Raw genomic sequence first — 72,089 nt, 5'->3', positions numbered from 1 at the left:
AGACAAATACAGGGCTAGTTCTGGATCAGTGGAACATTTCACCAAATTATATATTAAACTTCCAAGTTTTATAGATACCCAGTTGTTTTGTAACAAAATATCAATTAATATCTGAAATTCTTTCGCCAAATTTAAATAAAATCCTAGTTGTTTTCAAAATTCGCAACTGGCGAGTCCCAGAGCTAACCCTGAAAATTATGTGCTAACCTGAAACCTTTTTTACCATGTATTTCCTTCTTTCTACCCGAAACCTTTTTACCATGTATTTCCTTCTTTCTACCTGAAACCTTTTTACCTTCTATTTCCTTCTTTCTACCTGAAACCTTTTTACCATGTATTTCCTTCTTTCTACCCGAAACCTTTTTACCATGTATTTCCTTCTTTCTACCTGAAACCTTTTTACCTTGTATTTCCTTCTTTCTACCTGCAAAATTAGTTGTAATCCATGGGAAAATGTGTAGTGATTTGTGTGTAACCCTATATAACAGTTTGGTAGTTATGCTAATATAAATACATTTTGTTATTTAGATTCAGGCACTTTTGTTTAATTCGGGCAAAAATCAGCCTGCTCCCCCCCCCCCCCCAAATAAAAATTGGAACCTGTACGCCTATGGACAGGATAGCACATACAAATGCCTTTGATATACCAGTCGTGTTGCACTGGCTGAAATGAGAAATAACCCATTTGATCCACTTACAGGGGTCGATCCTAGACTGATCGCGCACCAGGCTATCAAGGACGTACTTTTATAGAGATTTAAAAAAACAATAAACTAATTAACCATACCTTCTGGCAAAATGTTCGCGCATTCTTGGTTCCTCAGCCTTTTAAGCATTTTTCTCCTCCTTTTCCCTGATACTGTAATATTTACATGTGTATTTTTCTGCATGGAAATCGCGCCTGGAAAATCGCAGATTTGGGAGTAAGGTTTTCACGCCCACGGGGTTCGGGCGACCCCTAAAAATCGCATCGGAGCCCGTAGAAATCGGGCAGCGTCCGGCCGGACGCCTCCCGAATATGCCATTTTTGGCCTGTTTCAGGAGTCGCGCGGGCGCCTCCCGAATATGCCCTTTTTGGCCTGTTTCAGGAGTCGCGCGGGCGCCGCGACCGATATGTGAGGGCCGCTTAATTAACCACAGAAGGTTTGCGCGTTCTTGGTTCCTCAGTCTTTTAAGCATTTTTCTCCTCCTTTTTCCTAATACTAATATTTACGTGTATTTTTTCCTGCATGAAGAAAAAAACGTTGAATCTTTTATTAATTTTAATTTGTTAATGATACCACTAGAGAAGTTTGATATATTAATCATTAATCATTCCACACAAGTAAAAGGAATATTTTTTTGTTATTAGCGTCGTTTAATGTGTTTCGATCATATAACAGTAATTTTAAATCTATTGGCTGTTAGGAAGAAAGGAAGGAAATGATTTATTTAACGACGCACTCAACACATTTTATTTACGGTTATATGGCGACACATATATCGAGAGAGGAAACCCGCTGTCGTCATTTTATGGGCTACTCTTTTCGACTAGCAGCAAGGGATCTTTTATATGCACCGTCCCACAGACAGGATAGTAGGCTTACATACCACGGCCTTTATTACACCAGATGTTGAGCACTGGCTCGAACGAGAAATAGCCAAATGGGCCACCGACGGGGATCGATCCTACACCGACCGCGCATCAAGCGAACGCTTTACCACTGGGCTACGTCCCGCCCCTATGCTGAATTACATAGAATCTGTCTCTGCTGTTCATATTTTTTACAATGAAAGAAAAAATGGCCATTGTTATGTAACCTGTATCCATAGTTACACGAAGGGCCACGAACACCTGACGTCGAGGTAAACACATAATCGACATCGAAACGTGGGTGGGAGGGAGGAACAAATCTCAATAATTCATGCGGAGCGGAATGTAGCCCAGTGGTAAAGCGCTCACCTGATGCGCGGTCGGTCTAAGATCGATCCCCGTCAGCAGGTCCATTGGACTATTTATCTTTCCACCCAGTACACCACGACTGGTATATCAAAGGTCGTGGTATCCTGTCTGTAGGATGGTGCTTACAAAAGATCCCTTGCTATTAACTGGACAATGTGGCGGGTTTCCTCTCTAAGAGTTATATGTCGGAATAACCAAACGTTTGACATGTAATAGCCGGTGATTAATAAATCAATGTGCTAGAGTGGTGTTGTTTAAAGAAAACCAACAACTAAAGATCATGCACCCCCCCCCCCCCCCCCCCGACCTTTCCACAGTTGATGGCTAGTTAATACATCTTCTCCCGTCAGTTTCTGGCATCATTTGAAGCTGGTGCGGGATGTAGCTCAGTGGTACAGCGCTCGCTTGATGCGCGGTCGGTGTAGGATCGATCCCCGTTGGTTGCCCCATTGGGCTATTTCTCGTTCCAGCTAGTGCACCACGACTGGTATACCAAAGGCCGTGGCATGTGTTATCCTGTCTGTGAGATGGTGCATATAAAAGATCCCTTGCTGCTAATCGAAAAGAGTAGGCCATGAAGTGGCGACAGCAGGATTTCTCTCTGAATATCCGTATGGTCCTTAACCATATGTCCGACGCCATATAACCGTAAATAAAATGTGTTGAGTGGGTCGCTAAATAAGACATTTCCTTCCTTTGAAGCTAATGCCAAAAATAAAAATCGCCGTCAGAAAAGTATCACCTACAGTATCCCTCCTTTCTATTTTTAATTTAATCTGTTTTTGAAAGCATTTACTTATAAGCGTACGAGACAGGTGCTGGGGGAGGAGGGGGGGGGGGGGGACTGCCCCTTCCCCAATGCTGGAGCTAAACCTCGAATTCGGGCAATAATGATTAAGACATTCGAGCAAAACGAGTTGACCTGAAACCTTTGCACCATGTATTTCCATCATTCTAACCACAATACTGGTTGTAATTCAAGTGAAAAAGCGCAGTGATTCGTCTGCAACCCTATAGCTTCTATTAGAAATTAGCGAGAAAAAATTAGGCAGAATTACGTCCCCTAAGCGCTCCCCAGTTCCGGCGCGTTCCGGTAAAAGCAAGAATGGCCGATGACCACAGTTGTTTGTGACTCTTCAGCTGAGATTTATGCAAGCCAGCCCCTGGCATCATAAATGTCCCTACCTATGCTTTAAAAATAAAGAATGACACAGCAGTATTGCTAATATGAATAAATGTTGTTATCCAGATTCAATCATGAAATCAGTTTGCCCTTCTAGAAAAAATTGGAGCCCGTACGCCTATGAATTTATTAGTATGTTTTGTTCTACTGTTGGTATAACGTATGTAATGGCGCCTTAGAAACTGAAGAATTTGTTACTACAGGGGATTTTTGTCTGTAGGAAAATGAATGAAATGTTTTATTTAACGACGCACTCAACCCGCTGTCGCCACTTCAATGGCTACTCTATTCGATAAGCAGCAAGGGATCTTTTATATGCACCATTCCATAGACAGGATAACACATACCACGGCCTTTGATATACCAGGTGCACTGGCTGGAACGAGAAATAGCCCAATGGGCCCACCGACGGGGATCGATCACATACCGACTGCGCATCGAGCGAACGCCGTACCACTGGCTATGTTCCGCGCCTCCTTAGAAACAGAGTCGGATACTAATGTATTGCAGATTTATTAACAGAATATAACAACTTGGAAAATCCAATTCAAAGTATAACATATAACAATTCAGTTTATAAATATTTAATACACAGTAAACACTGCACACAATATACTTCACAATGTCAATGATTCTCTCATTGTAACAGAAATCAATAAACAAACAAGTTATTTTAAAAGTATTTTATGTGTTCCGGACATTCATAATTGATAAACAAAATGTTGACACAGTCACATAATAGTAAGAACCATTCAATGAATTTTATTTTTTATTCCCAACCCCTTGTTTACAATACAATGAATTATTATCATAATAAATACCATTATCATGATTAAATTCACAGGCGTACGGGCTCCCATTTTTGTACGGGAGGGGGGCAGGCTGGATTTTGACAGAATTAAAAGTGCCCGAATCTGGATTACAATGGGTCCTGGCCCCACCGACGCGAATCGATCCTAGGTCGATCGCGCATCAGGCGAGCACTGTACCACTGAGCTACGTCCCGCCCCCACAAATATGGAAGCTCAATTAACCGTAGTAAAGAAAGCGTGCTGGCTGGCAGACGCTCGGTTCAAAACTAATGGAAATCACATATTTTTTTTATTTTTTTTTTATTTTTTTATTTGAAAATCACAATTCCACCAAGGAGATCAATCCCAATGAAAGGCATAAAGTTAAAAGTGTGTTTTGTTTAACGACACCACTAGAGCACATTGATTTATCAATCATCGGCTATTGGATGTTAAAACATTTTGTAATTTTGACATATAATCTTAGAGAGGAAACCCGCTATTTTTCCATTAGTAACAAGGGATCTTTTATATGCACCATCCCACAAATAGGATCATTTAAGCATATGAGACAGGGGGTAGTGGGGGGACATGGTGGACAACTACCCCCCCCCCCCCCCCCCCCCCCCGTGCTGAAGCAAATCCCCGAATTCAGACAAATACAGGGCTAGTTCTGGATCAGTGGAACATTTCACCAAATTATATATTAAACTTCCAAGTTTTATAGATACCCAGTTGTTTTGTAACAAAATATCAATTAATATCTGAAATTCTTTCGCCAAATTTAAATAAAATCCTACAGTTGTTTTCAAAATTCGCAACTGGCGAGTCCCAGAGCTAACCCTAAAAATTATGTGCTAACCTGAAACCTTTTTTACCATGTATTTCCTTCTTTCTACCTGAAACCTTTTTACCATGTATTTCCTTCTTTCTACCTGCAAAATTAGTTGTAATCCATGGGAAAATGTGTAGTGATTTGTTTGTAAGCCTATATAACAGTTTGGTAGTTATGCTAATATAAATACATTTTGTTATTCAGATTCAGGCACTTTTGTTTAATTCGGGCAAAAATCAACCTGCTCCCCCCCCCCCCCCAAATAAAAATTGGAACCTGTACGCCTATGGACAGGATAGCACATACAACTGCCTTTGATATACCAGTCGTGTTGCACTGGCTGAAATGAGAAATAACCCATTTGATCCACTTACAGGGGTCGATCCTAGACTGATCGCGCACCAGGCTATCAAGGACGTACTTTTATAGAGATTTAAAAAAACAATAAACTAATTAACCATACCTTCTGGCAAAATGTTCGCGCGTTCTTGGTTCCTCAGCCTTTTAAGCATTTTTCTCCTCCTTTTCCCTGATACTGTAATATTTACACGTGTATTTTTCTGCATGGAAATCGCGCCTGGAAAATCGCAGATTTGGGAGTAATGTTTTCACGCCCACGGGGTTCGGGCGACCCCTAAAAATCGCAGCGGAGGCCGTAGAAATCGGGCAGCGTCCGGCCGGATGCCTCGCGAAAATGCCCTTTTTGGCCTGTTTCAGGAGTCGCGCGGGCGCCGCGACCGATATGTGAGGGCCGCTTAATTAACCAAAAGGTTTGCGCATTCTTGGTTCCTCAGTCTTTTAAGCATTTTTCTCCTCCTTTTTCCTAATACTAATATTTACGTGTATTTTTTCCTGCATGAAGAAAAAAAGTTGAATCTTTTATTAATTTTAATTTGTTTAATGATACCACTAGAGAAGTTTGATGTATTAATCATTCAACACAAGTAAAATGAATATTTCTTTGTTATTAGCATCGTTTAATGTGTTTCGATCATATAACAGTAATTTTAAATCTATTGGATGAAAATGCTGTTAGGAAGAAAGGAAGGAAATGATTTATTTAACGACGCACTCAACACATTTTATTTACGGTTATATGGCGACACATATATCGAGAGAGGAAACCCGCTGTCGTCATTTTATGGGCTACTCTTTTCGACTAGCAGCAAGGGATCTTTTATATGCACCGTCTCACAGACAGGATAGTAGGCCTACATACCACGGCCTTTATTACACCAAATGTTGAGCAATGGCTCGAACGAGAAATAGCCAAATGGGCCACCGACGGGGATCGATCCTACACCGACCGCGCATCAAGCGAACGCTTTACCACTGGGCTACGTCCCGCCCCTATGCTGAATTACATAGAATCTGTCTCTGCTGTTCATATTTTTTACAATGAAAGAAAAAATGGCCATTTTTATGTAACCTGTATCCATAGTTACACGAAGGGCCACGAACACCTGACGTTGAGGTAAACACATAATCGACATCGAAACGTGGGGGGGGGGGGGGGGGGGAGGGAGGAACAAATCTCAATAATTCATGCGGAGTGGAATGTAGCCCAGTGGTAAAGCGCTCACCTGATGCGCGGTCGGTCTAAGATCGATCCCCGTCAGCAGGTCCGTTGGACTATTTATCGTTCCAGCCAGTGCACCACGACTGGTATACCAAAGGTCGTGGTATCCTGTCTGTAGGATGGTGCATACAAAAGATCCCCCGCTATTAATTGGACAGTGTAGCGGGTTTCCTCTCTAAGAGTTATATGTCGGAATAACCAAACGTTTGACATGTAATAGCCGGTGATTAATAAATCAATGTGCTAGAGTGGTGTTGTTTTAAAAAAAAAAAAAACTAAAGATCATGCCCCCCCCTCGACCTTTCCACAGTTGATGGCCAGTTAATATATCTTCTCCCTTCAGTTTCTGGCATCATTTGAAGCTGGTGCGGGATGTAACCCAGTGGTACAGCGCTCGCTTGATGCGCGGTCGGTTTAGGATCAATTCCCGTTGGTGGACCCATTGGGCTATTTCTCGTTCCAGCTAGTGCACCACGACTGGTATGCCGTGGCATGTGTTATCCTGTCTGTGAGATGGTGCATATGAAATATCCCTTGCTGCTAATCGAAAAGAGTAGGCCATGAAGTGGCGACAGCGGGATTTCTCTCTCAATATCCGTGTGGTCCTTAACCATATGTCCGACGCCATATAACCGTAAATAAAATGTGTTGAGTGGGTCGCTAAATAAGACATTTCCTTCCTTTGAAGCTAATGCCCAAAAAAAAAATCGCCGTCAGAAAAGTATCACCTACAGTATCCCTCCTTTCTATTTTTTATTTAATCTGTTTTTGAAAGCAAAACGAGTTGACCTGAAACCTTTGCACCATGTATTTCCATGATTCTAACCAAAATACTGGTTGTAATTCAAGTGAAAAAGGGCAGTGATTCGTCTGCAACCCTATAGCTTCTATTAGAAATTAGCGAGAAAAAATTAGGCAGAATTACGTCCCCTAAGCGCTCCCCAGTTCCGGCGCGTTCCGGTAAAAGCAAGAATGGCCGATGACCACAGTTGTTTGTGACTCTTCAGCTGAGATTTATGCAAGCCAGCCCCTGGCATCATAAATGTCCCTACCTATGCTTTAAAAATAAAGAATGACACAGCAGTATTGCTAATATGAATAAATGTTGTTATCCAGATTCGGGCATGAAATCAGTTTGCCCTTCTAAAAAAAATTGGAGCCCGTACGCCTATGAATTTATTAGTATGTTTTGTTCTACTGTTGGTATAACGTATGTAATGGCGCCTTAGAAACTGAAGAATTTGTTACTACAGGGGATTTTTGTCTGTAGGAAAATGAATGAAATGTTTTATTTAACGACGCACTCAACCCGCTGTCGCCACTTCAATGGCTACTCTATTCGATAAGCAGCAAGGGATCTTTTATATGCACCATTCCATAGACATGATAACACATACCACGGCCTTTGATATACCAGGTGCACTGGCTATAACGAGAAATAGCCCAATGGGCCCACCGACGGGGATCGATCCCATACCGACTGCGCATCGAGCGAACGCCGTACCACTGGCTATGTTCCGCGCCTCCTTAGAAACAGAGTCGGATACTAATGTATTGCAAATTTATTAACAGAATATAACAACTTGGAAAATCCAATTCAAAGTATAACATATAACAATTCAGTTTATAAATATTTAATACACAGTAAACACTGCACACAATATACTTCACAATGTCAATGATTCTCTCATTGTAACAGAAATCAATAAACAAACAAGTTAGTTTAAAAGTATTTTATGTGTTCCGGACATTCATAATTGATAAACAAAATGTTGACACAGTCACATAATAGTAAGAACCATGCAATGAATTTTATTTGTTTATTCCCAACCCCTTGTTTACAATACAATGAATTATTATCATAATAAATACCATTATCATGATTAAATTCACAGGCGTACGGGCTCCCATTTTTTTAGGGGTGGGGGTGGGGGGGGGGGGGGACAGGCTGGATTTTGACAGAATTAAAAGTGCCCGAATCTGGATTACAATGGGCCCTGGCCCCACCGACGCGAATCGATCCTAGGTCGATCGCGCATCAGGCGAGCACTGTACCACTGAGCTACGTCCCGCCCCCACAAATATGGAAGCCCAATTAACCGTAGTAAAGAAAGCGCGATGGCTGACAGACGCTCGGTTCAAAACTAATGGAAATCGTATTATTGTTTTTATTTTTTTTAAATTATTTTATTTGAAAATCACAATTCCACCAAGGAGATCAATCCCAATGAAAGGCATAAAGTTAAAAGTGTGTTTTGTTTAACGACACCACTAGAGCACATTGATTTATCAATCATCGGCTATTGGATGTTAAACATTTGGTAATTTTGACATATAATCTTAGAGAGGAAACCCGCTATTTTTCCATTAGTAACAAGGGATCTTTTATATGCACCATCCCACAAATAGGATCATTTAAGCATATGAGATAGGGGGTAATGGGGGGACATGGTGGACAACTATCCCCCCCCCCCCCCCCCCCCCCGTGCTGAAGCAAATCCCCGAATTCAGACAAATACAGGGATAGTTCTGGATCAGTGGAACATTTCACCAAATTATATATTAAACTTCCAAGTTTTATAAATACCCAGTTGTTTTGTAACAAAATATCAATTAATATCTAAAATTCTTTCGCCAAATTTAAATAAAATCCTAGTTGTTTTCAAAATTCGCAACTGGCGAGTCCCAGAGCTAACCCTGAAAATTATGTGCTAACCTGAAACCTTTTTTACCATGTATTTCCTTCTTTCTACCTGCAAAATTAGTTGTAATCCATGGGAAAATGTGTAGTGATTTGTGTGTAACCCTATATAACTGTTTGGTAGTTATGCTAATATAAATACATTTTGTTATTCAGATTCAGGCACTTTTGTTAATTCGGGCAAAATTCAGCCTGCGCCCCCCCCCCCCCCCCAATAAAAATTAGATCCTGTACGCTTATGGACAGGATAGCACATACCACTGCCTTTGATATACCAGTCGTGTTGCACTGGCTGAAATGAGAAATAACCCATTTGATCCACTTACAGGGGTCGATCCTAGACTGATCGCGCACCAGGCTATCAAGGACGTACTTTTATAGATTTAGAAAAACAATAAACTAATTAACCATACCTTCGGCCAAAATGTTCGCGCGTTCTTGGTTCCTCAGTCTTTTAAGCATTTTTCTCCTCCTTTTCCCTGATACTGTAATATTTACATGTGTATTTTTCTGCATGGAAATCGCGCTTGGGAAATCGCAGATTTGGGAGTAAGGTTTTCACGCCCACGGGGTTCGGGCGACCCCTAAAAATCGGGCAGCGTCCCGCCGGACGCCTCGCGAAAATGCCCTTTTTGGCCTGTTTCAGGAGTCGCGCGGGCGCCGCGACCGATATGTGAGGGCCGCTTAATTAACCATACCTTCTGTCAAAAGGTTTGCGCGTTCTTGGTTCCTCAGTCTTTTAAGCATTTTTTTCCTCCTTTTTCCTAATACTAATATTTACGTGTATTTTTTCCTGCATGAAAAAAAAAGTTGAATCTTTTATTAGCTTTAATTTGTTTAATGATACCACTAGAGAAGTTTGATATATTAATCATTAATCATTCCACACAAGTAAAATGAATATTTCTTTGTTATTAGCATCGTTTAATGTGTTTCGATCATATAACAGTAATTTTAAATCTGTTGGTTGAAAATGATGTTAGGAAGAAAGAAAAGAAATGTTTTATTTAACGACGCACTCAACACATTTTAATTACGGTTATATGGCATCAGACATATAGTTAAGGACCACACAAATATTGGGAGAGGAAACCCGCTGTCGCTACTTCATGGGCTACTCTTTTCGATTAGCAGCAAGGGATCTTTTACATGCACCATCCCACAGACAGTGTAGTACATACCACAAAACTTTGATATACCAGTCATGGTGAACTGGCTGGAACGAAAAATGGCCCAATGGGCCCACTGACGGGGATCGATCCAACACCAACCGCGCATCGAGCGAACGCCTTACCACTGGGCTACTTTCCACCCCTCCTTAGAAACAGTCATTCATTTGACTATGTCATCAATTTATAAACAAGTTTGTCATGGAAGTGTGATAGATATATATTATATACGTGTAACTCAAATAATACAAACTAGTCCAAGGATAACAAAAATAAATTTATGCAAGAAAGATAACCATGAAAAGACAAAATACACTAATAGTGAAAGAGTTATCCTTTCGTACATTACGAAATGCCGACAAACATGTTCAATACACATGACCGTTCTCGGTGGTGTCGTGGTTAAGCCATCGGACATAAGGCTGGTAGGTACATGGTTTACAGCCCGCAACAGGCTCCCACCCAGAGCTAGTTTCAACGGCCACTACACCCCCTTCTCTCTCTCACTAACCCACTGTCCTGGACAGATAGTCCAAATAGCCAGGGTGTGTTCCCCACGACGGCTCATCAAGCGAGCACTTTTCCACAGGGCTACGTCCCACGCCTTCTATGGTATACAACTCGGCTCTCTCTGTAGGTCAAAAATGTATGTGAAAAACAGAATGCAACAACTTGGAAAATCCAATTCAAAGTATAACATATAACAATTCAGTCTGTAAATATTTATTACACAGTAAACATTGTACACAATATACTTCACAATGTCAATGATTCTCTCATTGTAACAGAAAGCAATAAAGAAACAAGTTATTTTAGAAGTATTTTATGTGTTCCAGACATTCATAATTCATGAACAAAATGTTGACATTGTCACACAACAGTAAGAACCATGTAGGGTCTCCACGATTACTCTGGCATGGGTCGAGTGTAGCAAGACTAAAGTCTGTTTTGAGGACTCTAGTACTCGTGCAAGGAAGACCACTCATTTAATTATATTATTTACTTAATTTTGCCATATGCTTGCCGCCGGTTACATTATAGGGAAGCAGAACCATTCGACCTGAGCAGGATAAAGCCGGTATCTTAAGACAGTAACCAGTTATTTCTTTTATCCTGTAACCCTACAGGGATATTCGGAAAATAATTATTTATTCCATTTTTGTGTATGCAAATTGAGTATTGTCAACCTAGCAAGGCTTTTGCCGTATGACGTCATACAAGGTACATGGCGTCATTCTTTGAAAGACACTAGTTACTTACTGTCACATTCAAAAAGCGTTTCTAAACTCCAATTCATAAATAAATATACAAGTTTTGTATAAGTTATCGCAAAATTAAAAGTTACATGTATTTGTATTTATTGTACTAAAACAAAGAGAGGTTTATTGAAAATCTAGTCTGAAATACTTGAGTCGAGTCGGGCTTATGTCACGTGACCTATATTTTTGGTCAGTGACCGAAAATATAGAGATTTATCCTGCAACCACTGTTTCTATTGACAGAATATGATGACCGATAATATAGAGATTTATCCTGCAACCACTGTTTCTATTGACAGAATATGATGACCGATAAAGCAAGTCATATTCTGATACTATCATGATATGACTTTTGGACTGCTTTTCGCAGGCCGGTATTCCAAACCCTGCGTAACATGTAGTTACTAATCTAATATCATTCTGTCATATCCTCCCTGCAATTTTATTTTTTTGGTAGGCCTGCTAGGTCTAGAAAATGGACTGCTTTACGCAGGCCAGTATTTCAAGCCCTGTGCAACGTGTAGTTATTAATCTAATATCATTCTGTCATATCCTCCCTGTAATTTTATTTTTTGGGTAGGCCGGTTAGGTCTAGAAAATGGACTGCTTTACGCAGGCCAGTATTTCAAGCCCTGCGCAACATGTAGTTATTAATCTAATATCATTCTGTCATATCCTCCCTGTAATTTTATTTTTTGGGTAGGCCTGCTAGGTCTAGAAAATGGACTGCTTTACGCAGGCCAGTATTTCAAGCCCTGCGCAACATGTAGTTATTAATCTAATATCATTCTGTCATATCCTCCCTGGAATTTTATTTTTTGGGTAGGCCTGCTAGGTCTAGAAAATGGACTGCTTTACGCAGGCCAGTATTTCAAGCCCTGCGCAACATGTAGTTATTAATCTAATATCATTCTGTCATATCCTCCCTGTAATTTTATTTTTTTGGTAGGCCTGCTAGATCTAGAAAATGGACTGCTTTACGCAGGCCAGTATTTCAAGCCCTGCGCAACATGTAGTTATTAATCTAATATCATTCTGTCATATCCTCCCTGTAATTTTATTTTTTTGGTAGGCCTGCTAGGTCTAGAAAATGGACTGCTTTACGCAGGCCAGTATTTCAAGCCCTGTGCAACATGTAGTTATTAATCTGATATCATTCTGTCATATCCTCTTCTTCTGATACTGCCGTGGTGGATGAAGTGGAAGGCTTGTCGTTCGTCTTACTAACAGCAGCTGTAGAAAAGAAAGCCAAATTTGATAATACTGAAAAACACCAGGGCCAAAATTGCACTAAACATCGTAAGCCTAGTTTTGAACGTAAACGTAAATCTACTACTAAACCACAATTCTTATTACAGTTATAGTACAACAATGAATGAATGAATGAATGAATGTATGTTTAATGACACCCCAGCAAAAAAAATTACACATCGGCTACTGGGTGTCACAAATGGTAAGTATATGAAAATATTATAGACAACAAGAAATATTCGTCCATAAAATGCTAGATTTTCTTGAACGATGTAGTTTCTTTCGTGAAATAAGATGCCGAGCACTTGTAAATATATTCCCGGTACAACTGCTAGTGGCAGACGTAAACTTGTCATGTTTTCTGAAATTGGCCCCAGGGGTGCAGAAAGTACTCACCTGTTTGCCAAATGACAGACGAGTTAAAAAATGCAACTGTCTTTTTCTGACTAACAGTAATTATTAACAAAAAAGTAAGCGAATCTGTGACTCTGCATGGTGAAATTGCGAACCATTCAAACAAATGGTTTATATTATTAAACAATAACATATTATTCTATAGGCTGGCCGACTACTAGCAGACCTTTCCCCAGGATATTTTTAAAGCACTTATATTGTCTCTATCAGTTTCACGCAAATGCAAGTGCCAGCTTTGTTGTCAATGACAATTAGTAATTGACTGTTGTCAAATGAAAGGGTGCTGAGAGCCCTGTTTGAAGGACATGTTTTACCTGTTAGAAGTGTGAATACCTGTGTACTGTGAAGTTTTAAAAGTTGTTACAACCAACAGTTGAGTGTCACACATAACCAATTAAAGCGTAGAGGCAAGTGATTTAAGGCCGTTACATGATGCCAAAGCGCTTACTTACATACACTGGTGGTACCTATGTCTGTGTACCTAAGCATTTGTGTTATATTTTTAAGTTAAAATCTTTCTTTAAAAATAGTTGTTTCACCGCCACAGTACAATGGAATAATAAACATGTTACTACTGAAAGTTATTTTAATTTTAATGTTTTAAAACTCAAGTAATGAGCACATATTTAGTGGGACCCACCTGCATTTACTGACTTGCATGACAGCACATAAGTCTGCGCAGAAAACATTAAAACAACCACTTTTGTCACTGATGTTTACATAAATAGCAAACAAATAATGAATTTGACTTTTTGTAAGTTCTAAACAGCAAACACTTCCTGTTATAGTCTGTTTCAGAAACATTTAGATTATGCAAATGAGATAAATATAAATGGTGTTCCATGTTTGGACAACACAAAATTACAATATAAAAAAAGCCAATGTCAAAACTTTTGATCATTATTCAACAAAGGTTGTCTGTTATTAACTGTAAATGAGCACAAATAGTGTTTGTTAGACATATAGGCCAATCAATGATAATTTTGAAACAAACTATAGCTAAAATAGGCAATGCTGTAAGTGCAGAATCAAAATCTGTGTGCAGCCATTTTGCATTGTGACACTCGGAGGGAAATTCAAAGTATGCTTGGATGTTTACGTTAACAAATTAAATAAGACATTCATTTCATTTATGGATTCATAAATTACAATAAGGTATGTATTGAAGCTTCTCTGTAAACTTGTGTAAGTTGATATAGGGCCTACAAGGTTGATCATTACAGCGTTGACAGACACGTGTTGACAGGTGATACAAAAACACGTTGATCGAGGCTGACAAAAGTATACTATTAGTGCATTAATTCAGAGTTTTTTCAATCAAATAGTTATCTACTAGTTTTATACATATATTCACAATCAAGATGTGTTGTCTTAACAATGGTTTTATGAATTAAATTAATGTTGTTTGTTCGTTTACAAAACTAATGTAAATCCCATACTGTTTTATTTTTAAAAAAAAGAAATCCCAATGAATGGCATAAATTTAAAGTGTATTTTGTATAACGACACCACTAGAGCACATTGATTTATCAATCATCAGTTCTTGGATGTTAAACATTTGGTTATTTTGAGTCTTAGGGAGAAAACATGCTAACCTTCCATTAGTAGCAAGAGATCTTTTATATGCACCACCCCACAGACAGGATAGTACATACCACAGACAGGATAGTACATACCACAGACAGGATAGTACATACCACAGACAGGATAGTACATACCACAGACAGGATCATTTAAGTGTATAACACAGCTGCGTGTGTGTGTGTGTCGGGGGGGGGATCATGGTGGAAAATTGCCCACCCCCATGCTGGAACTAACCCTCAAATTTGGGCAAAAATTATAAGAGTTATTCGGACAAAATGTGATAACCCGAGACCTGTTTACCATGTATTTCCATCATTCTAACCACAACATTAGCTGTAATCCATGAGAAAATGTGTAGTGATTAATTTGTAAGCGTATATAACCGTTTGGTAGTTATACTAATATAAATTAAAAAAATTATTCAGATTCAGGCATTTTTGTTTAATTCGGGCGAAAATCAGCCTGACCCTAACCCCCCCCCCCCCACCCCCGTTATAAAAATTGGAACCTGTATGTCTATGGATAGCACATACCACAGCCTTTGATATACCAGTCGCGGTGCACTGGCTAGAATGAGAAATGGCCCATATGATCCACCTACAGAGTGGGGTCGATCCTAGACCAACTGCACATCAGGCGATCAAAGGAAAAACCCCAAAAAACATTTAATTTAACGACGCACTCAACACATTATTTTACGGTTATATGGCATCAGACTCAGACATATGGTTAAGGACCACACAGATTTTGAGAGGAAACCCGCTGTCGCCACTACATGGGCTACTCTTCCGATTAGCAGCAAGGGATCTTTTATTTGCGCTTCCCACAGGCAGGATAGCACAAACCATGGCCTTTGTTGAACCAGTTATGGATCACTGGTCGGTGCAAGTGGTTTACACCTACCCACTGAGCCTTGCGGAGCACTCACTCTAGGTTTGGAGTCGGTATCTGGATTAAAAATCCCATTCCTCGACTGGGATCTGAACCCAGTACCTACCAGCCTGTAGACCGATGGCCTACCACGACGCCGGTTATCAGGCGATCAAGGGCATAATTTCATGGAACGTTTGTTTTGCTTAACACCACCACTACAGCACACTGATTTATTAAACACCAGCTATTGGAGGTCAAACATTGGTAATTTTGACATATAATCTTAGAGAGGAAACCTGGTACATTTTTACATTAGTAGCAAAGTATCGGTTATATGTACCATCACACAGACAGGATAGCATATACCACAGCCTTCGATATATCAGTCGTGATGCGCTGGCTGGAATGAGAAATAGCCCAATGGGCTCACCTACAGGGATCGATCCTAGACTGACCACACATCAGGCGGACGCTATACCACTGGGTTACATCCTGCTCCTAATTTAATGGAGATTCAGGAAAACAATAAAGTAATTAACCATACCTTCTGCCAAAATGTTCGCGCGTTCTTGGTTCCTCAGTCTTTTAAGCATTTTTCTCCTCCTCTTGCCTGATACTGTAATATTTACATGTGTATTTTTCCTGCATGAAAAAAACAAGTAAAATCTTTCATTAGTTTTAATTTGTTTAATGATACCACTAGAGAAGTTTGATATATTAAACATTGGCTTTTGGGTGTCAAATATTTATTAGTTTCAACATATGACGCAAATATTAGTAGCTAGAAATAGCATTGAAAAAAACAACTTTAGATCTGTAACAATGCAAAATGAAATACTTGATCTTTTAAAGGTGCAGACCCCAGTTTCAACCCGTAAAAGTTTGGTTAAGTCACAAACCTGTAACACATTTGGATAACGTTACAAGAGAATGAAACAAGTCCGTGACATTGAAACGGTGAAATATTATTAAAAATAGAATAAAACTTGACTGCTATGTCTCAGCCGCATGTGCGTTTCAAAAAATAAGAAAAATGCATTTTGTGGTATTAGAAACACCAGGATAACCAGAAACACTTTGGTTGTATGGAAATGGATGATTAAAACAATAAAATACAAGTTATGTTTGATTTCAGTGATCATAAAGGTTCTAACAGTGGAAAATATGCTGTAGTGTTTAAAAACTAGGGTCCGTCTCTTTAACAGTTATACCGTTATTTTATCTATGATTATTTTAAAATACATACATTTATAAACAAATGAAAGTAAAGTTTTTTTTATTTAATGATGCCACTAGAGCACATTGATTTTTTATCTTATCATCGGTTATTGGACATCAAACATATGGTCATTCTGACACTGTTTTTTTAGAGGAAACCCGCTGTTGCCACATAGGCTACTCTTTTATGAGAGGCAACAAGGGATCTTTTATTTGCACTTCCCACAGACAGGATAGCACAAACCATGGCCTTTGTTGAACCAGTTATGGATCACTGGTTGGTGCAAGTGATTTACACCTACCCATTGAGCCTTGCGGAGCACTCACTCAGGGTTTGGAGTCACTATCTGGATTAAAAATCCCATGCCTCGACTGGGATCCGAACCCAGTACCTACCAGCCTGTAGACCGATGGCCTAACCATGACGCCACCGAGGCCGGTAAACAAATGAAATGTATAGAGGTATCAGCATTCTTTTTTATGACAGAGACAGTGTTTGGCAAGAGTACGATAGACTGTCTACAAGGCATAAAATCAGACCCTGTTACAATGTCCGTCGTTACGACATTTACACCATCCGAACACAAATGTTTTTATGCAGCAATGTAAAGGAACATATCGCCTACAAAACCAATCCAAAAGTAAGTTGTTATGAGAAAAACATAATTCAGTACGAACAACGTTAACTTAAATGTTTTTTGCCGTGGACGTTTTCTTAATTGCAGGAGTTGTAGGCTTAAATGTTGGTTTTAATCTTACACTTTCTTGTCAATCTGTTCTTAACCAACATAGACTTCAATATTGCTTTTAATCTTACATTTTCTTCTCAATCTGTTCTTTACCAATAGACTTCAATATTGCTTTTAATCTTACATTTTCTTCTCAATCTGTTCTTAAGCAACATAGACTTCAATATTGCTTTTAATCTTACATTTTCTTCTCAATCTGTTCTTTACCAATAGACTTCAATATTGCTTTTAATCTTACATTTTCTTCTCAATCTGTTCTTAACCAACATAGACTTCAATATTGCTTTTAATCTTACATTTTCTTCTCAATCTGTTCTTTACCAACATAGACTTCAATATTGCTTTTAATCTTACATTTTCTTCTCAATCTGTTCTTTACCAACATAGACTTCAATATTGCTTTTAATCTTACATTTTCTTCTCAATCTGTTCTTTACCAACAGACTTCAATATTGCTTTTAATCTTACATTTTCTTCTATCTGTTCTAAACCAACATAGACTTCAATATGCTTTTAATCTTACATTTTCTTCTCAATCTGTTCTTTACCAATAGACTTCAATATTGCTTTTAATCTTACATTTTCTTCTCAATCTGTTCTTAACCAGACTTCATAGACTTCAATATCTGTTCTTTACCAATAGACTTCAATATTGCTTTTAATCTTACATTTTCTTCTCAATCTGTTCTTTACCAACAGACTTCAATATTGCTTTTAATCTTACATTTTCTTCTCAATCTGTTCTTTACCAACATAGACTTCAATATTGCTTTTAATCTTACATTTTCTTCTCAATCGTTCTTAACCAACATGTTCTTAACCAACATAGACTTCAATATTGCTTTTAATCTTACATTTTCTTCTCAATCTGTTCTTTACCAACATAGACTTCAATATTGCTTTTAATCTTACATTTTCTTCTCAATCTGTTCTTAACCAACATAGACTTCAATATTGCTTTTAATCTTACATTTTCTTCTCAATCTGTTCTTTACCAACAGACTTCAATATTGCTTTTAATCTTACATTTTCTTCTCAATCTGTTCTTTACCAACATAGACTTCAATATTGCTTTTAATCTTACATTTTCTTCTCAATCTGTTCTTTACCAACATAGACTTCAATATTGCTTTTAATCTTACATTTTCTTCTCAATCTGTTCTTTACCAACAGACTTCAATATTGCTTTTAATCTTACATTTTCTTCTCAATCTGTTCTTTACCAACAGACTTCAATATTGCTTTTAATCTTACATTTTCTTCTCAATCTGTTCTTTACCAACATAGACTTCAATATTGCTTTTAATCTTACATTTTCTTCTTAATCTGCTCTTTACTAAGCAGCTCCATATCTTTAATTTCTATGACCTGGGGTCCTCTTCTCTTCTTTAACTCTGCTTTTTTCTGTCTCCTGTGTCTGAACTTCTTCTTCTCCTTCGGCTATAAGTCACAAACAAATACAGATAATAAGTCTAGACATAAATAATTACATCATAAAACTAATAAAACAAACAAATACAGATAATAATAAAACTAATAAAACAAACAAATACAGATAATAATAAAACTAATAAAACAAACAAATACAGATAATAATAAAACTAATAAAACAAACAAATCGATAATAATAAAACTAATAAAACAAACAAATCGATAATAATAAAACAAACAAATCGATAATAATAAAACTAATAAAACAAACAAATCGATAATAATAAAACAAACAAATCGATAATAATAAAACAAACAAATCGATAATAATAAAACTAATAAAACAAACAAATCGACAAACAGCAACAGTGCTAGCTCTGCCACTTTCTAAATTCACCAACTGCGAATTTCAGGAAAAATTGCTGAATTTTATGTTAATTTGGCTAAAAAAAGTAATGTAATATTTTTTTATTTTTTTAAAAATAACGGTGGATTTTGCATAATTTAAAGATAATTTGGCGAATGGTTTTGCTTACCATGAGCTAGCTAACCTTGAGCAAATTCAGATTTTAAAATCACACGTTCAGTAACAGGGAACATCAGTGTTCTCGCTGCTCCATTTAAGCGGGGCGCCCCGCCCCGCTATTCCATTTTGCCGCCCTCCTTTCACGTTCCCCACCCTCCTTTATTTTCCAAAACCTATCTCCGCTATTTCCAAATGCACCTTTTTCAACACAAAAAACAACGATCAGTCTGCACACTGGACATCAAAGGAAACAAGCCGCGTTGTGTACGAAAAAACAATTGACGAAACATTTACAACAGTTACCGTAACGTAATTTAACAGTATTTTTAACAGCCTCTATTTTGTCCAATATATGTATCCATTTGTATGTTTGATAGACACAATAAAAGTTATATTTTATGTAAGCAATGAAATCATTTTATTTTTTACGGATTCGGCAATCTCCGATTGAAAAAAACCCCTCTTATTTGGCGCCAAATTTGTCACGTGATCAGAACGGTCATTCTATCTTTTGTTTCCACTAACTATCGTTTGATATTTTGTCCTCAGTTGCAGATATAATTGGCTGAAACTGATGATTTTTACTTTTTAATGTTCAACATTATTTTAAATCAAATGAAGCAGATTAATATTAATAAAATTGGAAACCACAGTGGTAAATGTTTGTTTAAATGTTATTTGTTAGCCAGTATAAACACCAGACCACTGTTACACAGCACTGTTGAGATTTTTTTTAAAAGGGACATTCCTGAGTTTGCTCTATGATTAAACTTACATATTAAATATATATCTTCTTGTTTAGAATATCAGTGTCTGTATATTCACTGTGTTTCTGGTTGTCTTAATATTTGTAAGAAGCCTAAACTGGATTTATCTTCAAATAATTTTGTACGTACAATTTTTTTTTAATTTTTCAAAATAAAATGAAATTGAACCTAGTATATATGTTAGAACGATCAGAAACACGTTTAATATACAGCCACTAATATTCCATGCATAAGAATATATTTGATATGTAATCACAATCGTTAAAAAGTCTTTGTTAGTCAATAACATCTTAAAAAGTGCAGCAAACTCAGGAATGTCCCTTTAAGACACAACTCAGAAATTTTCTATGAACAAAACCAACCTAGCATTTTAACAAGAACTGTGGCAAATCAAATATGGTTTTAAATTGATTAATTAATACATATCAAAAAACTAAACGGTCTTACATAAAATATATTTGAAACACAAAATAAAATTAGTTTAATCCATACCAGTAACTTCCGTTTACAATTATATTATACGGTTGCACGACTGGTATATCAAAGGCTGTTGTATATGTTATCCTGTCTGTGAGATGGTGCATATAAAAGATCCCTTGCAGCTAATTGAAAATCAGTAGTCAATTTTTATCAAAGCAAATATGATTATTTTAAAAATAAGTACATACATGTATACATGTACATGTATGTGATTCTTACAAAGGCAAGGGGTTCTATATCAGTGTGTCTGCCAGAAATAAATGTTTGGGGTATGGAACTATGGAATTGAATGCAACCACAGGGGGTATGGGGGACTCCCCCAGAAAGAAAATGGGTTAATTTTAGGGTTAGATTTAAAAAAAAAAAAACACACAGAATGATAACAAGTAATTAATTTTGTCAAAAGATTAACTTAAAAAACTAAATCTGCAAAACGTTTTGGGTTTTGAGTGTGGCGCCATACTCGTTTTACCCTCTGCAGGGGACAATATTTCGAAATCTGAGGTAACCGGAAGTCGGTTCATGTGGTTTTTACCTAGGTAACAAATTGTTCGGTTACATGAATTATATTTGCGTAACCCGTGGGTTATCTGATCGCTTACCTCAAAATTACGTTGAAATTATATTTTGAATACAGTTTTTAGCTCAAAGTTAAAAGAAATACAAAAGAAAACATTTTACAAAAAAAAAAATGTCTTTAAAGGGAGCTCAAACAAGAGCCTTATGTGTTGGAAAGCTGCATACCCGGACCACCAACACATACTGACACTTTAACAAATGAGTTAATAAAAAAACCATGATTATTCCTGCTAACTGGGGGCAGCCATTTTGTTTCATTTTTGTGACGTCCGGTGGTATAGCTTGGGGCGAAGTGACGTCAGCTCCGTCCATCTTCTCTATATGCAGTGTAAACAAACGCCTAACTTACGACAAGGCACTTCTCTTTCATCAACCTGACTTGTAAAACAACATAAATGACAATAGTATAATAAACTATTTAATTAAATATATTTAAATTAATAGAACGAAATGGAAAATCCAAAGAAAAAATGCATACTATTAGGCCTATTGGTAGGGCACGTTCGAGCAAAAACTACCACTCATGCTACCCAAGTGATTCTTTTCTTTTCTTTGGGACGATGTAATTGGTCAGTTTTGTGATTTTAGATGGGAAAGTCTACTTAATCAAGGGTTTTACAGAATTACTTACAGTAATAAAGCAGGGCGGTTGGTAATGTCCATTACGATTTCAGGTGTATCCGTGCTGTTATCACAGAATACCCTGTGATCTTCATAAAAGAGGCACGTCTTTTTAGTGTGTCTAGACACAGTGTCTGGGGACCGTCTGAATATACACCTGCCAATCAGGAACCACAGAAAGGCCACGAAGACCAATTAACCAAGAAAACACTCCGATTATTGTTTCAGTACGTGGGTTAATTAATATACGAAACATAATACAGTTATTTCAACACTTTGACAATGGTAGTTTATTTTGTATTGAAAAATAATATATAATTGCTGCTGGCTTACTAGGATAGATATAATTAAAGAATATTGCGATGCATCTGCAAAAATCAGGTATGTTTTGTTTCTTTAGTTCGAAGACTAATTCCTGATGTGACACGTTAGGTATTACGTAACCACCAGCTCACCAGAGGGCGTATTCACTGGGATGGTACAAAATGGCTGCGCCCGTTATATATAATAGCCGTCACATTTAACTGTTTTATTAATTAACTATACGATTATACTTGTTGATATTAAGCAATAATGTGCATTATATATCGTTGACTATGCATACCAGGTCAAATGCCGTAATTGTCCCCTCCTTTAATGCTTGCTAAAGTTAACAATATTATAAAACAACTGAATATCAGCACCAGTACTGAAACAAAATACAGGGGCGTAGCCAGAAATTGTCTTAGCATTACGCACGCCAAAGGCATGCCCAAGCTGGGGGATTCAGGGGGACTCCCCCTGTGAAAATGTTGAAACTCAGGATGCCTGTAGATGCATTCTAAGCCTTTTTGGAAGCATTTAAAAAAAAGTTTAAGAGGATATTTTATAGAACAATTACAGACAGCCTCGACCTATTTCCGGATTTTGTTTTTGCATTACACACATGCGTACTGTGCGTAATGGGCGCTACGCCTTTGAAATAAGATACATAATCATTTGGAGGGATTCCTTTTTGCGTTTTGTGGTGGCTATGCTATTTTCACTTTATCGATGATACTTATATACTACAGTGACGTTCCAAATGTTTGTTTTTTTAAAGCTCATTATGCGATGTCAGTATTTTTCAATTTTTGTGACACGTTTGGATTCCTGTTTACGTTAAAACTGTTTTTAACATATGCAAAATTATAGCCAATCCAATATTATGTCTACATATATTCCTTTAGAGACAAAATAGCAGCAGATAATTTAGCTGTCCCCAGTTGTCCGAGCACATTTCTTTAAAACTTTTTAAAAGTTTAGACTGCTCGCAAGTTACAACTGTTGCAATATAACGTTGTTTGCTGCGCATCAAGTATCTAAAATTCAGCCTAAAACATTTGTCGAAATACTAGTAGTATGTGTGCGTGAATAAACGTCCTGTAATCGTGAACTTTGCACGTTTTAATTTCTGAACATTTACAAGTCAACCAGTTTGCAGTTCGCATAAATTTAATTTTGTGTAACTGACACGCGAACAGAACGGCGGTTCGCGTCAAATATTGTGCCCTGCTCTGGCAGAAACACTGGTCAAAAGGCAATGGTATATATATTTTTTTGATTCCATTAAAGGAGACCGGACACCAAAAGACATGTAGTGTGTAATGGATTAAGTTAGCGTCAAAGACCGCATTACTCTAACGCCCGGCTCGCTGCGAGGCACCGGTCAGCTGCGCGTCTTAGGTTTGGGGTAAAAACAGAAGTGGGTGGGCTTATGCATAGATCTGAATGAAAGCGAGTCAATACGTCATCGGTGAGTTACCAAGCAATACCAGTACACGTGTTGATTCTTTAGTTGTGCCTTTTAGTCGTCTTTTCTTCTTCTTTTTTGTCTCCAGGTTTATCGGAAATTTAATTTACAAGAAAATTAGTGTTATTATATATTGTCGACGTAATTATATGTTTAACTGCAACAGTAACAGCAATGCATCCCAAGAAACAGCCAACATCATGGTTTCGATTTCCAAAAAAACGAAAGTTGTTTTAAAACATGGACGCATTATTGTCATCGAACGGGCTTTACACCAACTAAATACAGCAGGTTATGGTACATTTACAATGTGAAAATTAAAACAAGTATGTACTTAAGATATACATTAAATAAAGGTATTGCAATTTGTTCACATACGAATATTTAAACTTCACATTTATTTACCTATAATTACCAAATTAATTTTCACCGACAGCCCATAACGACTCCATACCAACGTCTCTTTATCTAGTTGGTTTGTTAACCGTATAACAAAATACCTTCAAAACGTGAATTATTACGTTAGTTAACAATGTTTATAGTCAGTTCAGTATGTTGTCATTAAAATTAAAATGCTAACACTTTAACCAGGAACAACATATGTACTGTGGCCAGAAGGAATGATGGTTAATTAGTTTTAAAGCTAAAGTCGATTATTAAAGCATAATAAAATTGTACTTTTCAATGCTTTCTGTATATCATATTAAAAATACTCTACACCAAATAATTATTTTAATACCCTGGGTTTCTGCCAGAGGGTGCGGAGGGTAAACTTACACGTATGTACTAAAAAATCTCAGAAGTTAATATGTTTTGTGTATATATATGTTTTATTTTTTCGATAGATTATAGTAACATAATTGCTGTTTAAATTTTTTTATATAAGTGCATGAAATAAAATGTTCAATAAATAAAACATTTCAAACCTATAACCACCGAATATACTCCTTTGAATATATTTAGTTTTTACAGGCCCGTAGCAACGACTTGGAGGGGTGGGGTGGGGTGTGTCACTGACGGACCGGGTATAAACTCTACATCAGATTTTGGTAACAATGGTAAAAATTAATGTCATAAAGAAAAGAAAAGCCCCCCCCCCCCCCCCCCCCCCCAGTTCTTACGGGCCTGTTTTATTACGTACTCTCAAATTATTTTCTGATAGAAAACCTGGTACCTTTGGCAGAGGTTCAAACAATTGGTCGTCTAATTTTCGACTATTACCATAAAATAATATAATTAATAACTTTTGGCATCTAGCAATTTAAAGCAAAATTAACAATAGTTACCACATGGAATAAGCATCATATATTATTTTATTTTACCTGTAATATATTTTACCTGTAATATATTTTGATCAGGACTTACTTCTTTCTCCATGAATGATTAAAGAAAATAACACTGGATATATTGTAATTATTTTTATTTTATTCCAATATATAACAGTATGTGGAGCAAACTCAAAATCCTAAAGATAAAAGGAACTGGTTCCTAATCTCACCCTCTACATATTATCTACATTTGCATAGGCATGTAGGAACGATATTGGAAGTGTGTGTGTGTGTGTGTGTGGGGGGGGGGGGGGGGGGGGGGGGGGGGAATACAGTCTCTAGTGAGGGATACAAACTAGATTTTTATCTGTATATCATCTTTATTTATACAAAGTAGTGAAAACTTAAAACATACATTTTCATCCTAGAGTGTGTGTTGGAGAACAAGCCCCTAGGCCCGCCCCTCCACAGTTCCTACGCGTCTGTTGTATTTTACATTAATAAATGCAAAGACTACATAATAATATTGTCGATAAGACATATTAGTTGTAAAGCGATTGTCAGTATGTGGCAACAGTATAATATTTTCCAACATTTCTGTGTTTCTGTACCCGGCTGTGGACAGTTTCGGCAGACTGGTAACACATTTTCTTAATAATTAAAAATACACGGTTTAACCAAACACATTAAAACTTGGAGGGTAACTAGTTAAGAGAACAAAGTTTTTTGTTAAATTATTATATCTTGCTTTGGTGAGGAGGGGACGCTTTTTGCAAATTTGTGAAATCGGCCTATGGAATATCCACTGACGTGTCATATTTACATCTATGATTCAATCTATGCTGAACAAGATTTATGATGAAATATTATTAAATTTTGTGTGCTTTTCGTCTAATTAGGTCCATTTGCTTCAGTTTACATTAAAAATGTCATAAAAAAAATTATGTTTTAAAAATGCTTGTATGCTAGTCTATGACCGTGTGGCTTCCTCGTCTTCGTCAGCAGTTGATTCATCCGAATTTTCGTCTAAGACAACATTTCCAGGATTAGGGACAAAGTCTCTGATAAGTGGTTCAAACTGATACGGTTTGATGCCATTAGCACAAGCTGGACACAATTCTTCGTCACTCGAATCGCTAAGTTCGTTCATGCTGCTTGGTAGTTTCTTCAGTTTTCCTCTCATCGATGACGTCACGGGTCTAGCTCATCAATTGTCAACAGTTTCCGGCAAGCATCGGAGATCGGCGGAAACCCCCCCCCCATCCAAGACTGGCACGCTTAACTTGGTCAATATGGTGAGCGCGGTAGTTGCGTGTTGTGGTTTATGACGGCAAACAATTCATTACGCCGTACATATGGTTTGGTGTCCGGTCTCCTTTAATGAACATATACGCATTTTAACTTTTATTATTTTATTTTATTTTATTGCAGTTTGAGTGGTCTAAACCTTTTAAAATGTTTTGCGTGAAAAACTAAAATTGGGGATTATAACAGCTATTTTTATTTGCTGCGAATAACCTGATAGTTTTCTAATGTTCGTGGCAAGCAACAGATAAAACAACAAACAAACAACAAAAATTAGCAAATGCTTGCGTTAAGAAACACACAGCATACAGTACTTCGACTATTTCTGTTAACCAGGGCTTCTAGACTATGGTAGCTCCACTCCCGTGGCTAGTGATATTTAGTGTCAGGCTAGTAAATAACTACTATTGCCATGCCCGACGGCTAGTGATTTTTTTGGTGTCAAATGTTGGATTTAAGTCTTATTTTGTAACTGAATATCCTGTCCACACCCCAACCCCCCAATGTTAGTGTTTTAATCTCTATCTCCCTCTTTAGGTAACATATTTGATTATTACTAGTATTTGGAAAAATTGTATTAACTTCAAGTAAAGTAAGGCTAGTGAATTTTTAATCGTGGCTAGCAAATTTCTAAAATCACTGATCCCATAGCTAGTGGATTTTATAAAAATTCTACAAGCCCTGTGTTAACATTCACATGGACAGTAACGTTATTGTGTTCTAGAACTTCCAGTGGCATAGAGTAATAAACACAAAATGGCTAAACTAGTGGGCATTGCTGATTCTCCCGCGAAATATAAAACAGGATTATCAGTGATATGAAAATATTTCAGTTTTCCAAAGTAGGCCTACAAAGACGGTGGAAAAAAACGAAAAACGTTTCACTAAAATTGTATTCATGGACATGAATACATATATTTGTATTTGTCACCCCATATTCGTAATATGTACGCCACCATGTGTATTTGTTACACCCCTAGTGTGAACAATGTTCACAACTTGATCATAGCTTAAATAACCTGTATAGCCTTTCCCTTATTGATATCTTGTAGGAGAGGGCTAGAGGGGACTGTGTGTAATACTTCGGCAATCGCTGAAGAACAAATGGTAGCCAGCTATTATGTCTAAAATAGTAACAGTTTGTTTCGCCCCATGTTTCACTCAAGTTGTTTTGCCTAGGGTCGATTCGTACCTATAACTGAGTCGTTTCGCACCATCTTTTGCTTTGCCCTAATTTTTATTTTGTTAATAAAATACATTTATTCATTGATTTGTCCTATATCTATTGATTTGTCCTATATCTATTGATTTTTAGATTTCACACATTGCAATCTATATTGCATGTTTATATTTACAGATACAAATAATGTTATAATTTTGTTTATTTCCAATATCATTTACTCAAGTCATATGTATCCGATATCGCACTACGGTTTTGACTGTATCATTGCACTCCTATTAGATAATATACAGACAGTATACTAGCTGACAACATTAATAATTTAATTTGTGAACAGTCACACTGCATAATTAGTTACAATTTAGTAGTACTACTGAATTAAATACATTACGTATGGTGATCAGATTTCGAGCAGCTTTAACCGGCTACTGTTCAAATGCTGAGTATGGTATGTTGATTTTGCCCAGTTTCACCTGACAGAATGTAAACAGCTGATAAGGCATTAATATCCAAACACAGAAAATTACCTAATATTTGGTAATGAATAAAGAATAAAAAGCAAAAAAACTATAATTTGTATAAATCAATTATATTTTTTATTTTGGGGTCCAAACGACTCAGTACAAATGAGATTTAGGGCGAACCAACCCTGGGTGAATAGGACTAAGAGCGAAACAACGCAGTGTTTGAAATAGTTTTAGGATGAAACGACCCGGAATAGTTTAAAATACATTTTTTCCAAAATCTAATGCCATAGAGCTTTAGTGTGATAATTTTTGAGTCCAGACATGACATTAAAGTTAAACTTACTGTACAGACCATGACTATATTTGTTTTCAGTGGTAGCCCACATTGGGCTACCAGGTTGTTAAATCTGGTAGCCCAATAATTTTAAAAATTAAAAAAAACAGAAGAAAAATCATTTACTTTCATTTAAACATGTTGTTTTAGGTAAAAGCATTTTATTGATTGCGGAGTAACTGGATGTGGAAAACAAATCATTTACTTTCATTTAAACATGTTGTTTTAGGTGGGGGTTTTAGTGTTAAAGCATCTTATTGATTGCGGAGTAACTGGATGTGGAAAACAAATCATTTACTTTCATTTAAACATGTTGTTTTAGGTGGGGTTTTTTGGTGTTAAAGCATCTTATTGATTGCGGAGTAACTGGATGTGGAAAACAAATCTAGTAGTCCGGCAGACTACCGAGTTTAGACATCTGGTAGCCGGAGCAAGAAATGGTTAGCCAAAACACCCTGGGCTACCACTAAGGTCAAGCCCTGTTACATGTTGTTAACCATTAACAACTTGTCATGTGAAAACACACGTTGCCCTACATCACCACAAGAAAGTACAGTGCAGGTCTGTTTCGCATAGGAGCGTAAGGTTTCTTCGTGTGGCATCAGATAATGCAGATTTAGGAAAACATTGTATTTTAAACACAGTAGCTGGCTACCATCTGGTCGCCAATGATTGTCAAAGCAACCTCTGCAATTAATAAAATGTCCATGGCAAAAAAAATGCCATTGAAAAAGCCCTGAATATAATAATCCAAGGCAAAAAAGTTTTTAATTCTCCATGGCATTGTAGGGATTGCCGAAGTATTACACATAGCCATATCTAGCTCTCCACTACAACACATCAATAAGGGGAGCACTATAGGTAACTCAAGCTACATTGATTAGTGTCCTCTGAAAATAGGAGGAAAATTAGCACAAATGATAAACGCACATGTGGCCTCACTATTTTTAATAACAATAATTATAAAGTGAAGTACCGTCTTTTTCTTGTTACTCATCAGACTGAACAAACCCATGGCCAACGACCTGTTCCGTTGATAAACTCTATAAACAAACGAGACAGAATAATTTGATCTTTGTGAGAGCAGCTGTGATTGTGAAATTGTTTACGATCTGTTCTGTTGTAAATCCTTCCACGTGATGGAGGTTCCCTGCACCAAATCACTTTTCCCTTGAAGGTTGCGTTGTACCAAAGAAGAAATTTAAAGTTTGGTTTGTTTAACGACACCACTAGAGCACATTGATTTATTTAATCATCGGCTATTTTATGTCAAACATTTGATAATTTTGACAAATAGTCTTAGGAAACCCGCTAATTGTTTCCCCATTTGTAGCAAGGGGTCTTTTATATGCACCATCTCAGACAGGATAGCACATACCACGGCCTTTGATATACCAGGCGTGGTGCACTGATGTTAAGATGTGTGGGAATCTTGAGAGCTGTCCTCCGTAATCCGTGGGTTGACGGACATTTTTTCAGATATATGTGTCATGGTTTGTCGGATCCGGCGTTTAATGCATGCGTTAAACGGATCAGTTTACGGACAGATGTGCATGTCGCTAGCTTAATTGTGCATCTTCACAATTAAACGAGCCTACCGGTGGCTTTTTTTGTTTTTGCAATATGCACCCGGACCCCACTGAGTAATTCGTGTGAGGCACTTCGTGTCTTACCATAACCCTAAACGACCCCCCCCCCCCCCCCCCCCTCTAAAAATTCTGGCTACAGTCCTGATATGTGGCGGTCTTCTTTAAAAAGTATTGGTTCGAAATCAACAATTATCGGATCCATAGTTTACGGATTTCAAACGGATCCTATAAACGGGCTGTTAACGGATATATGTGTCACTAGCTTAAGTAAAGAAAAAAAAAAGAAGCAATTTTGGGGGATCTATCTGGGTGGGTAAAAAATTAATCTTAAAGGGACACTCCTGAGTTTGCTGCATTGTAAGATGTCTCCGACTAATAAAATATTTGTACGATTAAACTTACATATTAAACATATTTTCTTGTTTAGAATATCAGTGTCTGTATATTCAATGTGTTTCTGGTCGTCTTAATATTTGTGAGAAGCCCAAACTGGATTTTGTCTTCAAATAATTTTGTACGTAGCCTACGATTTTTTTTATTTTTTTAGGAAATAAAATGAAATTTAAACTAGTACAGATATTAGAACGATCAGAAACACGTTTAATATACAGTCACTGATATTTTAGGCAGGAAAATATATTTGATATGTAATTAAAATCGTTAAAAAGTCTCTGTTATTTGATAACATCTTAGAAATTGCAGCAAACTCAGGAATGTCCCTTTAATTAATCGTCCTAGAAGATCGCAAAGTTGAGAGAAGTTAGTCAATTAGGCCCCAGTTAGGAATATATATAATCCTGCATTTCACTTGAACAAACACACAAACAAAAAACAAACAAACAAACAAACTGACAGACAGACAAGTAAAAACAAATATTTAAGTTAATATACGGCTAACCTGTCATATAACTGAAATTTGATCAACCTGATTATAGCTGATAAAATTCTCAACACTAATAACAACCCGAAATAGGCTACTATTTCGCACCCCCTCTTTCTCTCTCTTTTTTTCTCTCCCACCCTCTGTCTATCTCTTACTCTCGCTCTCTCTCTCTCTGCCCCCCCCCCCCTTTCCATCCCTCCCTCTTTGTCTGTCTGTCTCTGTCTGTCTCTCTGACTCCTTTTTAAATATCTGTCGGTCATTCTGTCTGTCTGTCTAAAATTCCCAACACTAATAACAACCCAATTTGGCTACTATTTCTTCTTTTTCTCTCTCCCGCCCCCCCCCCCCCTCTCTCCTCTCCCCCCCACCTCTCTCTCTCTCTCTCTCTCCTCCCTCTCTCACTCTCCACACTCTCTCTCTCTCTCTCTCTCTCTCTCTCTCTCAAACACACTCCTCTCACTCCTTTTTTTCTCTGTATGTCATTCTGGTCTGTCCTGTCATTCTGTCTCATCTGTTTGTCTGTACTCTGTCACTCTCACACATCTCTCTCTTCCCCTGTCCTTCGCTCGTCTCTCTCTTTGTCTGTCTCTCCTCTCTCACACTTCTCTTTCTCTTTCTCTCCTGTCTCTCTCGCTCCTCTCTCTCCTCTCTCTCTCTCTCTCTCTCTCTCTCTCTCTCTCTCTCTCTCTCTCTCTCTCTCTCTGTATCTCTGTCTGTCTGTCTCTCTATCTGTCTGTCTGTCTGTCTTCTCTCTCTGTCTGTCTCTCTGTCTCTGTCTCTCTCTCTCATTTGAATGTTGCGGCTTTCCTCTCATCAAACTGTTCAAACGCTACTGGCCTGAATGCCAAAATGAGTATTTATTAGTTTACTTGTAGCACAATTTGTTTTATTTTTTTAAAGAAAAAAAAAAGAAAGAAAAAAGAAAAGAAAGAAGAAGAAGAAGAAAGTAGTCCTTGGGCCTTGAACTTTGCAGAATATTAAAAACAAAAGAAAAGACAAAAAGAAAAAAACAACATGGAAGAAAAGGGCCCTTGAACTTTGTAGCATATAGGTCCCCCCCCCCCCCCCCCCCCCCCCCCCCCCCCCCCCAGCACCTCGTCCCCCACGGTGTCCTGTCTTGTAGGATTGATAAAAAAACAAAAACATGACGCTATATACGTAGTTCTGCGTGTACTATCTTGTCGTGACGTTAACACGTGCACCGGTTCCCATTGGGGCTTGTCCAGATAAGGACGCCATATAAAACCTGATACCGTTTGTTATACTAGACATTGGTAGTCTTCGTCTTGACAGCCAAGCACATCAACATGAGAATCTGTAAGTTGTTTTTAAAGGTGTAATCTCTAGTATATTATAAATATTTAAAGGTACATGGTCCTTTAAAAAACAAAAACAGATTGTGATAAATTGACCAAAATTGGGTAATTATAAGCAGAAAAGGCAATTGCCTTAGTAGAAAACGTTAACCCTAGTGAATATGGGATTGATTAAAACGTAGGCTACTGCGCAATCTAATTAAAATTAGCTCCACTATTACATGTGGATCTAAAGACAGCCAGTTGGAGCTTATGTCCACCAATCAAAACCTTACTTGCAGAATCCTGCCAGTGATTTAAAACTAACAACATTGCGTAGTCCCCAATGTCCAGGTAACATTTCGTCTGTAAATAATAATTTAAATATGGACCAATCACACTTCGCCTTTTATAACGTTATTTGGGAGCATACAAATTCTAAAAATATCGGGCGAGTCTATTTTAGTGGCCGCAGTACAGCGAACCATACCAATACGTACGGGTTGGGTTATCAGTCTTCAATTTTACATTAAAAATTATTTATTTATTGATAAAAAAACCTAACTAAATCAGTCTTCAGTTTTACATTACAAATTATTTATTTTATAAAATAAAACATGTTTTAAGGCATTCGTAATTCACACGAAACATGTCGTATACCCTCAGGATAATTCGGAATGTTTTCAAATTATTTTTAAATCACTGGCAGGATTCTGCAAGTAAGGTTTTGATTGGTGGACATGAGCTCCAACTGGCTGTCTTTAGATCCACATGTAATAGTGGAGCTAATTTTAATTAGATTGGCTACTGCGCCAGTTAAGAGAAAAGTTGTCACCCTAATAGTTACTGATCAGAAACACAAACTTAGAAAGTAAAACACAACTTTACTTGAGAAATACAAAAGGAGAAGGAAGAGTGAAAAACAAGGGCGATTACTTTCACCCAATGCATCAAGGGAGATAACTCCAACGAAGGCTGCTAACATAATATCTGGCGCTGGGAATATAATTGTTTTATATTTCTCACTCATTACTATTTGCATATTTGCCACATTCAGTGAAAATTGTTGGCTCATATAGGTCGAATATTAATAAAACAGCAAGATATTCAAAATTGTAAGTGAAAAAACCAAACGAGACGTCAAAAATATAAGTGAAATTTTATCTGTCTTAAAAATGTTTTTACAGCACAGCAGTATTCACGGAGAATGAACTATAGGACAAAACAAGAGAAAAAAAATCAGAAAATCAAAAACCCGTTTGAGGGTTGTCTAGGCGTCGTTAAAAAACATTTCCTTCCTTTTACGTTATACAATCTCTAAGGAGGAATGTGCACCTTTAATTGTGTTTGTTCTGCATTTGTTTCGATTCAGTTAACCTGGTACTAGTGTTGAGTCTGTTCGGCCTTTCCCAGTGCATACTCCCACTGCTGGCCCCAATTATCGGAGCGGCTGTTGGCCCCTTGCTTCAGGGTCTCATCGGTGATATCGGCGCTCTGTTCTCTGGCAAGAGTGGAGACGTGAGTAGTTTCCTCATCATTTAAAGGTTACACACCATCATATATTACTCCATGCAGTTCGAGGGCCAATATAATAAATAGTAATGGTAATCAGCATGCTAATGGCACAAGACATCATATTCATTCAACTTATTTTCGTGCTTGTATCCAATTGAGGTTCAAGCTATCTGGGCTGTCTGTCCAGGACAGTGGGTTAATTGTTAGTGGTTAGTAAGTGAGAGAGAGAGAGAGAGAGAGAGAGAGAGAGAGAGAGATAGAGAGAGAGAGAGAGAGAGAGAGAGAGAGAGAGAGAGAGAGAGAGAGAGAGAGAGAGAGAGAGAGAGAGAGAGAGAGGAGGGAGGGAGGGAGGGAGGGTGTAGTGGTCTTAGACCTACCCACTGAACCGTGAAAACTCGCTCTGAGTGGGAGTCGGTATTGTGGTGCGAACCCTCTACCTACCAGCCTTATGTCCGATGGCTTAACCACGACACCACCGATGCCGGTACCATATACAAAGTATGTTCGCAAAACTTAATAACTTTAATTAGCATACACCCTCCAGCTCCTCACTACAGGTTACACACCACCATTAATTACTTCATGCAGTTCAATACAATTTCCATGTCAGAATATATTCTGTGAAAAATACAACACTATCGAGAAGGTCATGTAACTACTAAGTTCAGGGAGTGCTCTCATCTGACAAGTACCATGTAAAAGGTCAACATAGGTCGACCACGAACGTTTTCAATTAGCCACCCTCATATCAGAGCACCGCCTCGTGTTGCTGATATACAAGTGTCACCATACCACTTGTACAGTCGTTATCAGTTAGTACTACATATAACAAGTGACATCAGACCAATGGGTTATTTAAATACTATAGGGGTCATGCTACGTGTAATCACCAAAGAACGATTTCAAAAGGTATATCAGAATTTGGTATACTTTTTATGAGGCACTATTTCCTAAATCGGACTGATATGAAGCTGCTACAAGTAAACAGTTTCTTTTGTTTAACGACACCATTAGAGCACACTGATTTTTTAATCATCGGCTATTGGTATATTCGACAAGTCTTAGAGTGGAAACCCGCTATATTTTTCCATTGGTAGCAAGGGATCTTTTATATGCACCATCCCAAAGACAGGATATGACATACAACGGCCTTTGATATACAAGTCCTGGTGCACTGGCTGGAACTAGCCCAATGGTCCCACTGACGGGGATCGATCCAAAACCGACCGGGCATCAAGCAAGCGCTTTACCACCGGGCTACATGCTGCCCCCAAGTGTACAGAATAATATTTACTATTATTTTTTAAATATTTGTTTGTTTGGTTGTTATAAAAAAAGCAAACAATTTGTTTAAATTTATTTATTTATTTACTTTGTCATTGGCAAAGGTACAGTTTACAAAACATATTACAAAATGCAAGGAAAAATAACAAAACAATATACACACAACACGTAATTAAATACAAACTAATTGAAAACCCCCAAAACAACGCATGTACAGCTGATGTTTAAGGAAGGTATGACATGTATTTAAAACACATTGGCTATTTTACAGCAGATCTCCTAATTACTCGATATATATATATATATATATAACTTTGCAAATTAGATGCAAATTAATCGAGGTCACGTCACTAGGTTTATAAACATTTAAGCAAACGTACTAGGGTGACACTCCATAGACATAAAATAAAAACATTTCAATAGCAATTTTACACTGAAAGCTGTCCAGCGTTCAGAAAACAAAAAACAACAACAAAACAAAACAACAAAACAAACAAAACCATTATGCACTAGTTTATTTTGATGTAAGGACATCCAAAAATGACGCCATTGGAATTTGACGACATTTCTATTCGAACAAACACCGCGCCACGTATTCGTACGTCATTTGAATATTTAGTAATGGCGGACTAGAATTAAACTTGCATGTACAGTTTACAAAAACACGTTGTATTAAGCTTGAGATAATATGATAAAGAGATTTTTACCCTCGTGTATCGGTATCGTCAATATCATATATTAGGAATACAAATAATGTAATTTATTACCCCAGCGGTCACTCATAACAGGGAAAAATATTTTCCATATTTTCTCAGTGAGAAATATTCTGCATTGGTTTAACGAACAATACTATTGGACAATTTGACGCTTACAAACCAATGACTTTGTCGGTACTAAATATGACGTCATTACGATTTGACAAACCCAAAATGACGTCATGTAGTTTAAAGAGTTTGCGTTTAATGGGTCTCTGTTATTGGTGTTAAATTAATAACAAAATGTAATTTTAATGCAATTCATTATAGATTTTGAAGCAGAATAAAGAGAACTTGTGTGCTTTTTTAATTATCTATGAACGTGATTAAATTACAACGTTATAGTAATTTTCAGAACAGTGCGTATTTAGTGGTTTACATCATTTCTATACAGGTTGGCCTTCGTGCCTGTGCGTGGAAAATAAAGGTTTTTAGAAGAAAAAAAATAGCTGAGGTAATAAATAGAATAACAAACTCGGTTCCAGTTATTATCAAATTATGTCCCTCGTGAAATAATTTTCAATTGTCACTCGCTAAAGCTCGTGACAACTGATAATTATTTCACTCGGGACATAAATTTGATAATAACTAGTAACTCGTTTATTATCCTCTATATATAATCACTACGGTCTTCTAGTAAAAATAGCTCTTTTAGGCCTATAGAATAAATGGACTGTTTCACGTTTGTTTTGGTGGTTTTTTGTGGAGCCATCCACCCCGCTCTAATTCGGCTTGGCACAGGTGTAATAATGGAAACTTTTAACACTGTTTCAGTTAGCAATCCCAAATTCCAAAATCAAACTGCACTACAACATCCACAAATGCCGTCTGCACATCGGAAAGAGAGCTTTCCTTAGCGGTAAGTAAAGGGTTGCTTTAACGACAATATCTCTCTGTCTCTCTCTCTCTCTCTCTCTGTTTGTGTGTGTTATGTCTTTCTCCCCCCTCTCTTTCTCAATCAATCTCTCCCTTTCTGTCTACCCCTCATCTCTCTCTGTCTGTCTTTCTTCCCTTCTATCTCTCTCCCTCTCTATCTCCTTCTCACTCTCTATCTCCTTCTCACTCTCTCTCTCTCTCTCTCTCTCTCTCTCTCTCTCTCACCTCCTCCCCGATAATCTTTTAGCAAGTCAACCATAAGTTAGTCACCAAATACCCACTGCTTAAAATGTTATAATGTGTGGGTGACTTCATTTTGTGATTTCTCTTTCCACCTGTAGGCATAGAGCGATGCAAGGTGACCGTTTGTGAGAACCAGATTTCCCACTCGTGTCAATCCTGTACGAAGCACAAGCAAGCTGATGCCCTGAAGTGCGCCATGAACGCCGAAGTCGCTCACCTCCAGGCACTTGCAAAGGGTTAAACGGGCTCGAAGAAGGGTTAACTGGCTCGACGAAGGGTTAACTAACTCGATGAATAGTTAACTAGCTCGATGAAGGGTTAATTGGTTTGACGAACAGATTGTTACCAATAAATGTTTTTTCAAAGGTTTACTTTTTTTTTTTTTAAATACATATTTGTTGCCCACTGGCCTGATTTAGTCAGGTTCTGAGCGGTACTAGATTAAACAGAATTTATCTTGAGTGGATGTTCCAATCTCAACCCGAGAGATACAACTGCTTTGTCTGAAATGACCCTTGACGAGTTGAATTCAGACAAAACAGTTTTATACCCCCCTAAACATTTTTGAAAAGTAGATGTCCTGAAATGCAATTTCCTGCATTCTACAAGTAAAAATAATCTGTGACTTAAGATTTACTACCAATAATATTTTTGATACAGAATTATTGGGGTGGGGTGTGTGTGGGGGGTGGGGGGGGGGTGGTAGGGGGGGCGTGGGGTGGCGCTACAGCCTTGTCCCCCCAAACTGCCGTGCCTGTGATTAATTAATCAATGTGCTCTAGTGGTGTCGTTAAACAAAACAAACTTTAACGAGTCAGAATGACCAAATGCTTGACATCCAATAGCCGACAATTAATTAAAAGTTTGTTTTGGTTAACGACACCACTAGAGCACACTGAGTAATTAACCAGCGATCACTGGATGTCATCCATATGGTAACTCCGACTCGTAGTCATCAGAGGAAACCCGCTACATCTTTCCTAATGCAGCATGGGCATCTTTTATATGCACTGTCCCACAGACAGGAAAACACATACCACGGCCTTTGACCAGTTGTTGTGCACTGCCTGGGACGAGAGAGAGAAAAAAAACACAAAAACAATCAGCTGAATGGATCCACTGAGGTGGTTCGATTCTTGTGACGCAAGCATCTTAAGCAAGCAGTCAACTGACTGAGATAAATCCTGCACCTTAATTAATGTGGGTTAATAGTCTTCCTCCATTTCTTTTCATTTCAAATGATTTTCGTGCTTATATCCAACTAAGGTTCAAACACGCTGTCCTGGGCACACACCTCAGCTATCTGGGCTGTCTGTCCAGGACAGTGGGTTAGTTGTTTAGTGGTTAGTGAGAGAGAAGAGGGTGTAGTAGCCTTACACCTACCCACTGAGTCCTTAAGAACTCACTCTGGGTTGGAGCCGGTACCCGGCTGCGAACCCTGTACCTACCAGCCTGTAGTCCGATGGCCTAACCACTGCGCCACCGAGGCCGGTAGTTTTCCTCCTCCTCATTCAATATACTAAACTGGTCACATGTTCATTTCAACTGATTTTCGTGCTTATATCCAATTAAGGTTTAAGCACGCTGACCTGGGCACACACCTCAGCTATCTGGGCTGTCTGTCCAGGACAGTGGATTAGTTTCACTTATTACATTTCAGCCACCTTCTCATGACCTTGACACGTGACCTACTGACACGGCCCTTCATCTTAGTAGTAACCCGGCCCCGACCTACTAACCCGGCCCCGACCTACTGACCCGGCCCCGACCTACTGACCCGGCCCCGACCTACTAACCCGGCCCCGACCTACTAACCCGGCACTGATCCACTAAGGCCAGACCCAACAGTATAAAAAAGGTATTTTTCTGTAATTTTTTATTCGCTCGCCGAAAGTCTACAGATCAGATCTACGTCCATTTTACTTCATATGATATTCACATTTTTGTGTCTTGTTGCACTCTATCTGGAACGGAGAAGATGACATCGGGATATTTGAGCAGTGTTAGTAGCAGCAGCAGTAACGACCAGGACGACATCTTGGTCTGCAAATGTTGAGAAAGGCATACGATCAAATGTAAAAGAGTGACTACCAAACAAGATGAGAAGAAGAGTACTCATTATGTGGATCAAACAGATACTACACGTGAAATTGGGGATAGAATTGAAGATGGCGATCTCATGGATGAACCCACAAATCAGACGGATGCTGGTCGTGATCCTGACTATGCTGTTTCCTACGATGCTGACGATGAAGACGAATGGACAGATGCAGCTCGTGAGTACGCCACAGATGCTGCCTATGAGGATGATTGGTATTCGAGATGTTACTTGTTCTGTCATCATCCCGAAATGAGCCATTTCTATGCCCTGATGCTGACGTATTCTCGATGGCCCATGCGATTACGTCAAGAACCACATGAACTCGCCAAGGCCGGTTTCTACTACACTGGAAACCACGATGCCGCCATGTGCGTCTGCTGTGATATCAGGCCTCAGACCACAATTAATTTCGCTATATGTTTCTATATAGCCTTAGTGGCTATAACATATTTATTAATATCAGCAGGCCCGTGAAGTTTTGTATGTACCTTTGCCTGCATGGGGGGCACATACCCTGAAAAGGACAACCCCTGTTGTCCAGCTCTTTCTCCAAGCATATTGGTTTAAACAGACACACCCTCTAAACCAGGCCGGAGTACACCCATTTTACACAAAAAGCACTACTTTTGCATGGGCCGGAATTACCACAAACAAGTCTTCAATGTCAGCAAGTTACACATGTTTACAAACTACATGTTATCCCCTGTCACTTCAGTCAAACAGTTGCCACTTCACAGCTGTCTGCCATGAAATAATCACAGTCAAATTTCCGGATTTTGGACAACCAAATGGGAAGATAACTGTAATCTGAGGCCGTCTACGCGCCTACCGATGAAAGAAGATGGACGATCCAGTGATGGAACATTACAGATTCTCTCCGAGATATCCCCATGTAAACAATGTGTTCAGACATTAGATGTTTCAAACACGTGTGTGCTATTTTTTCATGTTGTATGTTGTAAATAAAACTGAATAACAGGTTTTGTTTTCTTATTTATGTTCTGCGTCTCTGAGTGCATCCCTGGACGGGTCGCTATGGTTTTGAGTCGTGACACTGGTAGATGGTAATATTTTGGTCACAATGTTTCTTGGGAGCTTGCACGATGGCACAATGAGATTTGTGTTTGGAAGGAGGGACACTGATCATACGTATCACACACATTCAAACACTCCTGTATCATAACTTTATGCGTCAGAAAGTATATAAGAAAAAGGGTAATGATGCTCGTCATTTGAGGTAGAACCTTCAGACCAGTACAAGTTGTACGTTCCCAACGTGGACAAGTGGACCCGTTTCTACAAGCTGCAAGCACAAGGCAAACTTCAGTCTCACTACTAAGTCAGATTATGTACAGTGTGGACCGATGTCTAGAACTCTATGATCCCACGTGGAAAACAGAAAAAAGAGGAAAAGAACAAATCTTCGACACCCAGTTTAGTCATGGTCTCCCCAATGCAACAGGTGATAGAGCAAGCTAAGGCCGATCTGAAACAATGTGGTACGAGTTGGTAAGCCCCTAAACGGCACATGGGCCAGACAACGTCATTTTATTTAGAGTCGCCATGTAGAGCACATGTTTAGAATGTGGTTGCACATTCTCGAGGAGAGACGCCATGTTCAACAAAAACATGCTAAAGGTCAGCAGCAGTCACCACCAAAGCCACGATAGCAGCAGCAGCCGCCACCACCACAACCATTGCATAATTTGAGGAGAGGCAACGAGCGATGTCAGCAGCCATGGTGACGTAGACTGAATCCGAAAAAGATGAGGAACAAGATGGATATGTAGTTCGATAATAAATGTTACAACTGTGCTTTTGTTATTCTTAATTACATTGGCCCAATGTTGTCATAACGTAGAGCCAACTATGTAACGCGGTACGAAAATGTTGGCACAACGTTGGTACACCGTTGATGCAGCGTGGAATTACCAACAATGAGCCAACATTGGCCCAACGGACAAAATCACCACGTGGCAACATCGGCAGACTATGCTGGCCCAACGGTACGGTTTACATTGGGCCAACCATGGTGTGCTATCTGGAATGGGTCCACGGAGGGGGTCAGATACTTCGATCAAAGCATATGATCTCTGGCGGCTGTTCTAACCTCTGAGCTAGATTCCACCCGTATAATATGCCTATGTTAATGGTTTTAGCATGCATGTCTCATTATAATGTGTTATAACTTTCCAGTGCTGTCATCTCATCCATAGGCAGTCTTTCTTCTGCTATTTGCATGTTGTATACATGCTACTGTCCTGTTCAATTATTTAGAGCCTCTTTTGTTTGCTAATATTACATTTAATTCCTATTCAGTATGTTTTTATTTACATACTCATGAAAACAAACCCAAACAAATTTAATATATAATCCTTCATAAAAAAGGCACGTAGTTTAATTATTTCAATTTAAAACAAAGCTCTGTATGCTTTAAATGGAAGCTCTTTCTGCTGTCAATACATAAAGCTATTTGCATAACAAAAGCATCACTCTATAACGTGTTTCAAAATAATGTTCCTATTGATCTTCCTATTGACATACATTGGTTTACATTATATAACATACATTGGTTTACATGATATAACATACAATGGTTTACATTATATAACATACATTGGTTCACATTATATAACATATAGCGGTTTACATTATAGTATAGTGGTTAACATACAACATAATGAGTTGGTTTACATTATATAACATACAATGGTTTACATTATAGTATGGTGGTTAACATACAATATAATAAGATGGTTTACATTATATAACATACATTGGTTTACATTATATAACATACATTGGTTTACATTATATAACATACAATGGTTTACATTATATAACATACATTGGTTTACATTATATAACATACAATGGTTTATATTATATTACATTCGTTGGTTTACATTATAATATGGTGGTTAATGTACTACATGTAATGGGCCCCAACATTCTGCAACGGGCTGTTAATTAGTTCCCCAGATTCAATATGTCTGATCTGGCTTTCAAGGTATCTGTTTACTATAATGCTAGTTTCACTTTGGTCTACATCAAGAGATGAAATGAAAACACACACACAATTAACTACATCAACATTTATTTACACTTACCATGAAATAACACACAAATACGATTATAACGAATTAGATTGATTTTAGTACTTAAAATAAAACCCCACCCCTAAATTACTAACACTCAAGCTTAAATTTAATTAAATCTACCCTTATCCCATAAATTAAGATCCAGAAAACACCTACCACTTAACGAAACAATATTCACAGCTCAAGAAAACATGGAACCTTTCGGCTGAAAACGAAACCAACAAAACAAAACCTAACAAAGTACGAAGAACATGGTCTACTTGACAGAAAGCTACGCATCCATGATACCTTTTGCTATCTCGACGGAAGACAAAGTACTTTGGTAATGTTAGCTAATATAGTCAACTAAGGACTTCTCAACATGACACTCTTAAATAATTAATCCGTAACATAATAACAATAAATATTAAAAAACACAGGTGACGAAACCTCTATTAGTTAGATATTATATACATTTGTTTAGACCGGTATAACTTATCTATAATAGTCATGTCATAAACACAGGTAACACACGCTCGGTTGATATGCTCCATATTAAACACACAGGTGATGAAACCTCTATTAGTTAGATAATATATACATTTGTTTAGACCGATATGGCTTATCTATAATAGTCATGTCATAAACACAGGTAACACACGCTCGGTTGATATGCTCCATATTAAAAAACACAGGTGACGAAACCTCTATTAGTTAGATATGTACATTTGTTTAGCCCGGTAGGGGACATGTATTTCTTGAGCAGTACAATCAGAATGCTTGTTATACAGATATTATGGGGTTAACATACTAAATAATAAGATTATATACTGTGTATTGATCAACATTATTATAACATGGTGGTTAAAATACTACAGAAGAAATTGGTTCACATTGCATAGCACATATATGGGTCAACACAGGCCCTTAGCCAGCATTTCGACTATGTACATGTATTTGCTGGGGCCTTTTGGATATGAAGTTGATTGAGGTCGCAAACCACCGAAATTTGTATGGGGGTAAATTCCAGAGCATTCCTCCCCGGAAAATTTCAAATCTCTGAAAGTGTAAAACGCGTTTTTTCTGACATCTGGAACTTAAAAAATTATATTTTAAAACAACGATTTTCGACTATTTTGTAGATTGTATTTTTGACATTAATGTTATTTTTAAAACAAATTGAAGACAATGAAATTCTAGCACACAACAGGAGTTAAAAGATATTGAGCTGGGGTATTGACCCGAGATACACGTATGTTTAAATATTTTCGTAAATTGCTTATTATAACCATAGTAACAGAAAAGGTACGTGTACCTCAAAACTATGATCAGTTCCTTTAATAATGCACACATTTATGAAACACGAAGCGCATTACGTTCATAAAAACTATCATCACCAATCACTGTCAACACACATCAAACGTTTTTAGCAAAAGATATTGCATCCCATTTCATTTTTGGAACTGATGTGTCATATTATCAAAATGGCATGTACATGTTGGCCATCAAATATTTTGAAACAGTTGGAAATTATTTTCAAGAAAGAACGCAACAGTCTTTAATTGGCCTTAATCCTACTGGACATTTGCAAATTTAAGAGCACCCAAACCAATCCTCGCCCGCTACCGACCCTGGTCGGGCTGTTTGTGCTCTCTTGCACACGCCAGCACGGGCGACACCCTCTGCCACCCAATCCAAACATTTTCCTGTCCTGACGGAGGAGCCGGCAAATGTCGACACCTGCACCCATGACAGGCGTGTGCTACAACAGCTTGTTCTGAATGTGTACGTTAAAACCTATGACCTAACCTGAACTAACAGGATTACTTTCTGTTGTTAACCTTTTATTTCTAACTTATGTTGATAAATCAATGGTGAGTGAACTGCTGTCATTGTAATGTGATTATTGAATGCTACGAGGTCATCAATATAGCTACATGTTTTTGTTGTTGTTGCCAGATAGTTAGAAATTCTGAATCATGTACACTGCAACTTTGATAAGGGGATTGCTAAATGACTATGACAAGCAAATATTGTTTTATGGGAGAGTTGCAAAAGTTAAGTCAACTATTTGTGGAATATTAAAAAAGAGATAAAAAAGTGGACATTAGCTTTTGCAGGAGTGTTCGGACGAACCCCTCACCCCCCCTAAATATGGGCCTGCAACATTATAAAAAACATGTTGGTTAACATAAATCAAGTTGATTGACATTATAAAACACGGGGTTTCCAGACATATCTTGTAAAAAAAATATTTCCTTGACTTTTCCATGACAAAAACGGAAAAGGTCTTTGGTTTAATAAAAAAAAATTGGGCACCAAGGCAAGCGTGTTTGGTTATTAAAAATGACATAAAACTTTCGCAAACTGTTTTGCAATTAAAGATACGTAAACATGCATACAACATGGATTGTATGGTATGGACATGGTAGGCAAACCAAGCAGGGTACCATAACATTTTTCTTGCAGTTGGCAGAACAGCAAGTAAGGAAACGTTTGTTTTGTTTAACGACACCACTAGAGCACATTGATTTATTAATCATTGGCTATTAGTTGTCAATCATTAGGTAATTCTGACACATAGTCTTAGAGAGGAAACCCGCTACATTTTTCCATTAGTATCAAGGGTTATTTTATATGCACTATCCCAGACTGGCCGGAACGAGAAATAGTCCAATGGGTCCACCGACGGAGATCGATCCTAGACTGACAGCACATCGAGCGAGTGCTTTACCACTGGGCTAGCAAGTAGAGTGTGATAAATTTCAAACACTGCTCGGAATCACTTTACAATTTTCGTGGTTGGGAAAAGTTGTAACAAGGTTTCGTCGTTTCGTCTTAAACAGTTTCAAATTGTGGCATTAATGACCATCATTTGTAAATCACGAAAAATCCATCCAACTGTCACTAGAATTATCATTGCTACACAAATCCTGACGCGTGAACCTTTCTCTCCTGCATGTGTCCAGTCGTGCTCTTGCAATTAGATCCAGAAGTTCCTGGTATATTTGCTGTAAATCAAAGGAAAGAGAATAATATATCCAAATCATAAAGTGGCTGAAGATAGGTTTGAATATATATAGAAGGAAGGCAGAAAATGTTTTATTTAATGACGCACCCAACACATTTTATTTATGGTTATATGGTGTCTGATATAGCCGGGTTGGAAATATGAAAACCAAGGTCGCCGGCAGGACCAGTTGAAGAAAAATCTTACTGACCCTTTTCAAATTCATTTAGCCCTCCAATTATCACATTGGAATTTAACTGCACAGGTAAAATTAAAAGTATAGTGTTTTTTTGTGTTCAATAATAACAGTGTGCGTTAAAGAAAACCGATGAATTGACATTTAACTTCATAACGAATAAAGTAAAAATTGATATAAAAACATGTTGTTAAGTTGTAAACCCATACCAACTCAAATAAAAAAAAAATTGAAAAAGAAATCCAATATAAATAAACATGTTTCTTTACAAAGTACCATTAAATTAAACATATTCAATCTCATTTTCATTACAGGGTAAAATATATTGCAGTAGAAACGGACTAAATGTAGAACTGCGCGTGCTTTAGTAAATTAGTCTGGGACTGGCAGTCCTCTTTGTGGCGATGCAAGAGGGATGGAATAAACTTTGTGGTGATACAAGAGGAGTGAAATTCCCAGCAAATGATTTCCTCGGGAGTGGCTGTTCCCCTAGATAGAGATCCATGGAATCATCCGCTGTTTTGCAAAATGCCCATTCGACTGCTTAGCGCAGAGATACGACCCAAATCATGTATTACGGTTGTGTCATTCAGATTGCATTGGATGTTCCATCAATTTCTTTATCCTGTCTGTGGGATGGTGCATACAAAAGTAAAAGTAAAGTTTGTTTTATTTAACGACGCCACTACAGCACATTGATTTTTAATCTTACCATCGGCTATTGGACGTCAAACATATGGTCATTCTGACACTGTTTTTAGAGGAAACCCGCTGTCGCCACATAGGCTACTCTTCTTTACGACAGGCAGCAAGGGATCTTTTATTTGCGCTTCCCACAGGCAGGATAGCACAAACCATGGCCTTTGTTGAACCAGTTATGGATCACTGGTCGGTGCAAGTGGTTTACACCTACCCATTGAGCCTTGCGGAGCACTCACTCAGGGTTTGGAGTCGGTATTTGGATTAAAAATCCCATGCCTCGACTGGGATCCGAACCCAGTACCTACCAGCCTGTAGCATACAAAAGATGCCTTGCTACTAATGAAAAACATGCAGCGAGTTTCCTCTCAAAAACTATATCAAAATTACCAAATGTTTGACATCCAATAGCCGATGATTAATAAATCAGTGTGTTTTAGTGGTGTCGTTAAACAAAACAAACTTCAACTGTACATGAATTACAGGCCTTGGTATAGGCATTTTGCCTGTTGGCCAATCCCCAACCAGCATTATAATTGGGAATAAATATTGTTTAAACCACATAAAAGAGGAGGGTATGTCACTCAGTAATCTCCCTTTAGGAAGTTGGACATTACCAGTATTCTCAACCCAACCAGTGTCCCACATGCAATTGGTACATCAAGAGTCATGGTACTTACTGTTCTGCAAATGTACTCATGGTAAAGTACACCACTAGAGCACAATGACTTATGAATCATTAACTATTGGATGCACAATTATCTGATAATTTTGACATATAGTCTTAGAGAGGAAACTTTGTACATTTTCCTATTAGTAGCATGGAATCTTTTATATGCACCATACTACAGACACGATAGCACATACCAGGGCCTTTGATAAACCAGTCATCGTGCACTGGTTGAAACGAGAAATATATCCCAATGGGCCCACCGATGGGGATCGATTCTAGACCGACCACACATCAAGCGAGTGCTTTACCACTGGGCTATGTCACGCCACCTTACTGTAGTTGAAAAACAAATGCTTGATTAAATACAGGGCTCGAAATAGGAAGTAAAATATGTCCTGCTGTTGTTTTAATTAGCATCTCAAAAGAAAAATATCATGTTAAGAAACAAATTTGGGCTGCTGGAAATAAGGGAGTTGTGATGGGTGGGGGTGGGGGTGGGGGTGTTAGTGTGTGAAAAATTAGGACCTCTGAGGATGCATTTTAGATCATTATAGAATTAAAATATATCAAGAATCACAAGCTAAATAACAGATGAGATAAAAATACATACTTCTCTCTCTTGAGAAAATAGCCCAAACAAATTTCTGGTCTCAGATCAGCGTGAACATCAACATTTTGAAAAATTATTTCCCTTGGTATGACATCGATTTTTGACGGGTTTTTTTTTCCTTGTCAGATATGGTAATACATACCACAGCCTTTGATATACCAATCATGGTGCACTGGCTGTAACGAAAAATAGCCCAATGGGCCCATCGACAGGGATCGATCCACTTACGACTGGGATACGTCCCGCCCCCAAAATTGCATTTGGAGCCAAAATGGTCTATATGATGGCTTGGACCATCAGCTTTCTTTAATTTCTCTCTAAACCAGGTCCTGTTGTTCTAAATGAGTAGCATGGCTTGTTCTAAAACATTTGCGGCAAAGGTAGAACTAATAAAAATTGTCTTAGCTATATTTAGCAATATTTAGTGAATCAATGCAAGGGAGGGGGCACCGTAGCTGTTGAGGATAGACCAAGGCAGATGAGGACGACGTATCCCCCCTTTCCCTAAAAATACCCTCCTTTTCAATGCAATCCTGGAAGTTTGGTCTGGCCAGAGACCAACTTTTTGGGGGGCTTACCTGGTATTCTTTATTACTTTAGTAGTTGAATAGTTCTATTGCACCTGCTATAGTTCTAAGAAAAGGACTGCTTATCTTCTATAGTACAAGTGGTTTTCCTACCTTACATCCAGTAGAATTGCAGATTGCACAAACGTCGACTGGTTCTGTCTGTCTTCTGTCACGGACATGCAATCCTGCCAGCACAACTGGAATGGCTTGATCTCTGCAGATCTTGGCAATAGTCAAACCACCTGCAAACATGAGGTTCAACAAAGTACTAGACCTGTTTCAAACAATCGGTTCATTCAACCTATTTTCGTGCTTATATCTAACTAAGGTTCAAGAACTCTGTCCTGGGCACGCACCTGAGTTATCTGGGCATTCTGTCCAAAACAGTGTGTTAGTGGTTAGTTGTTAGTGGTTAGTGAGATAGAAGAGGATGTAGTGGTCTTACATCTGCCCATCGAGTCGTTAAAACTCGCTCTGGGTGGGAGCCGGTACCGGGCTGTGAACCCTGTTCCTACCAGCCTTATGTCCGACGGCTTATAACCACGACACCATCAAAGCCGGTTTTAAATGTCACGCCTACCATAAACTCAATCAGTGTCAGCTCAGTTGGATAGTGCTCGCAGGATCAAACCACCTTGGTGGATCCATTCAACTGATTGGGGTTTTTCTTCTTCCAATCAGTACAACACAACTGGTGAAAGGCTGTGATATGTGCTTTGCTATCTGTGGGAAAGTGCATATAAAAGATCTCTTGCTGCTAATGGAAAACACTAGCGAGCTTCCTCTGATGTCTACGAGTCGGAATTAACAAACTTTAACTGATAGTGGTATCCATACCATGTTCATCTAAAACCCCCCAACTAAATTTAAATTATATTCACATATGCATTGTGATGCACTGTTAAATAAGTTTCACCGATCTATAGGACTGACAGTTTGGAACTAAATACAAAAACATTAACGTTAAGCTAAACATAAGTACTTAAATTTAGTTCTTACACTTAAAAAAACATAAAATTCAAAGACTTTTCTAGGACATTTTAAAAATGTTCCAGGACGTGATTGTTTTAGTAAGAATTGTTTTTGTCTGAATTTAGACGGAATAGTAATACCTACATTTCTCCCATCCCTAGCTATGCAAGACAGACTCATTCCATGACGTCAGCCCATACGGAATAAATCTGTCTTGCACGGGACATGATGTCATTGCGTTTAACATGGGGAGTATTACTTCGTTGGTAATAGATGATGTCATATTAATGTGAGTTGCTTAGTTTTAGATCATATGAAAGAAACATGGCAAATACGATAATGTCATCAGGGGTGCAGAAAGTACTCGCCTGCTCGCCAAAATGCGAGTAAAAATTCTGAAGGACGAATCAACAAAACAACTAACCACGCATCTGCGAAACAGGCATTCCCAGTTACTTTCTCCAGCGTTTAGTGGCCTCAATGAGACGACGGTGCCAGGCCTGTATTAATGCTCAATGTGGACACACTCGCTACTGACTGTGTGAACTTCGCTCTGGACCCCCTCTAGTGATGTAGCTCATTTGCATATTACAGGTGCGCCCTTTTCATGGACTATTGCTTGTTTCCATACCTTCGGACATTTCTCTTTCCATATTATAACGTTTCATACACGGCAGAAAAAAACCGTATCATCAATTATATTTGTCTTTTGTGTGTCACAATAAACTTTGCCTTTTAGTATACATGTGCCGCGCTGCCAATAAACGACGGTGTGTTTTGAATAGATTCTTCTATTAAATACTTGAGGGATGTCACTTGAAATTTTGTAAATCTATATGAAAGAAATGTGAATCACGTAGTCTTGATCAGAATATTAATTTTCAACATATACTGATTTGTTAATCAAGGTTTGGGTTCTGATTTCTTTCTTTCGCTTGCCACGTGATATTGATAACTTACCAAGTGTCCTTGATATCTTTGTCATTAAATATATATACATACAGTGGCGTAGGAAGGTGCCAAAAAGTGTGTGTTGAGGGGGGTGGGGGGCACACACACATATATGCACACACCTACATGCTCCTACCCCAGTGATATTAAAATATTGCTAAACAAAAGTATCTTTTCTACAGGCTGGCGGACTAAAGTAATGTCGGAAATAGAATAAAACTGATTTTGTAAATATCTATTTAATGTTACTCTACCTAATTTAGCATTTACTTGTTTGGGCTCTCATTGATGTAGAAGGTGGTGTTTACTCTTGGAATTAAAAGAAAGATGTCAGTAAACAGGTGATTTGTGCTCTTCTGGCGGGCTAGTAAATTTTAGTTGGTTCTGGTCCGGCGGGCTAGTGAAATATTTTTCCATTCCTGCACCCCTGTAATGTAGTTTATATTTATAATAGAATGGTAAAAAATTACTTTTTCAGCCATCTTTGTTTGTTCGTGTAAGATACTGGTCTATTTATCGAATGGATGGGCGAAAAAGACTCCATCATATGCGATCATGTGGGAAAGAAAAGTATACCATCGGTGGTGGAAATTTCGACCATGAGACTCGGCAAGCCTCATCCCAGATCGAAATTTCCACCACCTCGGGCGTACTTTTTCTATCCCACATGGCCACATATGATGGAGTCTATTAGTATATCTCGCCTTTTAACTTCCTGAGTTTACTACCATATTTGTAGCCTTTTTAACAACTATCATTATCAGTGTAATACATTTTCCTGTTCATAATATACACATTTTTTCCAATAAGACTCCATCATACATGTATGTGGTCATGTGAGATAGAAAAAGTACACCAGAGATGGTGAAAATGTCAACCCGGGACGAGGCTTGCAGAGTCCCATGGTCGAAATTATCACCACTGCGGATGTACTTTTTCTATCACTCATGACCGCATATGATGGAGTCTTTTTCTCTCATCCATTTAAAAAATATACTATTATTTTACATGAACAGACAATGATGGCTGAAAAAAGCACCTTTTTATCACCCAATTATACATATAAACTACATTATCATATTTGCCATGTTTCTTTCATAGGTTAAATATAATTTAAATATAATTTAACACAACAATGTTACACGTTAACAAGATAGCTTTTATAATTAATGTTATAATAACTGTTGTCTGATGACCTTACATCATCGTCGCGCATTAATATGCCATTGCCGTGCCATGTGCTTTCCTGTCTATGGCATGGTGCATATAAAAGGTCCGCATATAAAAGGTCCATTGCTACTATTGGAACACTGTAGCGGGTTTCCTCTCTAAGACTATAAGTCAGAATTACCAAATGTTTGACAACCAATAGCCGATGATTAATAAATCAATGTGCTCTAGTGGTGTTGTTAACTCAAACAAATTTTAACTTTAACTTTAATATGTTGTCATATTACCAACATCATGTTAAGCAGAAGCAAGTAATAACCCATGTAAGACAGACATTTCTTTCATGTCTTTCTTGTCAATGGGATGGTGCATATAAAAGATCCCTTGATACTAATGGAAAAAAAAAATGTAGTAGATTTTCTCTAACAGTTGGCCTGTCGTTAAGCGGACCTATCGAACATAACAACCGTTTAACACAACCATCAATTTCTTCACTTGGGACTTGACACAGGTATCTGTTAAAATAAATAATACACTTATGCATTTATTACATGTACTGTGTACTGTGTCCAGGATTTTTCGCCAGTGTCTTATAGCTGATGGAATTAGGAAAAGTGCGAGTAAATCATACTTAAGATATGTATTCAAGTACTAATTATTTTTTTTTTTATCCCACTGCCCCCTTTCCTTTCTTTTCTTTGAATTCCATCTCATTTCTGGCAACTCCTCCTATCTTTCAACTTCTTTAGCTGTCCACCTCCACATTTCAGTCCTTATCTCTCCAACTGCGACAGGTGCTTGTCTATTGTAGCTATCTGTGCCACACATATGCCATTCCCCATCAGCCTTTAGCTGTGTGCTTAGTTTGACCACTTCGGGGAATGTTCAGTAGTTAAGTTTGACATTGTTAAGAGACACTTGTAACCAAAATGGTGTGGACAGCTCAGAAGACAAAACGGGTCGAAACAGATTAAAATCGTCGGAGAAAATGGTAAGTTTTTTTATATTAAGATAATGAGAATAATAGCCGGAAGATAATAGATGAGAAAGATGAATGAATGTGTGAGCCAGCTTTGACGGGATTTGAACCACTGTCGTCAGCTTGATTGTCCAGCAGCTTATCCACTAGACCACAGAGCTCACTATTCAAGTGTTAAATTAATTTATTAGAACAGTCATAATTTTTGGTAATTCTGAGTATATCCACTAGACCACAGAGCTCACTATTCAAGTGTTAAATTAAACAGTCATAATTATTGGTAATTCTCAGTACAGAAATTGAGAATTTTCAATGCCACTTTGTTTTGGGAAGAGGCCTGTACCAGACCATAGGATTTCAAAATTGTTTAACATCACCACTAGAGCACATCAATTTATTAATCATCTCACAGACAGGATAGCACATACCATGGTCTTATAGATACCAGTTGTGGTGCACTGGTTGGAACGAGAAATAGAAAATGTGTTGAATTTTCACTAAATATAACATTTCTTTGTTTGCTTTTTCTTTCTTTCTTTCTTTCTTTCTTTCTTTCTAGAGAAACGAGAGTTAAAAGTTGGAATACAATAGGTTAATGCTTTTTTGTACATAACTTGAAACATCATCCAATCAAACGCGTAAACAAAACTATTGTTCTTGCAATTTTCAGTCGTGGATCCATCTCCAACACCACCCCACACCATTTTCTGATACCTGCATGTGCTAAGAACTAAGCACGTACGTACCTCACACGTTGATTGTTACTTCTCTTCATCAGACCTTGATATCCAGAAGGACGTGGACTTGTTGTTGCAGAAGGACGTGGACTTGTTATTGCAGGACGTGGACTTGTTGTTGCAGAAGGACGAGGACTTGTTATTGCAGGACGTGGACTTGTTGTTGCAGAAGGACGAGGACTTGTTGTTGCAGGACGCGAACTTGTTGTTGCCGGACGTGGACTTGTTGTTGCCGGACGTGAACTTGTTGTTGCAGAAGGACGAGGACTTGTTGTTGCAGAAGGACGTGGACTTGTTGTTGCAGAAGGACGTGGACTTGTTGTTGCAGAAGGACGTGGACTTGTTATTGAAGGACGTGGACTTGTTGTTGCAGGACGTGGACTTGTTGTTGTTGCAGGGCGTGGATTTGTTGTTGCAGGACGTGGACTTGTTGTTGTTGCAGGGCGTGGACTTGTTGTTGCAGGACGGACTTGTTGTTGCAGGACGTGGACTTGTTGTTGCAGGACGTGTACTTGTTGTTGCATGACGTGGACTTGTTGTTGCAGAAGGATGTGGACTTGTTGTTGAAGGACATGGACTTGTTGTTGCAGGACGTGGACTTATTGTTGCAGGACGTGGACTTGTTGTTGCAGGACGGGGACTTGTTGTTGCAGGACGTGGACTTGTTGTTGCAGAAGAACGTGGGCGTGTTGTTGCAGGACGTGGACTTGTTGTTGAAGGACGTGGACCTGTTGTCGCAGAAGGACGTGGACTTGTTGTTGCAGGACGTGGACTTGTTGTTGCAGAAGAACGTGGGCGTGTTGTTGCAGGACGTGAACTTGTTGTTGAAGGACGTGGACCTGTTGTCGCAGAAGGACGTGGACTTGTTGTTTAGAAGGACGTGGACTTGTTGTTGAAGGACGTGGACTTGTTGCAAAAGGACGTGGACTTGTTGTTGCAGAAGAACGTGGGCTTGTTGTTGCAGAAGAACGTGGGCTTGTTGCTGCAGGACGTGGACTTGTTGTAGAAGGACGTGGACTAGTTTTTGCAGAAGGACGTGGACTTGTTATTGCAGGACGTGGACTTGTTGTTGCAGAAGGACGTGGACGTGTTGTTGCAGGACGTGGACTTGTTGTAGAAGGACGTGGACCTGTTTTTGCAGGAGGACGTGGATCTGTTTTTGCAGGACGTGGACTTGTTGTTGAAGGACGTGGACTTATTGTTGCAGAAGGACGTGGACTTATTGTTGCAGGACGTGGACTTGTTATTGCAGGACGTGGACTTTTTGTTGCAGGACGTGGACTTTTTGTTGCAGAAGGACGTGGACTTGTTATTGCAGGACATGGACGTTTTGTTGCAGAAGGACGTGGACTTGTTATTGCAGGACGTGGATTTGATGTTGCAGAAGGACGTGGACTTGTTGTTGCAGAAGGACGTGGACTTGTTGTTGCAGGACGTGGACTTGATTTTACTATGTTCCAAAAACTGGACTGAATGAGTAACCATGTATGGCTGTGGATGTAACTAAACTGAGGTATTCCTGAAAGTAAAACAACGTTGTTTTATTCAAAAGCACACATTTCATTTAAATACATTACGAATAGCATTATTATTATTATTATATGAGAATTGTCTTTTTCAGTGATACATTTAACAGTAACTGTACATGTATATATACATTTAATTCCATGGAATTCTTGCGAGCAGTTTGCAATGGTTATGAGATGGAATTCCACAATATCTAGGTTTTAAATGACCACGTGCAGATCCAGGGGTTGTGAAAAAGAGGGTGGGTGGAGCACCACATGATAAGAGGTGTCTGATTAGGAACATTGGCACAATTTATTCATACTCGGGATGTTTCGTGGCCATAGAAATTGATCAAAACCGACATAATTACAAGAACATTTACACATGTGAATTTTCTGTGGCACTTGCTTTTGAGAAAGAATGAAATGGTTTATTTAATGACACACTCAACACATTTTTATTTATGGTTATGTGGCGTCGGCCATATTGTTAAGGACCACACAAATATTGAGGGAGGAAACCCGCTGTTTCCACTTCATGGGCTACTCTTTTCCATTAGCAGCAAGGGATCATTTATATGCTTTTGGGAAAGAAGGAAGTGGTTTATTTAACGACGCACTCAACACATTTTATTTACGGTTATGTGGCGTCGGACAGGGGCTTTTGTTTGATACCGCAGGGTAGGACAAAGCCCAGTGGTAAAGCACTCGCTTGATGCGATCTCCGTTGGTCGACCCATTTCTCGTTCTAGCCAGTCCACCATGATTGGTATATCAAAGACTGGTATGTGCTATCCTGTCTGTGGGATGCTACTAAAGGAAAACTATGGCAGGTTTCCTCTCTAAGACTATATATAAAAATCACCAAATGTTTGGCATCCAATACCAGATAATTAATAAATCAATGTGCTCTAGAGGTGTCGTTAAAAAGAAAAATGTTCACTACCGCAGAATATCTGGATAAATCACCTATTTTATTTAAAGACACAGGGATGGGGACAAGTGCTTATTGGTTGAATTCCCTGGATTCGCATCCCATGACTATTCAGTAATAAATATATTAAATGACTCTCTAATGCTAGCGTCAGACTACCAACTGCCAGCAGAAAGTTGGCCAACTCAAAGGGTGTGTTTTAATTTCCCCAACTCCCAACTTAGACAGGCCCGTTCAGACTAACAGCAAATGTTGGACCCGATTCATTTCTGGAATCGGGCACGAGTGCCGTCGTAAGAGCGTTCAGACTAGCAAGAATGCGTGACAGCAGAAATGTGACCAACTTTCTGCTGGCAGTTGGTAGCCTGAGCCTAGCATAAAAGTTCCTTTTTTTCCCATTGGTAAATCTATAAAAGAACAAACCATAGACGGTGTTTCTTGAATCATGGTCGCCCAGCATTGATTCGAGATCTGAAATGCGGGCAATGTCGGATACACTGGAGCACTCGGCTGTACTATCATCCGGACTCAGGGTTGACCTGCCGTCATCAAGCGAACATTCACACTGCATGGAAATACCTCCACTTCGCAATGCTTCATCCAGTCTGTTCGGAAACTCCTTTCTCAGCGCTGACACTAAAACCGAACTGTTTGGAATATTCTCCAACAGACTGGTCCACTTGTCCGAATTGGGGAGCTGAGCATTCCGAAGATCCGAATAGACAGTCCATGGTATGGCATTCACATCAAACAGATGTCTCGCTAGTCTCCTAGGTTCTACTGTACCTCGAAGGTGACATAATCCGCATCTTTTAGGAGAGACTTGACCCGTGCCATTGGTCCGTTCTCTTAGCGTATCCCGGAGAAGCTTCTCCAGGTGAGGATTATCTACTTTGATGGCAGGCAAGACAACGCTTGTGAACTGTTCGTCGCTGCATTTGTCGTCGATTCGTTTGAAAAGTTCTTCATTTCCGTCCCGTTTTGAAAGTCTATTTGATGTTATACTGTCCTCGTCTTCTTCAGTGAGAACACCTGCAGCCACTAATTGGTCCCGGATAGGTCCTGTTGCCAATACTTTATCGCACAGTGTACTGAAGTGCTTATTTATTGTGCTATGTGACTGGCGATTTGGACTAACATCACCTGCAACTGAAGTGTAAAATAAACAAGCATTCTGAGAGTACTGCTAAAGCAATTTATTAGCCCAGCAGGCACTCATAACGGGGAAAATAAAAATAATAATTTCTCACTGATAAATTATCATGCATTGGTTTAACACTCACTACTATTGGACAATTTGACGCTTACAAACCAATGACCTTGTCGGTACTAAATGTGACGTCATCACGATTTGGCAAACACAATATGACCTCATATAGTTTAAAGAGTTTGCGTTTACGGCTCTCCGTTTTTGTGTTAAATTTATAACAAAATGTTATTTTAATGAAATTCCTTATAGATTTTGTAGCAGAATAAAGAGAACTCTTGTTTTTGAAAATTATCTATGAACTTGATTAAATTACAAAGTTATAGCAATTCTCAGAACAGTGCGTAAAGTGGTTTACATCGTTTCTATACAGGTTGGCATTCGTGCATGTGCGTCGAAAATAAAGGCTATTAGAGAAAAAATAGCTGAGGTAATAAATAGAATAACAAACTCGGTACCAGTTATTATCAAATTTATGTCCCTCGTGAAATAATTTTCATTTGTCACTCGCTAAAGCTCGTGACAAATGAAAATTATTTCACTCGGAACATAAATTTGATAATAACTGGTAACTCGTTTATTATCCTCTATATATGTTCCTACCAGGCCCAACAATAATAATAACAAGCAATGATTCTAAGTACACATGTACTAAAGTAATACATGTTCATACCGGGCATAATACGTTTTTGTATCACCTAAGATAAGAAGAAGAAGAAGTTTGTTTTATTTAACGACGCCGCTAGAGCACATTGATTTTTTATCTTATCATCGGCTATTGGACGTCAAACATATGGTCATTCTGACACTGTTTTTAGAGGAAACCCGCTGTCGCCACATAGGCTACTCTTTTTACGACAGGCAGCAAGGGATCTTTTATTTGCGCTTCCCACAGGCAGGATAGCACAAACCATGGCCTTTGTTGAACCAGTTATGGATCACTGGTCGGTGCAAGTGGTTTACACCTACCCATTGAGCCTTGCGGAGCACTCACTCAGGGTTTGGAGTCGGTATCTGGATTAAAAATCCCATGCCTCGACTGGGATACGAACCCAGTACCTACCAGCCTGTAGACCGATGGCCTGCCACGACGCCACCGAGGCCGGTTCACCTAAGATAAAGGGACATAACTGTCAAAAATAGATAAATCGCCATGATTGTCAAACTTGATCTACATTTTTAAGAGAACATGATAAAGCTATACAAAATTTCAGCTCAACATCTTGAAGCTTTGCGAAAGGTCCAGAACATAAATGTTTGTATCTTTAAGTTCAAGGACAATAACTCCGCCCAAAATGGGTAAATCACTATGAAAGTCAAATTGATTTGTAAAGTACTGGATAAAGCTAAATACACATTTCAGCTAAATAGGCACTGCGAAAAAAAGTCTGTTATATGTGAGACAGATGGACATACAGACAGACAAAAGAACGGACATGTATGAAACCCACAGTCCTCAAAGGTTGGCACCCAATAAGTGAGTGCTTCGTGACATCTCATAACAAGATTTAATCTGAAGCTATTTATATGTGGATATTCTAAGGCTTGAAATTAATTGAAGGTAATTGCCACTCAAAACATAAACTTTGTTTTGTTTAATAACACTACTTGAGCACATTGATGTATTAATCATTGTCTACTGGATGTCAAACATTTGGTCATTTTTATATATAGTTTTAGAGAGGAAACCCGCTACATTGCCCCATTAGTACTAAGTAGCAAGGGACCTTTTATATGCACAACCCCACTGACAGGACAGCACATGGTCATAACACAACCTTTAATATACCAGTGACTCATGGTGCACTAGCTAGAAAAAGAAATAGCCAAATGGGACATTGACGGGGATCGATCCCACACCGACTGTGCATGAACATAGTTATTGTTAAGGGTGCAATTAAAAATTATTTGAATTATCAATTATTATATCATAATTTCAAAATAAATCATTCACCTGTTTTCGTGCATATAAACGCGAAGTAGGTCAGCCTTATTGATATTAAGAATGTTAAAACCAGTCTAAAAACAACTTTACCGCATTTTTAAAATTATAGTAAACGGTATATTAATTTATTTTTTTTCAGTTATTTTTATTTAAACTAGAAAGGAAAACACAGACAAATGCAAACAAAATGAACGTTTTACACCTTAATTGACAGTCATTCCAGTTCACAAATAAAAGCGAGAAAAGATCCACCTGTGCACAATCTACCCGAGAAAAAAATCCATGTAGGCATCTTAGCCATGCATGACAATGAACATGTATGCATCTGCAGTACTATGCCACTCAAGAAAACGATTCCGAAACTGATCACGAGATGGGTGATGTGTGATCGCTCATTTTCATAGTAATATTTTTAACAAGATAAAACAAAAAAGTACTAACATAATCCTGGGACAGTAGACTAGCGTTTACAGGCTGCAATGTCAGGTCATGGGCAGTCTATAAATAGCTGGGTCACCGATCCACATCTACTGCGCCGAAACAACGGATGTGCAAATCGTTTTGGATACAAGAAGGTGTCTACATATATGCATAATTTTAAAATGTTTATTTACTACAGACATAAAACAACTTGTTGTGCATTTCAGAATACGCACTGCTGCATTGGTGACAGACACATTTTACTAAGTATTTCACAGAGTTCACATAGGAAATGGTCTTTGAATGCTTAGGTGCGCCGATACACGGGACAGCACTGTATACTGTCAAGTATTTTCTGCACAATTTATGCCTCATTAAACATTTAAAGAAAAATTCCACCATGCATGGGGCCCTACCTCGTTTGCCACCGTGCCTTTACCATGCATTCCATTTTGTACATGTATATATGTTACAGTCAATGTGTAAAACCAGGCAGTCTGTAGAATACCTGAAAATTTCAGGCAATCTGTGAAGTAACTGATTCACTCAGGCAATCTGTATATTGTCTAAATATTTCAGGCAATATACATATTGCCTGACTTTTCAAGGTAATTTCTAGACACATTGCCTGAAATGAAAGATCCATCATTCATTGACAGCAATTGTTTCATGCACAGTCGGTCTGGGATCGAACCCCGTCGGTGGCCTCATTTGGCTATTAATCATTCTAGCAAATGCACCATGAGTCACTGGTATATCAAAGGCTGTGGTATGTGCTATCCTGTCTGTAGGATGGTGCATTTAAAAGGTCCCTTGTTACTTAGTGCGTTCCTGCCGGTTCACCACGGCTGTTGTATCAAATACTGTGGTATGTGCTATCCTGTCTGTGGAATGGTGGACTTGCTACTAATGGAAAAGATGTTCCATAACAGGTGCCAAATTACTTCATGAAAATTGTGCAGAACTTGGACTTAATCCTACGGGACATTGAAAATTCAATAACACCACAAATGCCACGACAGGCGTGCACTACAACAGATTGCTCTGAATGTGCACGTTAAGCCCTATGACCTGATCTGACCTAATGGCAAAATGTAGCGGGTTTCCCCTCTAGGACTATACGTTCAAATTACGGTACCAAATGCTTGACATCCAATAGTCGATGATTAATAAATCAATGTGCTCTAGTGATGTTGTTAAAGAAATGTACATAGGTCGGAGCCCAAGACACCAGGGTGAAACCATTTTTTGTCCAAGACATCTTGACAGAAAGTGAGCTGCCTTCGTGCCCCTCTTTTGAAGAACAAGTCTGCCTTGGTGACTCCCCAGCTTACCTTAGTGACTCCCCAGCTTACCTTAGTGACTCTCCAGCTTACCCTGGTGACTCTCCGGCTTACCCTGGTGACTCCCCAGCTTACCTTGGTGACTCCCCAGCTTACCTTAGTGACTCCCAGCTTACCTTGGTGACTCCCCGGCTTACCTTGGTGACTCCCCGGCTTACCTTGGTGACTCCCCGGCTTACCTTGGTGACTCCCCGGCTGACCTTGGTGACTCCCCGGCTGACCTTGGTGACTCCCCGGCTGACCTTGGTGACTCCCCGGCTGACCTTGGTGACTCCCCGGCTGACCTTGGTGACTCCCCGGCTTACCTTGGTGACTCCCCGGCTTACCTTGGTGACTCCCCGGCTTACCTTGGTGACTCCCCGGCTTACCTTGGTGACTCCCCGGCTTACCTTGGTGACTCCCCGGCTTACCTTGGTGACTCCCCGGCTTACCTTGGTGACTCTCCGGCTTACCTTGGTGACTCTCCGGCTTACCTTGGTGACTCCCCGGCTTACCTTGGCGACTCCCCGGCTTACCTTGGCGACTCCCCGGCTTACCTTGGCGACTCCCCGGCTTACCTTGGCGACTCCCCGGCTTACCTTGGCGACTCGCCGGCTTACCTTGGCGACTCGCCGGCTTACCTTGGCGACTCGCCGGCTTACCTTGGCGACTCCCCGGCTTACCTTGGTGACTCCTCAGCTTACCTTGGTGACTCTCCGGCTTACCTTGGTGACTCCCCGGCTTACCTTGGTGACTCCCCGGCTTACCTTGGTGACTCCCCGGCTTACCTTGGTGACTCTCCGGCTTACCTTGGTGACTCTCCGGCTTACCTTGGTGACTCCCCGGCTTACCTTGGTGACTCCCCGGCTTACCTTGGTGACTCCCCGGCTTACCTTGGTGACTCCCCGGCTTACCTTGGTGACTCTCCAGCTTACCTTGGTGACTCCCCGGCTTACCTTGGCGACTCCCCGGCTTACCTTGGCGACTCTCCGGCTTACCTTGGCGACTCCCAAGCTTACCTAGGTGACTCTCCCGCTTACCTTGGTGACTCTCCCGCTTACCTTGGTGACTTCCCGGCTTACCTTAGTGACTCCCCGGCTTACCTTAGTGACTCTCCAGCTTACCTTGGTGACTCCCCAGCTTACCTTGGTGACTCCCCGGCTTACCTTGGTGACTCCCCGGCTTACCTTGGTGACTCCCCGGCTTACCTTGGTGACTCCCCGGCTTACCTTGGTGACTCCCCGGCTTACCTTGGTGACTCCCCGGCTTACCTTGGTGACTCCCCAGCTTACCTTGGTGACTCGCCAGCTTACCTTGGTGACTCGCCGGCTTACCTTGGTGACTCCCCGGCTTACCTTGGTGACTCCCCGGCTTACCTTGGTGACTCCCCGGCTTACCTTGGTGACTCCCCGGCTTACCTTGGTGACTCCCCAGCTTACCTTGGTGACTCGCCAGCTTACCTTGGTGACTCCCCGGCTTACCTTGGTGACTCCCCAGCTTACCTTGGTGACTCCTCAGCTTAGCTTGGTGACTCCCCGGCTTACCTTGGTGACTCCCCAGCTTACCTTGGTGACTCCCCAGCTTACCTTGGTGACTCCCCGGCTTACCTTGGTGACTCCCCGGCTTACCTTGGTGACTCCCCGGCTTACCTTGGTGACTCCCCAGCTTACCTTGGTGACTCCCCAGCTTACCTTGGTGACTCCCCGGCTTACCTTGGTGACTCCCCGGCTTACCTTGGTGACTCCCCGGCTTACCTTAGTGACTCCCCGGCTTACCTTGGTGACTCGCCAGCTTACCTTGGTGACTCGCCAGCTTACCTTGGTGACTCCCCGGCTTACCTTAGTGACTCCCCGGCTGACCTTGGTGACTCCCCGGCTTACCTTGGTGACTCCCCGGCTTACCTTGGTGACTCCCCGGCTTACCTTGGTGACTCCCCAGCTTACCTTGGTGACTCCCCAGCTTACCTTGGTGACTCTCCAGCTTACCTTGGTGACTCCCGGCTTACCTTGGTGACTCTCCAGCTTACCTTGGTGACTCCTCGGCTTACCTTGGTGACTCCCCGGCTTACCTTGGTGACTCCCCGGCTTACCTTGGTGACTCCCCGGCTTACCTTGGTGACTCCCCGGCTTACCTTGGTGACTCCCCGGCTTACCTTGGTGACTCCCCGGCTTACCTTGGTGACTCCCCGGCTTACCTTGGTGACTCCCCGGCTTACCTTGGTGACTCCCCAGCTTACCTTGGTGACTCTCCAGCTTACCTTGGTGACTCCCCGGCTTACCTTGGTGACTCCCCGGCTTACCTTGGTGACTCTCCAGCTTACCTTGGTGACTCCCCGGCTTACCTTGGTGACTCCCCGGCTTACCTTGGTGACTCCCCGGCTTACCTTGGTGACTCCCCGGCTTACCTTGGTGACTCCCCGGCTTACCTTGGTGACTCCCCAGCTTACCTTGGTGACTCCCCAGCTTACCTTGGTGACTCTCCAGCTTACCTTGGTGACTCCCCGGCTTACCTTGGTGACTTAATTGTTTTTACTAAACCACAGGTAGCACTTGCCGTGCACCCATCAACCCCCCCCCCCAAAAAAAAAATTAAAAAAAAATAATAATATATATTTAAATTCGACCCCTAATTTTTAAGTTGATGGACTCAGTGTTTCTGGGATGGGATTCATTATCTTTTCACATACCTGTACCGTCTGATTGATCCCTGAGTCCCCTTTCAAGCATAGATGTGCAGGACTTGCTGCCGTTGGAGACATAACTCTCCTTCGTATGAGCAAGGAACTGGTCGGATATCGTCACATCGTCGCAACTCGGCAGCTTTGTACTTTGTTTCTGAAGTCTGGCTGTGCTGGACAAGTCTCCGTTATCCATGGTTCGATATATTTCTTTGTGCCAAATCTGGACCTGTGAAGAAAATGTTTTTTACATGTATACACAGGGTTTCTGCCAGAGGGTAAAACAGGTATGGTGCTATACCCAAATTGTTTTGGAGATATTGTTTTGTTTTTAATTAACCTTTGACAAAATTAATTACTCGTATCGTTATTGCATGATTTTCTTAACCCTAAGCCTAAACTTAACCAATTTTCTTTTTGGGGAAGGCCACTAATAGCCCCTGTTGACTGTGGATGCAGTCAATTCCATAGCGCCATACCAAAAGAATTTCTTTCTGGCAAAAACACTGATAAAGGCCTAGAATTTGGCAAATAAGAGAACAAGGCGATTTGGTCTCAACCGATGAAGATTTCTATGACATTGTACGGGCCAAAAGACAGGGCATCAAGGCAACCTTCAACATGTTCATTAATATAACACAACAACATCCATTCAAATCGTGTCCTGGACGGAGGAGCCGGCCGAGGCTGGCACCTGCGCCCATGACAAGCGTGCGCTACAACAGCTTGTTCTGAATGTGCACGTAAAACCCTATGACCTGACCTGACCTGACCTGACCTGACCTGACCCATTCAAATTGAAAATTAAGAAGTGTGAACAGTTTGATGTTTTTGTAATAAAACAACTTCCAGGAGTCTCGTTTGTGTGTGATGTCCAATTACTAACATGCAAAATAAGGCACAGCCAGTCTGGCCTAAGATAATTATTAACATGTTTGTACTTGGGCTTGCTCATTTTGGGCATACTTCGTTTGGGCACACCGCTTACTGCCTCAACTGTGGTGCAATCTATAAGGCCCTGTCTACATGTAATTCTGCATAATAAACATTTTCTAACTTAAATTTAAATATACATGCATAATACATAATGTTATCATAAATATAACGACTGATGTTTTCACAAAAGAGTGTGTTCAAAAATGAATTTTGAGCTACACTGTGTATACATGTACGTATAATCAGCGTAACATTGTAAAATAATGTTTAAGTTGATGGCAACACAAGGAACATTCAGTATCAGTATCAGTATCAGTATCAGTATCATTGTAATTCTCTACGCAAGTTTCGGCGATCGCTACACCATTTTAAAACATTAAACAGTAAATGCTAATTAATTTTCAATTGACTAGCAATACTGCCAATTAATTAGTTAAGATTTTGAAAACAAAATGTTTCTTGCAACAGCAAAAATATTGTATACTGTGTTAAAACAAAGTTAACAGTACGTAAAATATAAAAAGCACTTAATTATGTTCAATAAGTCAAGAACGTATGTTAATATATATTAAATAATTAAGTACATCTTGTTACAAGTTTTATATTGTAACTACAAGATACTTATACAACCCTGCACTTGTCTACAAGTGTACCTACAAGATACTTATACAACTCCTGCACTTGTCTACAAGTGCCCCTGCGTGTGCTGTAACCTCACCGTGGTGCAGGGGTGTAACATTCTCTTTGAGAATGGCCAATACAGCACAAAATTTAAGTTTTGAGTAAAATTCAGTATCCGTAAAATTCTGTGATATTTGTGTTTTTGCACAGCTCTTTACACTGTTTTTGTTTTAAGTCTTGAATTTTTATATTGATATTGACCATCACTTTATTTATTTGCATTACCATAGTTTGACACCCAATAGCCGATGTATTTTTCGTGCTGGGGTGTCGTTAAACATTCATTCATTCATTCATTCATTCATTGTCTACAAGTGTACCTACAAGATACTTATACAACTCCTGCACTTGTCTACAAGTGTAACTACAAGATACTTATACAACCCCTGCACTTGTCTACAAGTTTACCTAAAAATACTTATACAATTCCTGCACTTGTCTACAAATGTACCTACAAAATACTTATACAACCCCTGCACTTGTATAAAAGAGTAGCCTATGTGGCGACAGCGGATTTCCTCTAAAAATCAGTGTTAGAATAGCCGATGATAAGATAAAAAATCAATGTGCTCTAGTGGCGTCGTTAAATAAAACAAACTTTACTTTTTAATATACAGTGGGAAATGTAGACTGCTGTCTTCTAATGCGTCATCAGGCAGTTTCAATGAGATCTCTGCACAAGGGGATCACAGATCTGTAAGTATAAATTAGATACTATCTATAAACAGGCCTCCATCTCCATTTTAGGGGGCGAGACGTAGCCCAGTGGTAAAAAACTCCCTTCATGTGTGGTCGGTCTGCGATCGATCCCCGTCGGTGGGTCCATTGGGCCATTTCTCATTCCTGCCAGTGCACCACGACTGGTATATCAAAGGTCGTGGTATGTGCTATCCTCTCTGTGGGATGGTGCATATAATAGATCCCTTGCTGCATTAAGAAAATATAGCGGGTGTCCTCTGATGACTAGGTGTCAGAATTACCAATGTTTGACAACAAACGATGATTAATTAATCAATGTGCTCTAGAGGTGTCGTTAAACAAAACAAACTTTACTATCTCCATTTAAAAGCAGCAGATAAGCAGACCTGATAATATTGCAGATAAGAAATTTCAAATACGGTGCACTGGTCTGTAATTTGTATACATGCTTGAAAGTCTGTTTTGTTTAACGACACCACTAGAGCACACTGATTTATTAATCATTGGCTATTGGATGACAAACATATGGTCATTTTTACACAGTCGTAGAGAGGAAACCCGCTACATGTTTCCATTAGTAGCAAGGGCTCTTTTATATGCACCATTCCACAGACAGGATAGCACATACCACGGCCTTTGATATACCAGTTGTGGTGCACTGTCTCGAACGAGAAATAGCCCAAATGGGCCCACCGACGGGGATCGATCCATGCATCAAGTGACTGCTTTACCTCTGGGCTACGTCTCGCCCCTGTATACATGTATGAATACGCAAACATGTACGTTTAAATGTAATACAATTTTTTTTTTTTTTTTTTAAATTTAATTCTAATCTACTCTAACTTAATCTTGGGGCCGGAATATGTACCACCGGACCAAATTTGGCATATTTTTTCATTAGTTTGTCGATCCACAGACTTGGGAAATTACCCATATTGTTGTAAGTGCGTTCAGGGTGTTTTTGGAGCAATAGCGCTAAAGTGTCGTTTTGTAATAAACTATATTTTCCATATGTTATGTTGCTTATTAACATCTCAAAATCGCTGTCAATGCTCAACAGAATATGGGAAACAAATGCCCATTCCAACTTTTATCAATTTTAACAAACAAACGGAATTATTTCAGTTTATTACAAAACGACACACGGGTACATTTTTCAAAGTGTCGTTTTGTAATAAAGTGTCGAATTGTAATAATAAAAAAAAAAAAATCATTTCATTCTAATCTACTCTAACTTAATCTTGGGGCCGGAATATGTACCACCGGACGAAATTTGGCATACTTTTTCATTAGTTTGTCTATCAACAGACTTGGTGAATTACCCATATTGTGTAAGTGCGTTAAGGGTGTTTTTGGAGCAATAGCGCTAAAGTGTGGTTTTGTAATAAACTATATTTTCCATATGTTATGTTGCTTATTAACATCTCAAAATCGCTGTCAACTAAACTAAGTGACTTGAATTGTAACAAAGAATTGTTGATTCATTCTTCAATACATGCACATATACATACATACATACATACATACATAGATACATACACACACACACACATACATACATACACACACATACATAAATACATACATACATACACACTGTTTCAAACACGTAAGCGGGATGGACCGTGTATATTGTAGGCCCCTTGCATGTGGTTGAGTTAAAGAGCATCTTTTTTATGGATGCCTCAATAGCTCAGAGCGCATTGTGGTCAGTCGTGCAATTTGCGGGCGATTCGGTGCCACAGGTTCGAGTCCCAGCAACGGCATAGGACAATTTGTGAAGGCAGAAAGCATTTAATTATTGCCTACGCCAGTGCTTTAATATCTATGTATGTAACAGTCAACCTCGACACACATGCCATATATATATATATATATATATATATATATATTCATACATCAATACATACATACATACATACATACATACATACATACTGTGGATCAGAATCGTACAATATTTCAGAATACATAGACTTTCACTTAAAACCAATTGCAAATAGACATGAAAGTTTTGTGAAAAACACTGAAGATCTTCTATCAAAATTATCAAAAACCAAAATCCCAAAAGATTCATTCTTGGTTACCCTTGATATTGACTCCATGTACACCAACATAGGTATTGATGCGGGCATTGATTCAGTTAAGAGAGCATTTGATAACTACCCAGATCCAAACAGACCAGATAACAACATTATTGAGCTGCTAGAATTAAGCCAAAAAGGAAATTATTTTGAGTTTGATGGAGAAATGTATCAGCAAGTGCATCTATCTATGTCGCCGAATGGGAAGAGGCTGCTTTAAAGAAATCGAGTAAAACACCTCTTTTGTACCTCAGATATCTCGACGATATACTTATCATTTGGCCACATTCTAAACAAGAATTTTGGAACGTTTTTGAGCTATTAAATCAACAGGATGACAATATTAAACTTAAGGCCACCATATCAGATAAATCAGTTGACTTTTTGGATGTAACAATTTATAAAGGTACACAGTTTGAAACATCAGGTTACCTAGACTACAAAGTGTTTTTCAAACCCACAGACACACATCAACTTCTCCACTGCAAGTCTTTTCACCCATGCCACACCTTTAAAGGCATTGTTAAATCTCAGATTATTACATTTCACAGAAATTCGAGTAACAAACAGAATTTCAATGAGACTGAAACTGTTCGAGAATTAGAAAATCCCTTTAGGGCAACTGAAGACTATAAACCATACAAACTTCAGCATAACCAATTGCCTCAAATAAGCACTGGCTCCTCTACTACTTGTGCCAAAACCAGGTGTAGACTTCACAACTTACTTAAAACGCAGTCGACTTTCAAAAGTCAACAGACCAAAATTGAATATCAAATTCGGACAGACATGAACTGTGATTCGAAAAATGTAGTATATCTATCACCTGTAATTTATGTAGAAAAACAGTACGTAGGACAAACGCAAAACCAACTGAGAATTAGAGCAGTTTGTCACAAGTATGATATTCGGCATGAAGTTGACACCCCTGTCGCCAATCACTTCAATCTACCTGACCATTCGTTAGATGAAATTTTGAAAATAATTCCAATTGAACAACCCCTGATACTTGGTTCAAAAGACGAAACAGAACCTCTTGAGACTTGAACGAGAGGCCTTCTGGATTCGTACATTACAGACAAAACAGCCATTTGGAATCAACGTTTGAATCTGGTAAAGCTGTAAAAGAGATAAAATAATTTTTCCAATAATTTACAGTCGACATAGCGTTGATATTGGTAAACTTATGAAGGAGGAGTTTTTAAATCTGCAAACTGTTTATGAAAAACCCTATTAAACAGCACGTCCGTTATTGCCTGGGTGGAAAATTCAAGTGTCAAGGATCTCTTAGTCCTCCACCCGTTACTACACGCTTGGTAGCCTCTAAGCCAGTCCCTGTTTTCAGTGGTTGTTTGTTGGTTATCCCTTTCCTAACAATTTTTTTAAAAAACAAATACATCGTATGCTGGCTGTAAAACAAAACAAAGGTGCCAGGTTAAATTTAAAACGAAGACCGTCAAAACAGTTATATTTGTATATCACAACGGTCAATTTAGTCATCAATTTTCGAATTCCCTTGGGCAAAATAAGACTTAACAAGTTGTTTAGTTTTAAAAAAAATTCCCGAGCCAGTGCGTTCATTTCATTCTTTTGTACTGTGTCATACGTTTGGTCCTTAGTGTATAGTGATGTCGAATCGTGCATCACTATGACGTATCCTAATACACATCAGACACACAACCCCCCCCCCTCCCCCTCTCACTCTCTCCTGTCTCTCTCTCTCTATCTCTCTGTCTCTCTCTGTTCTGTCTGTTCTCTGTCTCTCTGTCTCTGTCTCTCTCTCTCGCCCCCTCTCTCTCTCTCTCTGCCTGTTTCCCCTCTCTCTCTCTCTCTCTCTCTCTGTCTGTCTGTCTGTCTGTCTCTTTCTCTCTCTCTCTCTCTCTCCTCTCTCTTTCTACTCTCTCTCGTCTCTCGTCTGTCTCTGTCTCCCTCTCCTCTTAGCCTGTTAGTCTCTGCTGTCGGTCTGTCTCTCTCTCATCTCTCTCTCGCTCTCTCTCCTCTCTCTCTCCACTCTCCTCCTCTCTCTCTCTCTCTCTCTCTCTCTCCTCTCTCTCAATATCATATCTATGGATAAAAATTCTCATAATCTCTTTCTATCCTGTCTTCTGTAGTGTATAAGGCATAATTAGAGCTCTGAGCCTTAGCCTCTATCTAACAAGCTCCCGGTCTCTCTCATCTAGTCTCTCTCTCTCTCAGGAGAGTTTGTCAAACCATACCTACAAACCAAAACACAAAGTTCTGCAAATTCTATCCTGTGGCATTTTTAAAAATTCAGATGGCCGCCCATAACATCAGAGAAAATGGGAAAAACTCCAAAAGATCATAAATGCTCAACCATCAGCCTCAGAACAATAATTTTAATGTGTAAATTCATATTTGATGTGTGCTGAATCCAATGAAGCTATATACATTTGTCTTGGAGCTCAGTTAATTAGCATAAATCCAAAATGGCCGCAAACGAGACCAATATTTGGCTTCGAAATCAAAATATTTGCATAACTTTATAACTATATACTACAGAAATATTATATTTGCATCTTTATACTATAAAAGAGATTCCAATAAGCAATTAAAACAACTTTTTGACTACTAATTAGCTTATATTAGCTTCAGTTCTGGGAAGACAATCAATAACATCAGTGTCTGCATCAATAGCATGAGACTTTGTACAGTTGTGTCCACCACAAACAGTACACAAGAAGGTGCACTCCAAATCGGCCTTGTAACAGCCACACCGTTTTCCGCACCCTCCCTTGTAGGCACAGGATATCAATTTTCAGCACTTTCTCTGGAGCAACCGGCCTGTATTTTCCATTGGAACAAACAGTCCCCCCCTCCCTGTACTGCCATCCCATTCAGTTGGCGACAACTCTTTCGCCTGCCATTGCTGGACAGTATGGTATTCTCTAAAGCTATGATATTTTACAGCTACTGGAGTTGGAGGGGAGTGATTCCAACTTAAAACCAGATGATGGCGAATAAAGGACAAATCGAAAATACTTGACATAACAATGTTTGTTCAGTGATTTCGATCTAACTGCTCTCTATAGCTTTAGCAGAAAAAACTCTCCAACACTTGCTATATCATTGTGAGTGCTGTTAGATGAGGAAAAGACACTAAAAACAGTCCCGTTGTCGTATCATTAGCCTGTGCAAGAGCCTTCCTTCTTCCCTTGATTGTAGTAGGGCAGACACTGTATCACACCCTTTGATTTGCATGCACAAACACCAGGTGCTGTTTTGAGGTTGCTAAAAGCTGCTTGAATTTCAACGCTATACAGTATACTTGCAATAGGTTATGCCCAGAAAGCATATAGAGATCCATGTTCGAGGTGGCATGTGTGAAACCATCATCATCAGCAAATCAGTGTCAGTTGCCACAACAACAACAGGTAAATTTTGTGTTTAGGCAGTATCCATGACAGTTGATGCAATCGACCATTCAGCATCTGCGATGCTATGCTTCACAGTCAGATCTACTCCCTCAGTTTTTCCAATCAACGTTTTAATAAAGCGATGTTTATTTTTGCCATTCCCCCCACCAAAAAAAAAGTTTTTAGATGTGAGTTTCATTTCCAAATCAAAAACTATATCAGCTAATGTGTTTTGTTGTGTTCATCGCTGTTCAGGAGATTTTGTTGAGGTTGCACTGCCATATCCAGGAAACACTAAGACAGTCTAGCCCATAGTGTTGAAGCACATATGCTACATAGTGGTCACAGACTTGGTCATATGTGGCATCAGTAGGCGAAGGCAAGCTTTGGAGGAGGTGACCTCCATCAAGGATGAAGCATGCGTCAACAGGAAGTTGAAGGTGGACACTTACTTTCGACTTTAGAATGTTACCAAGAACACTCTTCGTGTTTGTTCTCATAATCCCTTTATCAAATGAGGGTGGCTATTTGGCAAACTCGCGAAGGAGATAAGCTTCCATCTCAGAACTATCCTTAATCACACATGTAACCCTCATGAATAACAATGTGCTATTCCCTCCAACTGAACAACCACTTAGTGAGCGTTTGTTTGTTACCCACTTATGTCGTCACTCTGGCGTTATCTTCTCAACTTCATTGTTGGCATAACTTTTGCCCAGGTAAGAGCCGAGAGCAGCTTATGCCAAGGAGCAACAGCTTGATCCGCACTGACACACGTCCCAGCATGACACCACTTGCTACACAGATCAGCGAGTTATTGTGCTCGCCATAGGAGAATGGAAAATGCATTTCCCAGCCAATGGAGGAAGGTTTCTGTAGTATTTTCTATCTCGGGCTGTGCTACTGGCAATGAAGGCATGATTGTCAAGATGTTGTTACTATGCACACCCATAAAAGTTCCAAGGCATCACAGATCGGGATTCAGCGGGGCATAGCATGCAACCATTTGTCAGTGTTGCTGTCTGTAATTCCTCAACACTGTGTCATACCTCCAGAGGTTTACAGCAATTGCATCAAAATCTGGTTCTGAATGGTTTGGTGTCACGAAGTTTCCACTCCAGAATTTTCTGTTCTTCGAATGAAAAATAACCTCTCTTCGTGAAGGCATAATACTGCTCAGCAGACATGCTATCCATCAGCCATTTCATCTGATCAAGGTAGAGATGGGCAGATAACCTCTAGCCAATGTCCATATGTTATATGGTCCGTTTGATTAGGACTACTCCATCCTAGCAGTCCTATTGGGCTTACAAAAAATGCTTATTGTTGTGCTACGGTTCTGAGAATCTCGTTTTCGCTCACATTGAGGCCATAAGTTAAATTTTGTTCATGACCTTGAACTGTGCGTATACAAAATGGCACCAATATGTGTTTTTTAATATACAACCTATAACCTTAGCAATCATCATTGGTTCAAAAAATTAACATGAAATTCCCACGGATTTACATATGCCCCTACACTATATGTGATATTGACGATACCGAAACACAGAAGGGACATAATCTCTTTATCATAAACTCTCAAGCTTAACAAAACGTCTTTGTAATACTTTAATTCCAGTCAGCCATTACTCGATATTCAAAAGGAATATCCATACATTAAATAAACTAGTACCTAACATTTCTGTTTGTTCTCAGAACGGTGGGCAGCTTTCAGCGTAAAATTGCTCTATTAAGCGTTTTCGTTTTATGATTATGAATGCATACGTCAATTCTGTAGTGTCGCCGTAGCACGTTTACTTACATGTCAATAAACGTGCTTCTGTGAGCTGCTTAAT

At 39.2% G+C, this 72,089-nt stretch overlaps 2 protein-coding genes across 2 annotated transcripts; one reads left to right on the top strand and one right to left on the bottom strand.

Moving 5' to 3' along the window:
- Window positions 1-12,157: 12,157 nt before the first annotated feature.
- On the bottom strand, window positions 12,158-29,424 carry LOC121373674 (uncharacterized protein C11orf98 homolog). The gene is made up of 4 exons (XM_041500398.1): window positions 29,254-29,424; window positions 18,861-18,988; window positions 16,126-16,223; window positions 12,158-12,692 (listed from the first exon to the last, which is right to left on the bottom strand). The coding sequence occupies exons 1-4, from the start codon at window positions 29,290-29,292 to the stop codon at window positions 12,613-12,615; spliced, it is 345 nt and encodes a 114-aa protein (XP_041356332.1). The 5' UTR covers window positions 29,293-29,424; the 3' UTR covers window positions 12,158-12,612.
- Window positions 29,425-31,917: 2,493 nt separating this feature from the next.
- LOC121373548 lies at window positions 31,918-37,086 on the top strand. The gene is made up of 4 exons (XM_041500224.1): window positions 31,918-32,066; window positions 33,417-33,562; window positions 36,373-36,457; window positions 36,816-37,086. Exons 1-4 carry the CDS (start codon window positions 32,057-32,059, stop codon window positions 36,956-36,958), a joined length of 384 nt encoding a protein of 127 aa, XP_041356158.1. The 5' UTR covers window positions 31,918-32,056; the 3' UTR covers window positions 36,959-37,086.
- Window positions 37,087-72,089: the final 35,003 nt, after the last annotated feature.

This window comes from Gigantopelta aegis, chromosome 5 (genome assembly GCF_016097555.1).
Source record: "Gigantopelta aegis isolate Gae_Host chromosome 5, Gae_host_genome, whole genome shotgun sequence".
Lineage (NCBI taxonomy): Eukaryota > Metazoa > Mollusca > Gastropoda > Neomphalida > Peltospiridae > Gigantopelta > Gigantopelta aegis.
This window is presented reverse-complemented; position numbering and strand designations above follow the sequence as displayed.

Coding starts and splice junctions, on each gene's coding strand:
- LOC121373674 (XM_041500398.1), bottom strand. CDS start 29,292: ATGGGTTTGTTCAGTCTGATGAGTAACAAGAAAAAGACG. Junction 18,989..29,253: donor TGAGTAACAAGAAAAAGACG/GTACTTCACTTT, acceptor TGTGACTTATAG/CCGAAGGAGAAGAAGAAGTT. Junction 16,224..18,860: donor GAGCAGATTAAGAAGAAAAT/GTAAGATTAAAA, acceptor TTTTTCATGCAG/GAAAAATACACATGTAAATA.
- LOC121373548 (XM_041500224.1), top strand. Junction 33,563..36,372: donor TCTCTGGCAAGAGTGGAGAC/GTGAGTAGTTTC, acceptor ACACTGTTTCAG/TTAGCAATCCCAAATTCCAA. Junction 36,458..36,815: donor AAAGAGAGCTTTCCTTAGCG/GTAAGTAAAGGG, acceptor TTCCACCTGTAG/GCATAGAGCGATGCAAGGTG.